The sequence below is a fragment of the Notothenia rossii genome (genome assembly GCF_949606895.1).
Source record: "Notothenia rossii genome assembly, chromosome: 8".
In the NCBI taxonomy this organism is placed as follows: domain Eukaryota; kingdom Metazoa; phylum Chordata; class Actinopteri; order Perciformes; family Nototheniidae; genus Notothenia; species Notothenia rossii.
Window position 1 is genome coordinate 64,047,620 of NC_136906.1, and position 72,089 is coordinate 64,119,708.

Consider the following 72,089-nt stretch of genomic DNA (forward strand, 5'->3'; position numbering starts at 1 on the left):
TTACATTCGCTCCTAATTACACACTTAAAGACGTAATTAGGCCTGCCTGTTCCATTGCTACACAAAGAGATATCACACAGTGCACCAGCAGGGAGAAGGTTCACACACAGGCAAGCAAACACGTGTTTAATTAACATATTAATTGTGCACACTTAACGTATACGGAAATCAACTTGAAAACAAATATAATGGCTCTTTATTGGCCCTACGAGTTGGGTTTGAAAATGGCCGGGAGAGCCAAATATTAGGAGAATTAAATGAATAAAACGCAAATTAAGCCGTCTTCACTAGCTGTGAAAGGTTCTCGACAATTTCTTCCTGCAGCATTTCCTCTAAATAATATGCATTTTCATTTTTCAAAGTAGAAAACATTTATTCATGTTCTTTGTGATGTTAGATCTGGGGATATTTCGATTTTTGGCCATTTGGGGGTAGCAAAAAAAACGTATGTAACCAGTGTGTAAAGTTGTTAGCAAACAGTACTTATTTAAAAATACAACTTTCCTGGCTAACTGAAAAGTAAAAATCCAATATTGTTGCTTTTTAGCAATTTTTTAGTTCTATTTTAGCTTCCACCAACTCTTAAGCTATAATGCTGCATTATGTTCACCAACTTTGTCAGTCTGCTAAACTTTTATAAAAATAGAGGATTGTTGCATCTGTAAACTGATGGGACTGGCAAGAGTAAACTTAGTGGGCCCAGTAACCAAAACAAATATTAAAATGTAAAGATGCTAAAAATGTGCCTATGCATGCTAATCCTGTGGGTTCATTACCACCAGCACACCTTTGCACATACATATTGTCATGTATTTACTTTTTTATATAAAAATGTGGTTGAAATACATTGTTTAACTCTTCTGCTGCCGTCATCTTGAAAAATGTGAGAAAGCCCTTGCATGTCCTTACTAAGCGCTTACTTTATGAATTTACTGTAACAGCCCTCTTTTTCATCCTCTGTTCCCTCTACTACACTAGCTAATAAAAACGTCGCCTGCTTAACAATGATCTAAAAAGTCAATAAATGTGATCAAAATAAAGATACAACACCATGGGAAATCACAGACAGAAGTGAGCAAACACACCTGATCGTTAGCTCAACAACGCCGGGGCATTCGAGGCACCGAGCTACAAGAGGAATGAGGCACGAGCCTTCGTCTGAACCTTGAGATATGAGCGGTTTGTGAGTGTGTGTGTGTGTGTGGGGGGGGGGGGGGAGGTGTGTGTGTGTGTTTAGCAGCCCTCACTCTCTAGCTGGCTGCTTAAGAATCCAGTCACATCTCTTGCTAGCAGGCAGGCAGTAAGGCGCTTTCACGCTCACAGGTTTGCTTTGCTTGGGTCTAATACTCCTTTCTCTCCCTGTATATGTATGTAGAATATGTGTGTGTGTGTGTGTGTGTGTGTGCGTGTGTGCGTGCGTGTGTGCGTGTGCGTGTGTGTGTGTGTGTGTGTGTGTGTGTGTGTGTGTGTGTGTGTGTGTTTGCACATGAGCATATGCCTAAATCTGACTGTTTGTGTGCAACAGTTTTGACTTCATGTTTTTTATGCCATGTGTGTGCGTGTATTCGTGTGTGTGTGTGTTGGCTCTCGGCAGCACTGATAAACCCACTTAGACTCTCCCCTGATCTGTTCGCTCTGGGCTGGCAGCCCCCTGCCTTGGCTGAAAGATACACACACACACACACACACACACACACACACACACACACACACACACACACACACACACACACACACACACACACACACACACACACACACACACACACACACACACACACACACACACCAGCCCTCTGCTTTAGCTGCTAGCTGATCTGTGACGGCCTGCCACTCAAACATAGCTCCGTTGAGACACTGCACAAAGGAGAAGAGGAGGCTGGGAGAGGTGGGAGGAAGTGAGGAGGTGGTGGTGTAGAAAGAGGGAGAGGGAGAGAGAGAGAGAGAGAGAGAGAGAGAGAGAGAGAGAGAGAGAGAGAGAGAGAGAGAGAGAGAGAGAGGGGAAGAGGGGGTATCAGTGTCTTTCTTCCGGGTGCCCGCTAGTTCCCGCTCTCTGGCTGTCTCCTTATCTCACTACTCCTCACGCTCCTCCACCTGACTAGCTTTGGCAGCGACTCTTCACTCCCCTTTTTTCTCTTCCTCTATTCCCCTCTCTTTCTCTCTCCCCCATACCTCTATATTCCTCCTTTTGTATTTCCCTACCTGACTCTCATTTGGATGGGGAGACAAGAGTGAAATAGCGAAAGGGAGGCAGATCCTGTCATGGAGACATTTTGCACAAAGAATGTAGTGTATGGAACAGAGAAAAACACGATTTAGCAAAAGGAAATATTGACATAGAGTCAGAGCAGCACAGGAGCAGGGGGAGAGCAGCAGAGGGAACCTGTACAGTTTTTGTGTCAAGGCTGTATCACTGGAATGCAGCTAAGCCTTCGACAGCAGCTCAAGACTATGTGCTGTTCAGCTCCTGGTGTTTGAACGTCTACAGCAACCCCTACTCCCTACACACAAATAAATAAAGGTTCAGTGCACAAAAATTACAAAGAATATATTTTCTCAGCCATCATGGTATGCAGCCATGCAGATGGTGTCGGTTTTATTTGTAGAGCTTTTAAGCAACAAGTGCTCTGAATTGAATGGCTCCTTGTTTGTCCACGTCTACTAGAATGACTAATAGTCTTTGATTTGACGCCAGGGAAAATGTTTGACTGACAGGGATATCTTTGGCTGCAGGAGTTGGTGGAGACCAAAACAGAGCTTAAAGACAATATTTGAGGCCAGAAACACAACTCCAAATGAATGCTAGTGTTGCTAGTTTTCTTATTAATTATAATAAATCTATGTTGTGCTTGAACCTTGTTGTGCCGTCTCCTCTGGGAAAAAGTAAATTAGTGCAAGGTTTATGGGAATACAACAATGCAATTCGGAAAAAACTACAGTAGGGTTTTTTCCCTCACTAGCACTTGGCTTGAAAACCAACACTACTCGTGCTTCTGCCATTGTGTTTCATCAAGGTGAAGATTGTGTGAAAGTGAGAAAACAGTGCGTGACAAAACAATCTTGATAGGGGAAGCTCCTATATGTGGCGCACCAGAAAGAGAAAGATAAAGGAAAGGCACAGAGCAGGAAAGCTAAGGACAAATAAGACATGGAGAAACAGGAAAACGGGGCGGTGATCCCCAACAAGCCGAGAGTAATGACAGCAGCAAAGTTGGCGATAACATTGAGGTGGAGTAAAGAGACAAAGGAAAGAGTTTGTGGTGGAAGAGAAAGAGCGCGCTCAGCAATATGGATCCATAGCCCTGGGTTGGTGAAGACAGAGAGAACTCTTCATCAGCACCTCCACTGCAGCCGATATCGCTGAGTCATCATCGCCCCAATACACAGCTGCGGGATACATTTCAAAAAAAGAAGAAGAGAAGAAGCCCCCTAACATCATCACCTATTATCGCTCAATGGCGTTATGACAAGATGAAATCTGCCATGTGTGTATCATTCAATATGAGAGAAGCCAACACGTTCAATTCTAATTCACTTTCTGAATGAATCAAACTCTTGGTGCAGTTCATCACTTTAACTATTCTTCACAAAGCCCAGTGGGAAACGCCTGGAGCTATTGGGCATCTTTCCCAGCGCCAGCCTCACACCTGCCCCTGGCAAAAACTAAATAACTATGCAGAACTCTCTTTCGCTCTTGCGGGCTCCCACTCCTTCCTTGTTTCCTCTTTCAGTTTTTAATTAAACAGAAGTAGAGGGCTGAGAAAACCTGCTGCTAATTACACAGCCACTGCCTCTCTCTCTCTCTCTCTCTCTCTTTTTTTTCTGTTTCTCCCCTTCTTTCACGTCTCTCTCTCTATCTTTCCTCCTCTCTGAGCTGAGCTGGAGCTATGCCAACAGCCTGTGGAATCACTTACCAGCTACCACGAGGGGGGAGAGGACGTACACATCTCGACACCTGCACACACACACACACACACACACACACACACACACACACACACACACACACACACACACACACACACACACACACACACACACACACACACACACACACACACACACACACACACACACACACACACACACACACACACACACACGCACACACACACACACACACACACACGTGAGAAACACAGATCCACATATAGCATGCAGACAAACCCAAGTTAAATGTAGACTTGCAAACACACGAAGGTCACACTCGCTACATCCTGACAGCCTCGTGGTTACCCATTTAGCACCTTTGCTTTCCCACTGTTGCTCTGTGTGTGTGTGTGTGTGTGTGTGTGTGTGTGTGTGTGTGTGTGTGTGTGTGTGTGTGTGTGTGTGTGTGTGTGTGGCAGGCGCACGGGTGATGAGCTCCCTAATGAGAGAGAACAGTAATCATATTTCACACTGACACAAACACAAACTCAACATCTGTATCTATTGTGGCCCGCCCTCCCATTCCTCTCTCCCTCTTGTCTTCCCACAGTAGCTTTTCCTCCCTTCTCCTCTCCCCCCTTTACATTGTTCACCTCAATCCCCTTCCATCCTCCCGAAGCATCTCTCACCCCTCTCCCTACATCTTCTTTTTCGCCGGAGCCGACATTGAACACACAGACATAAAGCTTGAGACTGACACCCCTCTCACCCGGCTCCCCTTTGCTTCATCTCTCCCCCTGTCTCCCCTCATCAAACTCTCTTTCCTCCTTTTTTTCTTTTTTCCTCCCTTCCATCTTAATACAAGGCACCCTTATTTAAGCTGCTGGGGGGGGGGTGGTGGCAACACTGCATTTTAACAACGGCTCGACCAATCAATCACACGGACAATGTACACACCGCTGCTGTGCATCAGCTGCAGGCGTGTCTGTGCATTTGTGGCTGTGGTGTGAGTAAGAAAACCCCCAAAGTGTGAATCTGTAGGAAGCACAAGGGGTAAAGAAGGGGAACAGAAAGAGGGGGCAGGGAGAATAAAAAGGGTTGGAAACGATGAGACAAATAACACATATGAAGGCAAAGAGTCACTTCCACAAAGGAAACACAGTAATGGCTCTGAGCAGTGTTGGGCAGGTGAGGGATTGTTAACAACAGAAGTGGTAGCTTGATGATAGGAGGGATAGATACATGCAGCTTTAGCGTAAGTAGCCGGACAGCAGGAGTGGGCGGGATGGAGAAGCCCCCTCTGCCGCAATCAAGCCTCTGTCACCATCTGGACGCCATTTTAAAACCATCAGCTCTGGCTCCCCATGTAAACAAGGGCGCGACCCCAAACATGCTCCCTTCACTAAATGGGCTCTTTCTGGCAGCTGCAGACCCCAAAATGGCTGACCTTGTAGGGTGAGAATTGGAGCCAGAATGGCTGACGGACTGTATTACAGGGAAAGGCATTCTGTTCTTCATTACTTCAGCAATTCTGACTGTGTACAAAAAAGATGTTTGGTTGTCATTTATCCAAAATCTTGTCGGTAAAGAGTTTGCTGCACCAACAAACGCTGTGGATGACTTTGAGGAAGAGGTTGGATGGAGTGCGGTTCAAATTAAGTTTATACTCCAATCTGCTCCAATTTGGTGACAAGATAAGGAAAGATGTGATGGGGCAACCCAAAAAATTTAAGATTTTTCAAAACGCTAACCATGTAGCTACATTTTCATGGACTTAAGAATTATTGAAATGTACTAGTGGAATTTAACCTTGGTTAAAATCGCTCAATTCTTTCCATTTACCAACTTAGAAATAACCATGGTTGGGAATAACAACCATCCGTTAATCAGATTTTCTTGATAATCAACTGGTCTATTACATTTTAAAGTAATGGTTAAAATTCTCATCAATCAAAACTTGCCAAATTGAGGTCTCTTATTTCCTTGTTTTTTTTCCTACAGTTTAAAATCCAAATTATTCAAACTGCAGTGACAGAGGGTTGGCAGAACTGGCAACAATTCATATTTTAGAAAGCAAGAACCAAATAATTTGATGACAGAAAAAAAAATGATTTCTTTAAAAACTACTTAAAATAAATATGTAGATTAATTTTCTCAAGTGAGTTGAGTTACATACAGTTATAACAATAAGAAAGCTAAAATGCAGAAATGTAAAAAAAAACAAAATATATATATTAGAAAAATTGCTATTACAGCTCCTAAATACAGCAATTGTTGCCATACCTTGAACAGGTTAACATTAATTGGCATTAGATTAGCACAGACAAATAAGCAAACAGGGATCATGAATGACAGATTATTGAGAATTATGATGTGCTTACATGGGTGTGGAACAGAGATAGAGAGATAGAGTCTGTGACAGGGAGAAACAGAGGGAGCGTGTCAGAGGGATGTGTGTATTCCTGTGGGGGATTGGGTGTGTGTACGCGTGTATCTAACCATGTGTGTATGTGGGTGTGGGAACATGTGTGTTTGAGCACATCACAAAGAGAAACAGTTGAAGATCTGATGCAAAGTTCAGACACGCGCACACACCCACACGCACACCCAAACACACGCACAGGCACACACACACACACACACACACACACACACACACACACACACACACACACACACACACAGCACAGGCAGAAGTGTGATAATGAAATGGAAATGATATGGTAATGCTATGGTAATCTGGCAACATTATTCTGCCCACCAGAGACTAAGAGCGAGAAGAACCTGCCACAAACTGCACACACACACACACACACACACACACACACACACACACACACACACACACACACACACACACACACACACACACACACACACACACACACACACACACACACACACACACACACACACACACACACACACACACACACACACACACACACAGGGATAAAGTGAAATATATGGACTGACATGGCTGGGGAGAATAAGACCAGAGTGGGGGAAGGGGCGTGTGGTTGTCACAATATTGATGTTCAGAGGAAGTGTCTTTGGCCGATTACACACACAATTTAGCAGAAAACTCTTATATATATTTTGAGGCGCATTAGTTTTCAAAACTTAAAATGATATGCATTGGGAAGAACATCCTAATTTTTTAAAAGAAAAGTATGATTAAACTCAAGGCCCATTTAATAGATTAGTTTTAGTTCTCAAACCCAATCACTTCTAATAAAAACTATGAAAAGTCCATTCACTAATGAGCTACCTTAAGATAGAAAATAGTCAGTGGACATTGAGTTAAAAATAATTGTATTAAGCTACTTTTTCAAGGTCAATAATTACACTGTAAGTTCTAATACATATTCATGAATATTAATAAATATATAGAGTGAGTATTTTGTAGGAAAAGTCTTAAATACACTCAGATTCCCAGCATCAAAATAAAGAAGTTGACCATAAAGCAGGGGACTATTAATAGACCTTCTATCACACAGGATGCAACTTTTGACATTGAATACAACACTGCCACCCTCTGGATGAACCTCTACACTGCAGTATCTATAGTGCACATTGTACAATTTAGATTTATAAATTAGATCTGGTAACTGTATATACTTGAATGGCCATGAGTTTTCAATTAAAAGCATTATATTATACAAAAGTATTACTATGTAAAAACTCCTTGCATAAAAATGTCATTCATTTATAATAGACTTGTTATTTAAGGGTCTTCACTCAGGGTAATTGTTGTTACCAGTCATTGTAATATTGTCTATGTGATCATATTATTTTCAAATCTACTGGGTTACATAGATTCATTTTAATGTCACCACTTTTAAATATCGACAAAAAATAAAGATGATTTAATGTATCCGTGGAGCTGTGAGTAATGTTAAAAATTAAATGGTACACAGATTGCAACAAAACCATCATGATGCTTATTCTACAGTATACAGTGAGAACTACCTTTGTCAAGAGTTTCCGTATTTGTTTTCTTGTGGTCTTTCATAGAGGATGGTTTCTCGGTTGTTATCGTTTATGTTTACTTCCACAATTCTACTTCTGTTAATGAGCAAACCATAAAGGGCTATATAATGAGGAAGTCTGATGCTCCAAAAATGAAAGTAAGTAAATCTTGAGTGAGGGTGTTTTAACGTTACAACATAAATCTGCTTCCAAAGATAAACTTACTCTAAATTGTTTTTAGACTAAAACTGCCATTCCTTATTTCCTTCCCTTTCTACGAACTCTTTCTGGTTGTCAGTGTTTCCCTAGCTGCTCCCCTTTAAGTGGCTGTGATTGACAGGTGGGCTATATCCATGCAATATCACCCAGCGCACGTTCCTATTCCCTCCTGGAGCCTTCATCCACCGGTCAAATTAACCTTCCGTGCCAACGGGAGGGGGCCCTGCGTGGGCCAATCAGCAGGTGATTAGGCCGGGGGTGGGAGGGGTGAGGGGTCACCGCGATGGGGCCATCGCAAGCCTGATTGGTTTCAATCAGCAGACAGCCGCAAGGACAGCTGGGAGCTGAGCCGCAGTGAGCGCTAATCAACGCGTCCCACAGTGAGGCATGAACAGTCACTACACACACACTGTCACACATACACACAATAGGTTGATGTTGGTGTACACAACACAGACACAACTGTTTGCACACAGACGAGAAACACACACAAATAAACACAGCAAGACATGGGAAGCAGAAATGAACAGTCAAAACCACAACAGATAAACAGAAAATCCTATAATGGCAAATCCAGAGAAAAGAGGGAGGGAGGGATCGAGGCAGAGAGACACGCTCAACCACAGAATCTCACAGTAAATTGAATGACTAATTGCATTGGATTCGTTAATTTGACCAGTGGCACATCTGATAGCAGGCCCCGTGACATTGGTTAGCGATGCTCTGTCCTACAAACCACCACAACACCTCTTCTATGATGTCTCAAATGTGGAACAATTGGGATTCACTCCACTGTGTCTGATGGTATGCTAAATACTTCAAATATCAGTAAAGGAAAAGCACTGACCAATCAAAGAAGATGGGAAATGTCACAAAGAGCATAGCTGCTGGAGAACACACACCAATCTGCTTTGGTTTTCATTTATGACAGTGAGTGTCACTGTCTTTGGGAGGGATCACTGAGAGGAATGTAAAGTTACAGAAGGAGTGGCCGTGTGTTGTGTACACTGTGTTAACATTAGCCATTTCTCCAACACTGTGAGAATGTAAAATCATCTGCGTTTTCTGGATGACCTTCTATGTCATTGACCTTTACAAAATGGCCTTTTTCCTCTTTCATTTTTATAGCCAAAGAGGAACAAGAAAATTGAGCGCCAAAAAAACGTCCACTCATTTTGTGATTCAGAATTGCAAAATAATGAAGAGAAACATTTTCAAATTATTTCACATCGCTATGACTCAACATCAGCTTCATTTTAACAAAGAATACCAAAGAAGGGAGTCTTCTATTGAGTGCTAAATATAGGTAACAGATAATAAGTCACCACGTTCCATTGACTTTTTCCGCATTCACAAGGTAATTACAGTGTGATTTTAAGAGTACAGAAGAAGATATTCATTTTAAAGGACTTCTATTGTATTCGGAATTTTCAATACTTATAATTATCTTTCCGTGCCTAAGATTTATGTAAAAAGATCTGAACCCCTACAGAGACACTCTTTATTCTCAATCAAAACATATATTTAAACAAAAAAAACTGATAATCTATAATAATTCAAAATGGTAATGCAATTATTGCAGAGTACTGAATCTTGTTGGAATGGCATGACAGGAGGTCTTTATCTTTATGCATCAGGAAAATGCAACAATTATCCAAAATACACCACCAGTTATGTTAAAAAGACAGATAGATGTGAAGATTGATGCAACTATTATGTTGTAAGGTAAATATAAAGCTATCAGACACAGTATTTAGCTCAGCTTTTCATCTAAAATATACTGGGGGAATTGGTACCCTCTTACATAAAGTGATACTGTTCTGTGTGGAAAGTAAAATGTTGACATGTATTGATACAGCCACAGCCTGTACTGTTATTGATTCGACCTTACTTTTACAGAGCTTGTTATCTCGTGTCCAGTTAACTTAAAGGTGGGGTAATTCACTTCAGAAACACTTTTTGTTATATGAATGCTCTTAACATCCCGATAGCAATGAATATATTAAATGCTTTGACAATAAATACATTTTAAAAATGTGATCTGTGGAAGCCGTGGCGCTAAAATAACTGGATGGCCTACCTGCCTGTCAGCCTTCCATCTGTGTGTGTGTGTTGAAGGAGGAGCTCTGTAGGGAAGTCTGAGGAAGGGGCAGATATTTAGTAGTTTCAAATTCTAGCGCACTCGAGCTGGTTTCTCCATTCTTACCTACCCTACCTTTAACTTGGTAACTTTTAGTAAAAATTAAAGTGTTGCTTACACAGTAATGCATCAGTAATAAGATTAATACAATAATTTAACACAGGGCCCATTCTGCACAATAAGGGCTACTGTAAAGTACCTGTTATACTTTCAATCAGTTAAGTAGCCTACATTTTGCTTTCGTGCAAAATTAAAATTATGAAAACAAAACAAACATTGGTTTTATTATGGGGCACTTTCATTGAGTGGTTCAGCTATTTTTTTACTTAAGTGAAACAGCTCACTTCTTCCAGCTCTTTTTGTAGGCTAACACTTAAATACATTATGCTGCTGTTAGGCTATTTTACTTCAGGAATTGTACTTATGTAAGTCATTTTAAATTATTTTTACAAGAGTAAGAAGGGAGGGTCCCTTCAGTAAAGGCTTGAGGACTGGTTGGAACTGAGCACGAGACAGCATACTGCTCTGCTGCAGCGTCTGCGCATGCGTGGGACATAAAGGGGAAGGAGCGGAGACGTTTACATATTTCAAGTTAACTGTGGAGAAAACTTTCCTTCAGTGAGGAATAAAAGACGAACATACAGGTAGGACAGAGTTACTTACAAATACCTTTTTTTGTTGTCAACATGGGAGCGAGTGCTACTATCAGGCATGTAAATATAGTTAGTTCACGGATGTTGACATAGACAAAACTTTTGCTTACATCATAGTAGCATTAGCAACTCTTCGTCTACCCTGTAGCTTCTGTACCTGTTGATTTAAAAACGTGTTCCTTGAACACAACATGATATTTGTTTAACTTCAAGGGTGGCCAGTCCATCAAGTGTCATTAAAGGAACCGCTCTTATTCTGAAGCTGAACGTTCACTCAAAGTGTCATAAAAAGAAAACATCTGTTGGGAAAAAATGCCTCCAGTCAAATTTAGAAGATTACTGCTACAGGAGTTCTCTTTTGAGTTATGCTTTTTTGTCACATTTAGAGTCAGGGTTTACAGACAAAGATCAGCGGTTACATACATTATAACTTTAACTACCCCCGCGTGACTGAGCGTGGCCGAGCTCAGTGAGGAAGGCGGGCTGTGTTGTGACGATGTGACACTTCTGAAACCTCAAAGACTATTTTACTTTTAGTTTCGGCAAAGGCACGGTTCAGCATGACAAACCCCTGATTCCAAGTTTAGACATAGTCAAATGTAACCACAGTCGTAATTATGTTGATATCCACTTGCCCTCCAGGATTTACAAAGCTCCTTAAAGTAACCAAGCAAGCAGTGTAATGCAATTATTTACTTAAAAGTGGTAGTATTAGTGGTTGAAGTATTAGTAGGCGCACTTAAGTACACTTTTCAGTATTTCCAATATGTTACTGTGTTTACTGTAATACATTCAGATGACAAATATTGTATGCTACTATTTAATCCACTACATTTGCTCGTTTCTTTGAATACATAGAATTTACAACACAGGTGGTCAGCTGCAACAATAATATGGCGATTGCCAAACAATTGTATTAGTATTGGTTTTATTGGTTTGTAGTTAATAAATAAATAAATATATATATACCACATAGCTACACCAAAGAAAATTCCTCGTATGTGTAAACCTACTTGGTAATAAAACCGATTCTGAAAGTTATTTTTCATTCAAATATGGCAGATAATAGTGTTGTCAGTTTAAAAAAAGAAGAAGTATTTTCTCTGTTTCAATCATTAAACTTAATTTATTTGGGTTTTGAACTGAACTGGCCCTAATGGTACATGTGTCAAATATAAGGTTATAGAATAAGATATCCAACAGTATATGCAGTGGTTATAACTAGCTTCGGCTCTCCAAGCTACAAACAAAGCTCTTTCTTTTTTCTTTTATGAAGGGGTCATTTAGCTGTACAATGAAAATAAATGAATATCATTTTGCTACTTTTACTGAAAGATCTGACATTTCCGACAGCACAGGAAACCATCTTATCTCTTATCTTTGCAACCAAATAAAACACTACATGATTTTTATGCGTCCTCCTCCTTTAGCTGGCCTGCAGTATGCCAATCATGGGTGTCATCTGATTTCATCTTTAATTGCAGGAACACAACTTAATTTAAAGAAGTTAAAAGCAGCTTAGTTGTTTGGATGAACAGCTGCATCCTCTTGTTAGGCCAACCCTGATAGGACAAGGTCTCTTCTGTGTAGAGCTGTAATTATTAGATAATTCATCCATCAGTGAATGGACCGAAAAGGTTGATAATCGAATAATCCTTTAAGTAAAAATGTAAAATATTCTCTGGTTACAGCACCTTAAATGTCAATTTTATTCTTTCTTTTTTTGGGGGAGAATTGCATAATTTCTCTTTTGTTATTATCAATGACGATGTATTATCTTTAGCAACTGGATACAACAACCTGGACTATGGGAAACTGTGACAAGACTTTTTCTACATTTTTTGATGTTCTTAATATCTTTAAAGCAAAAATAATTGATAATCGCAATAACCGGAAGCTACACTCTTGTTTTGCTGTGCTATTGAGTCTGAAGTGTTGAAGGAAATGCAAATGTATGGCTTTTTTCATTTTTCGAGCAAAAATGTCAAATATTTGCTTGTTTTAACATGTGAGGATTTGATATTTTCTTAATATTAAATAATTATTTGTAGGGTTTTGTACTGTAGGTGGGTATAAAGACTGTGTCCTGCATCTTTCAGTAGGTTATCTTCAGACGTATCAACAATGACTCAATAAAACAAAGAAAAGTGTTGTTACTTGCAGTTCTTATTTTTTTTCTTATCACTGTGACTAGCAGCTTTTGTCTCTTGGTGGCTGTTTCTCAATGTATGATCAATGTGTGCAGAGAAGCTGGTCCGCTGCAGTGATGTCTGCCCTGTGGTGGCCCCTGTCGGACTCCAATGGCACGACTCCCGCCGGCTTCCCGGACAACAGGAGCTGCTTCAGCGCCACACAGAGCACCGTGCTGAAGGGAGTCGGCTTTGGAGGAGTGCCAATCGTGCTGCTGCTCGATTTCTGTGTCTTTCTGGTACGTCCACTAATTAACCGGTGTCTGCCTGTTATTTAATCAAGAGAGGAAAGACTGGAAATCATTCTGAGGCAATCCCAAACAAAGTGCCTTGTATTTTCTCCAAATATTTCTTTATTTTAACGTAAAAAATACAGAACAACATTCCTTTCCCATTAAGATGTACATCAACTGATTAAATCCATACTTTTCTTAACCAACCCCTGCTTTATTTGTGTTATCTATATAAGTTATTACCCATTGTCATGAGTTTAAAGCTGATTGGTTCTATTTCTCATGTGACCCACAGGTGTTGCTGATGGTCTTCTCTATTATCAGGAGGAAGTTCTGGGACTACGGGCGTCTGGCATTAGTTACAGACGAAGGGTCGGTTCATGGTTTTCAATGTGCAATACTGTCCAGAATAGTGAAAGATGAAAATGATTTGTTCCTTAACGATCTACTTTGTGTATCAGGTTCACAGAGTCAACATACCGACGCTATGGACACAAGTCGTCCATGGCGTCCAATACGGATGACCCTGAGTATGAATTGGTGTGTAAAAGAAGACATTGTTTTTTAAAGGGGCCCTATTATTCTTTAGGGGTTTTCCCTTCCCTATAGTGTGGTATATTGGTTTTTGTGACAGACAGGCCAGCTAACTCTGGTTTCACACAGAGGGTGAAAAGAGCTGCTGCAGCACAGGCTTGATAAGAAACATAAAGCACTTTTTGAACATTAAAGCACGTAAACATGTCATAGTAGAGACACAAAATACAAATATGAACCTGAAAACTAGCATAATATCGCCTTTTTAATCATTTTAAACCTTAACAATAAATAACTCTGACTATCCTTCATTAATGCATATTTCACCGTATGTACTATTTTCTGTTTTAGGGATTTTGCTCTTGGCTGCCTTTCATCCTCAGAATGGAGTGAGTGACATTTGCTCAATATTACTGATATTGGGGCTAAACCAAAGCTATATTGATTGTTTGTATATAATCCATGTGTTGGTGCTTTCTAATCAGTGTGTGTTGGTGTGTTTCAGCGAGGGAAAAATAAAAGCCAGGTGTGGCATGGATGCTGTTCACTACCTGTCCTTCCAGCGTCATCTGATCGTCCTGCTGATCGTCTTAACCATCACCTCGCTCTCAATCATACTGCCTGTCAACATGACGGGAGACCTGCTGGGTGTGTTTTGCACTTTTCTCCTGTCTCTTAATGACTAAAACTATAGAAAACACATATAAGTGTATGGGTCAGGTGTGCATTTATGATGGCTTCAAATGTAATTCAATTGGGTCTCATTTAGAATCTGCAATGACCATTTTCAAAACAATAAGGCTTTACTTTCCTCATAAAAACGTTTAACCTGCACTTTTAGTTTTTGTATCATAACGTACCTACACTGGAATCATATTTCTAAATGGACATGTTTATATACTTAACATAATTATAATTATCCATATCTGCATACATTTAAACACCTTTTATTTAAATATATTACTATTACTTATTAATTATTATTATTCTCCTTTTGTGAACCCTTTCCCATCCTGTTCTTCAATGTTATTACTTTTGAAGCTATGACTCATTACTAAGACTTATCTCATATTATAATCAGTGACTCAAAGTCCCAAAACTGTGTGGTTTATTTATTTTTGTGTGAAATGCAGGCTGCTTGTGTATCTTTTTCAGTTGTGTTCATATTTACATGTGTACTAGTAGGACTCTTGTTTATTAAAATGCTCTTTCTTTCTGTCAGGTAATGATCCAGAGAGTTTTGGAAGGACAACGGTGGGAAATATCCAAATGGGGTAACTACTGTATTAAAACATTTTTTAATATATAAACAAAAGTTTGTATTAGAATACAGTTTTTTGGGTTGGTCATGACTAAATACTTACTGATGACTGTCATTTTACCTTTTGCTTTTAGAAGCAACATGTTATGGCTGCATACAGTGTTTGCAGTTCTGTACCTGATCCTGACTGTTGTTATGCTGCGGCATCACACGTCACAGATGAAGGGCATGCGCAGAGAGACGGTGAGTCTCTCACTAGATTTAAGGTCCTTAGGAAATCGCTCTGACAGTGTCCACATTACTGACTTGAGGATATTGTAACAACAATACTATGTGCGCTATATAATGTATACTATTTACCAATGTGTTTACTGGATGATGCTTCAGTACTCAGTGTAACATCTCTGTGGGCAATATTCACTTTGTATACTCTATTAATATTAATGTTCCATATGTTCACTTACTTCTACTTGTTTTTTTTACCATGGATGTTTACTTATATGATTAATTATTTTATGTGTTTTTGCCTCTTTATTGAATATATTACTCTACTTCTTCACTCATGTTAACTTTAGTCTGCATTGTCCCTTCACTGTAACATGCACGTTCACGTGCTGAGGGATGACTAAAGGATTTCTATTTCTATAATAAAAGTCAGATGACAGAGTTTAAATGCTGTGGCTCACCCGTGCTGCTACCTGACTAGTCTTTATTTCTGTTTCGTTTCTAGGCGAGAGACACTTTGTTTGTGTGTTCAGTCCCTAAAACGGTGACAGAGGAAGCTGTAAAGACCCATTTCATGTAAGTTCACTGCATTGATGCGATTTACAGTTTCCTAAGTTGGTAAAGTCACATTTTCAAGCTCGATTTCTCAATATCCACGCTGTTTTTGCACAGAGAGGCGTACCCTTCCTGTCGAGTGTGTGCTGTGACCCTGGGCTATAACGTGGCCAAGCTCATGCACCTGGATAAAGAAAAGTAAGAAAACACAAGAAACAATCAATAAAATTACAAATATTTTCCCTTTTATCAGTGTATCCTATTTTTTATATTAGTCTGTGCATTGATAATATCCACAAAGATCATTTCAATCTAACGGAGCAGCTTTAGTGACCTCATTAGTGTTATAGCTCATTATTTCAAATCAACAATACCTTACCTTACAATATTAAATTGGTTTCAGATGTTGTACGCTTGTCTGCAGAAGGAATCGTTGCAAACATGTTCATGTGTGGAATACTGAGGGGATATTAACTTCAGCTTTATTTTTACCCAGTTTAATCAACTTGTATTGCAACTTGTATTTTTATTCGCCCTCAGGGAGCGAGCTGGAAAAAACCTGCGCTACTACGAGCGTGTCCTGGAGAAAACAGGGAAACTTGAGTTGATTAACCCCCGTTTGTGCGGTCACCTCTGTTGCTGCGCCAGCTCTGAGAAGGTGAGATGGAGCAGGGACTACACGGGTTAGAACAGGGTGTGAAGATGCTTTTGTTTTCTATGTTCAAAAATAGGTTGATCAAATTAAAGCAATACTGCATATATACATGGTTTTCTCTGACTTCAAAGCTTAAAAACTATACAGCAAAAATGATTTTTATTTATTTACAATGAAAGTGAATAAAGCAAACATGTTAAGTTGTTCATAAGATAAAAATAAAGGTTGTTTCAAGTAAAGCCTTTAATCTGTGTGTGTGTGTGTGTGTGTGTGTGTGTGTGTGTGTGTGTGTGTGTGTGTGTGTGTGTGTGTGTGTGTGTGTGTGTGTGTGTGTGTGTGTGTGTGTGTGTGTGTGTGTGTGTGTGTGTGTGTGTGTGTGTGTGTGTGTGTGTGTGTGTGTGTGTGTGTGTGTGTGTGTGTGATCAGGTTGATGCCGTAGAGTTCTACAGAACTCAAGAAAAAGACCTGCTGGAGGAGGTGAGGAAGCAGACGGAGCTGGTGCCACAGCGCCCCCTGGGGATGGCCTTCGTCACCTTGCAGACCGAGGCTATGGCCAAATAGTGAGTACCAGATTAAAGGTTTCTTCATCTGTCAATACTGCCTCTGTATTTACTGTGAGGGAGGAGGAAACAACTGTACTGCCAGAGGTACTACTTCTACCTTTGGTAAAATACTTTTAGTTAATCCAACTCTATAAAATGTATAATATGTGTCTGTTGATTGTGTGTATATACAGTATATGTATTCCTCTGGATTGTGGGAAACGGTATTTTGATCTCTGTCTGTACACACAAACTGAAAGATTGACAATAAAGTTCCCTTTGACTTTGATAAGGCATTTCCCTTTTTATTTCTACAGTTTACGGCTGGCATGGCAGTATTATGTCAGCTAACTGTAATTGTTTCTCTGATGTTTTTTGATATCTCGATTTTATTGTCACGTGACTCTTTATTGGAAGCAGATGTATTGTTGTGTATCAAAGTGCATCACTAACAGTTGTCTTTCACTCACTCCAGCATCCTGAAGGACTTCAACGCTCTGGAGTGTGGGGGCACAGGCTTCCTCTGCGGGAGGACGCCCCAGCCGTCATCCGACAGCTCAACTCTGAAAGTGAACAAGTGGAGCGTCAGCTTTGCACCCCATCCAAAAAATGTGTTCTGGTGAGACCTGAAACACAGTGTGTGCTCCATGAAAATCACATGACTTGGCTTCTATACAACTGGTGCCGATAGGGCTGGGCAATAATTAAATATTGTCGTAATTTGACTTTTAGTGCCATCACATGGTGTAATTACATTTTGGTGATTCCAATTATAATATAATCAAATATGTATTCAAAGTTTTATTTGTTGGTCTGATGCAACTCATTAAAATGCAACAAAATGCATTCACTGTTAGATGTTTAACGTTATTAAAGTGATCTACTTTTGCTTGAGTTTCAACTTGGCATGGGATGAAGAAGAACCTATTAACATTTGTGTGGATCTGTATCCTAGCATGATATTCAAATTATGTTTAACATTAAATAATGAGTCTTTATTAAACAAAGAGTGTGCATACATAACATTAATACAAGAAAAATAAATAATGTCTCCCAGATTTAGTTATTAGCTAATTTTTCATCTGCAGTCCCTACATTTGTTATCATTGCATTCGTGTGTTGTCAGAACATTCTAAAAATATTTCCATACTGGGTCAGAACAAGTTAGAACAAAAACTCAGAAACAGCTATTGACGGGTTTTCTTAGAAGCTCATGAACACACCAAAGTCAAATGAACGACTTCCCAACTCAACTGTGGAAAATAGCAACCTAAGTTATGTGGTAATGTTGACAAAAATAACTACATTTGACCTTTTGAAGTAGAGCAAGATAATTGGTATCACTGTATCGGATGTTAACCGTTCAACCCACACTGTAATGTTTTTGCAACTTTGTGTTTAACAGTCACGTTGTTTCTGTTGACTCTTTCCCCATCATTCAGGCAGAATCTGTCACTGCGTGGTTTCCACTGGTACATGCGCTACTTGATGCTCAACTTCCTCCTTTTCTTCCTGCTCACCTTCCTCACGACTCCCACCATCATCATCAGCACCATGGACAAGTTCAACGTGACGATGCCCATCTACTATCTCAATGTGAGTCCTACACATGCAGACACGCCTCCGTGACATACTTCTGCTTTAAAACTATGAACATAGTTTGTTTTGTTTTTTCTCCCCAGAGTCCCATCATCAGTCAGTTCTTCCCCACTCTGCTGCTGTGGTCCTTCTCTGCCCTGCTGCCTACCCTAGTTTACTATTCTACAATAGGAGAGGCACACTGGAGCAGGTATTAAACACACACACACAGTGATTTGTTTCTCTTAGCTGAGGACATTGTGTTTCTGTAACAACGGTTTTGATCGTGTGCCATCTGTGTCTCAGGTCCAGTGAGCAGCTGAGTATGATGCGTAAGCTTTACTTCTTCCTGCTCTTCATGGTGCTGATCCTCCCCTCGCTGGGGCTCACAAGGTAATCAACATCACTTCCTTCAACTAGGGCAGGGGTGTCCAAACTACGGCCATTTTGAATCGGCCCTCAGCAAATTCAAAAAGTATAATGGATTATGGCCCACAAATGAAACTTGTGCTTGTCTTGTATTATACTTCTTAAATATAGATGAAAACAGATATTACACAGTATTCATGTTCTAAGAAGCTCACTTTTTCAAACAAATTCAGTCAATTAAAGTTGAAACATTTTCTATCAAATCTAACCCTTCCTATCGCCTCTTATGATAAGCAATCTGAGGCTCCTGTTTTTAAGTAAATCAATGAAACCTTTTGGAGAGCTGTGATATAGGCTGTTATATTCAAGTATTAAGCATAAATTACCTACATTTGATTAATTTTGCTAACTTATGAGGCATTACACCTCACCTCTAGTGAGCGGCCCAGCCGTTTGTATATTTTTCTGTATGTGGCCCTCAGTGAACAAAGGTTGGACACCCCTTATCTAGGGGAAGAAGTGATTTAGTTGTCGTCTAATATAGCAATCAGTTTTTGGTATAAACAATGATAAATGGGGAACTTGGATTACATGAGGGAGGCTCCAAACTGTAATTATTTTGATTATAGAATACACATTTTGTCTACAAAATTTCATAATACATTGAAAAATGTCCATGCAAGTCTAATCAAAAAGTCTAAAGTGATATCTTTAAACATCCAGTTTTGTCAATCCATAACCTAAAAGGTATTCTGTTTTTAGTATGAAAGGAAACATATTTCAGTGACTGGAAAACAGCAATTTCTGCCATTTGAATGAAAGATTACTTTTAAAATGTTTGACACTAACTTTTTAATTGATCAACTAATAATAAGTTAAACCATGTTTGCAGTAGGGAGAACATTGCCTAACATTTAGCAATATCTTTCTCTTTCTCCTTTAGCCTTGCGGTGTTCTTCCGCTGGCTGTTTGATAAGGAGTTTCTCGCTGATGGGAAACTGAGGTTTGAGTAAGTAATCCTTTTTTTTTTGTTTCTTGTACATTTAAAATCAAATAGTGACAAACTGTGTGCGTGTACATGCACTCGATCATTTGTACGTGTCTCATACTGTACCACAAGCTGTAAAAACACCACTTGTTCATTGCATGCACTACAAACACACACTCAAGTCTATCGCGTAACCATCAATGAAACATCCTCTGGCGGCTTTGTGTGTCATGCTGAAAATCCTGTGGTTGTAGTTGTGCTGTGCTTTAGTTTTGTTGTTGCTGTTTGTTGTGGTTGTTATTTTGTTTTGATGTTGTTATTTTAAAAAGGGAATATGTGCCGTCATGTGTTTTTATATCAGGAGTTATCTTAACAGAGATGTTTTTTACCCATAACCAGATGCGTGTTCCTACCTGACCAGGGGGCATTTTTTGTCAACTACGTCATCACAGCGGCCCTAGTGGGCTCTGGGATGGATTTGCTGCGGTTGCCAGGGTTACTGCTTTACATCATTCGCATGGTGTTTGCGCGTTCTGCTGCTGAAAGGAAATATGTCAAACAGGTTTGTAAAGGCATTTCAATGAAAGGAATGCTACACCTAAAACAAAGTTGTGTTTAAGTCAAGTAAAGGAAAAGCTAACAGAAGACAATATTACGTTTGTAGTTTTGTTTTAATTGATTCCCAGCTTCATTTCAAAATTAACAAGCCACCTTCTTTACCTTCTATTTACAGAACCAGGCCTATGAGTTTGAATATGGAGCCATGTATGGCTGGTGCCTGTGTGTCTTCACTGTCATCATGGCTTACAGCATCATATGTCCTATTATTGTCCCTTTTGGTAAGTATTCATTATGTTGTTGTACACAAGCAGCATGACAACCAGTCATATAAATGTACACTTTATTTCAGCTACAGGGTACGGTTTATAATGGCTTTGCTGTGTCCCACCCCCCTCAGGCCTCCTGTACATGATGCTGAAACACCTGGTGGACAAACACAACATGTACTTTGCCTACCTGCCTGCTCGCCTCGACAGCCAGGTGCACCTGGGAGCTGTCAATCAAGCCTTGGCTGCACCCCTCATCTGCCTGATATGGCTCTACTTCTTTTCTGTCCTCAGACAAGGTTAGAAACAAACGTGGGCGTAACCTGGAGAAAGTAACCGTCCGTAAAGGGACCTGAGATTCCCTCATGGCAATGAAGAGACTGATATTAAAAACATGTAAATGGAAACACAAATATCCTGTAAGAAAGCTTGGTTGGTGTGTTAAAATGTTTGGCCTTAAAGGGGTATTTTGGATATTTAAAGTGAGGTTGCTCTTATTATAATCAGTGTATTTCCTACAGTTGATGGTGGTCGGCACAGCCCCAGTTTGGAGAAAAAGCCTTTCTTAAAATAATATACATAAATATCAGTTTAAAGGTGGGGTAGGTAAGTTTCAGAAACCGGCTCAAGATACACTTTTAGTTATATTCCATGGAATGCTCTTAACATCCCGATAGCAATGAATTGTGATGAAAAAAGTGCTTTGACAAAAAATCCATAAAAAATGTCATCTGTGGAAGCCGTAGTACTGTAAAAAGCACGACCAATCATTTTAGCCGGCCCGGCTAAAATGATTGGATGGCCTACCTGCCTGTCAGCCTTCCATCTGTGCACAAACTTATCTCGTGCCCTCATTGGTCATGTGCACGTTCATGTGTGTTGGAGGAGGGGCTCTGTAAGGAAGTGGCAGATTTTTTCCGCACTCGAGCTGGTTTCTCCAAAAATGACCTACCCCACCTTTAAGTCTTTGCTATATTAAGAACATATTCACATCTTTACCTTGGCGTAAGACAGTCCTTTCTCAAGGGGAACTCAAGTCATTATCTATGCTCTTTGTAAAGCCACCTGACCCTGTGACTATAACAGTCATTTTAATTAGCAGAACTAAGGATTTCCTGGTCTTCCTGTGTGTTGGCTTGCATATGTTGTGACATGTTTCCATGTTTTTTTTGTTGTTGTATATTATAGCTAATTCCATCTGTGGTCCTCATGTTCAATGTTCAAAAAGCTCTTTATTTTCTCATATTGCCTGTGCTGCAGCTCCTCTTTTCACCCTCTGTCTGAAACCAAAGCCCAGTCTGCTCTGATTGGTTAGCTGGCCGACTCTCTTGTGATTGGTCAATTGATTGGCATTTCAAACAGGGGCTAGAGGAGGGGGGGGGGGGGGGAGAGAAACTTCCTCTGGAGGGTACTTCGGGATATGAGCCTTTGCAGACCATTTACATGCACAAAAACCTATATAACAAACTACAGGAAAGGAAAAGCCCCAAAAGCACAATATGGACTGTTTCTTACTACATAATCACATGCATGTATGTGTTTGCATGCAGCCACACAAAGCGAAATGGCTGTGTGTTTTTGAACTATATGTGTGTTGTTTCAGGTTTCTGGGCTCCCCCCGCTCTGTTCACTCTGGTGGTCCTGTGTATCACCGTCTTCATCTGCATCGGCTACACCTGCTTTGGTAATTTCAAGTACCTCAGTCCACACAACTATGAGGTGAGCGTTTGATTTGGTATGCTGTTACTCTCTTTGTCCTCCTCCACTCTGAGCCTTCATGTTGTTTATGTTCTCCTGCAGGTGAAAGAGGAGGACGAGGACAAAGAGAAAGGAGTGGAAGAAAACACCATGGTACTGTACTTGTTCCCAAACAAAGCACACAGCCTGAATACAAAGACCACATGTTAGGGCAGGACAGATCTTTAGTTAACCCACCTGAGCTTTTGCTGGTAAATTCTATAAACCCATTTGTCACCACCCCCACGGTTTGTTACTCATTAACAAAGTGAACATACCGGAGCTGTTGAGGTCATTTCTGAACCTTATGTTAAAGACCCAATCAGCTATTGTTGCAGTGAACTTTAGCAGTTATTCAAACATGTCCTAGTTTGCCTACTTACTTAATCTTCAACATTCTTTTCTATAAAAAATTATACTTTGGCCTTTGAGTGCATTATTTTCCTCATACACACCAGGGAGCATGTTGCAAATGAATATTGAGAAACACCCCGTTGTTGATTTCAGCTCTTTTCTCTTTTGTATTCTTTGATTGCAGGTCTATCTTCCCAGAGTGCTTGATCCCAAATCGCCTGCCAGCGCACAAGAGGGATCTAAAATACCCTCTTACGGTTCTATGGTGGGGAGCCCCGCCCACAGCACCAGCCCCTTGGCGGAGAGCGTGTCGGATGGCTGAATCAGCGTATCCCAGAACTGAGTCAAAGCTTGGGAGGATGCCCATGACTTATTGGATGTAAAATCTGATTTCTGATCAGTTCTGCATTTAAGTTGGCATTTGAATTCCCTTCCACTGCTGAGTAGGATGAGACATTTATTTTTGAGAGAAAGAGAACAACGTGCAACTCTTATAGCACTGTGTCGCCCAAATGCTAAATGGTATATGGACTGCATATATCATCCTATGTCTTTGTGACCCTTCAAAATTATTTTTCATGTACAAGTCGCATACGCACAATAATACAGAGGCAGGGGCTTCGTGAGACATTCACACACACCATTGGCAATGTCATGAAGAGCAATTTGGGGTTCAAAAACTCAGCCCATTGGACAGTTTTACATGTTGACAGCAGGGGCTGGGGATCAACACCAATCAGACCTCCTGATTGGTGGACGACCACTTAGCTTCATAAGCCACAGCCGCCCATTGGCCGACCAAAAGTTAGTAAATGTATGAGTTAAAAGTAAAAGTAGGGGACAGTGTTTTAGAGTAAAAATAGCTTTTTAGGATTTATTATAATATAATAATTTATGTTCTATCTGATAAATATTTGCACTTGATCAGCATAGCAGACACAACCTGCTGAGTCTTCTATTTGAAGCTTATCAATCATAAAGCACAGTTCATTTTTGTATTTTCTGTAAAAGACCTCTCTGCAACAAATGAATTTCCAAAAACCTGACATTTCAAACAAACCAGATCCATATCCTGCATTAATCATGCAAGGATTACCAGAACAAGAGAATCCAGCCAGCAACACTGATGCCAAAGAGGTGAACAGGCAGAGCTTTCCGTTTGTTAAGATTTCTTCACTGCGCCTTTTGTGATGCGATATGTCAACACCTGCCAAGGGAATAACTTATTTCCTCATGTTCATAATGCACTTTTTGTATCAAGAGAGGCCTGTTTTGTGTCGACTAACGTAACCTTTAAGTGGGCTTTAATATTGAAACATTGTTTTTATCAGTATTGCAGGGGTTTTTCAACCAAAACTGTTATTTTTCCACATATGATTTTAAGGGTTAGGGTGGGATTATTTAACGATTAGAGCCATAAAGCCATTATTTGTTCAATCATGCTGTCCCATAAAAGAAGGATTTTTGATTAAGAACCAGGTCCATTTTTATTTGTATGTTATATTTTTTACTACTATACCTGTATGTTTTTGCAGCTGTATATTAACAAGTACTAAAGGCATAATTGTACCTGTGCAATGGTTTGTAATAATGGTGCTGAGAAATAATACAAATGTTCCGGTTATGCCTGTGTTTTGTCATTCGGGGGCACTGTTGAGCTGCAGTGGGTTAGCTTGACTTTTGATACATTCATGCAGCAGTGCAAAGGGACTAATGCACAATGTTGCATTGAGGATTTCTAAGTTATACTGACATTGGTATGGGCCAGTTTACTGGGCGACATTTCCAGTGGCTCCACCTCCTCACCTGATCCTTCCCTATTGTCTCCCTTTCCTTTTGCTTCCTTTTTCCCCTGCCCTTTTCCCCTTTCTCGCCACGGTAGCTGCCTCAGCTGAGAAAGACCTCTTTTGTTGTTTGAGGATTTTTAGCGTGCTGTATGGATTAGCACAGTTGTTAAATATGGGTAATGAAGTGCTAAGCTAACATATATAGTGGTGAAAAGAGGGGATTGAACAAGGATACGTTTCCCATCCTGTGCCTCGCAATAATTATTGGAATTAACTACAAAACAGGAAAAGTAGCTACTAAAGGGCTCCTTAATAACTTAACAACTGAACACTTTTAAATATGTGAAACATTTTTCTATTAGGTTTCATTATTTGCCTTATAGATGTCTAATATTACATTACAGGCCTAACACATAAAGACATTCATTGCACTTTAGCTGCTGATAAATACATATTTTGTGACTGGCCACTCAAAGTTTGAAGATTGTTTACCAAAGAGACTGAAAACACTTATTTAAATCATTTTTATAAAGTGTGGTAATATCTAAGTGCACAAAGGTTATTGACTGAATGTTACCCCTCATGTCGGACAAAGATTAGGCATTACAAAACAATCTCTCTTGTTTACTCTTTCTCAAGTATTGTGTGTGTGTGTGTGTGTGTGTGTGTGTGTGTGTGTGTGTGTGTGTGTGTGTGTGTGTGTGTGTGTGTGTGTGTGTGTGTGTGTGTGTGTGTGTGTGTGTGTGTGTGTGTGTGTGTGTGTGTGTGTGTGTGTGTGTGTGTGTGTGTGTGTGTGTGTGTGTGTGTGTGTGTGTGTGTGTGTGTGTGTGTGTGTGTGTGTGAGAGAGAGAGAGAGATTAAGCAATACAAACACTCTACTCAGTATGCCAAAAGCGATAATAAAATCGAAAATATAGATTCTTTTTTTTTTGACGAAAAATGTAATAATCACAAAAACACACACTGCATGACTCCCATGCAAAGAAACTCAGAGATAGATTCGAAAAGACATACCTCAACAAAGTCCCATGAGAAAGCTGTGCAGGGTCAGGATGAGGGGGCACTAATAACTTGCAGATATCCTCGTGTGGCTCCAAGGATGAGCTGGGAAAGAGAAGAGTGTTTGGTATCAGATACCTTGATATATTGTCTGTACAGTATGTTGTGAATGTGTTTCTAAATGCACTTGCTGTTAAAGACCACCATCTCGTGAATTCAACTGCGCAGGAGTAATGTGGACGTTAAGGCTGAAGGAGCCTGGGAAGCAGCAGCAGCCATAACTGCAGTGTGCAGCTTTGCAAAACCCATTCTTTGACCCGATGTTTAACACACACCACAAATCCACTGGCTCAGTTTCGGCCCACATGGTTCTCGGCTCTAGTAATGGGTGTGTGAAAGTTTGATCCTGCAGACTGGGAGCAGTTTGTGGCTTCTCGTTTTCGAGCAGCTCTCAGAGGTTCTCACAGATGTAAATATCATGCTCTTCATCTGGACACCTCAATAATTCCTCTAACTTAAAGGGTTCTATTAAAGAAAATGGTCAAATTCAAAGCATCAGAGCTGAGATATCTCGACCTTGCATCGGACAAGATAGCATGTCTTTGCCTAGTTAATGCCGGAAACACAATGCCCTATGAGCTCGTTTCTTTAAAAAGAAAATGGACTCTCAAGTGTAATTTGAAATAGCCTGGATGAGCAGTAGACTAATGAGTTTGGTTTGCTTAACTTGACATATCACTGCCTTTCTAATCATTTCCAATACGTTTTTGGGATAGAAATGATGTCACTTTGTTCCAAGACAATCAAGGACATTATCTGAAGACTTACAGACCAGATCATTTTTATATTACAGTTTTAAAAATAAGTGTTTTAAAAAGGAATACTATTATTTGCTTTCCCGCCGAGAGTAAGGTTAGATGACCGATAACACTCGTGCTAAATGTGGAGCTACAGCTAGGATATATTTGTGCACAGATTAAACCAACAAGAAGTTCATTTAAACTTTAGATACCTTCTGTTAGAGCTTGCTGCCCATGTTTGTGCTAAGCTATCTGGGAGATGGTGGTAGGTTCGTATTTAGCGCACAGACATGAGGGTGCCTATTTAAGTTTTAAAGCGAACAAATGACAAAATATGAATGAGTAACGGTCAAAATGAGCTCAAACTAATTGTTTTCATATCTGTACTGTCAATTCTTGTTACGTGTTGGCCGAAACATTCACAGAGCAACAGCAACAAACTTGACCGCATTGATAGCATAACAGTTTATCTATACATTTGTCTATTTGTAGCTAATCTAAATGGAAAGCATGGATTCTAGATGGATGCAAGAAACACACATTTAGGAGAATAATCAGGCTTTGAAATGTGAGGAAAACAGATTAAACCTATTGATGATAATTATAGTTCTTTTAAGCAGTTCTCGGCTCCCAGGTCAAAGGAAACACACAATTGAGTCTTTAAGCATTACTAGTTTACACAACACGCCCTTCTCCGGATCAAAATATTTATCCTGTGTTAATCCAAAACCTCTGTGTTTGTGTGTAGGTGTGCAACCCACTGAACCCAGTGCCCTCCATGCATTCTTGGTATTATTGTCGTCTGTGCTTTTGTGTACCACAGACACTATTATTTAGTCACTTCACTCCCTCCCAGTATTCACTTAATTCTGCACTCCCAGGCCACTGAACTTAATAAAGAGCCTGTGTGTGTGTGTGTGTGTGTGTGTGTGTGTGTGTGTGTGTGTGTGTGTGTGTGTGTGTGTGTGTGTGTGTGTGTGTGTGTGTGTGTGTGTGTGTGTGTGTGTGTGTGTGTGTGTGTGTGTGTGTGTGTGTGTTAAAAAGGAATTAAACCCCATTTTAGAGTTCTGAGGTTTTTGAGGTCAGGTTTCCTTCATGTCACCACCAAGATCGATGGATGTGACCTCTGACTGCTCCAATTTGTATATAAACATAGCACCGGCCAATCACAGCATCGCGTGGGATGGTGCCAGCCAATCAGATTGTCTGGCAGCATCATGCTCCGTGGCACTCCCATCTTTTGTCCGTCAGGATTAGTGCCATGGCAACGCTGGTCGCCTGGGAGGTGAGTTTCCCAAGGCAGTGGGACCGGGACAGAAACAGGCCGTTCAGTCCCAGTATTGCTTCCTTCCCCGACCAATTGGGGAACAGAACTGGAGTGGTGTGTCGGTTCGGGTCACTCTGTGGCTTCCAAATCCAAAACGTCCACCTTAGATGCCAACTCTAATGAGGTGACATCCTGAGCCACAAGCTTAAAGTGTGTTTGTCTGTGTGTGTGAGTAAGTGGGTGGGTTGGTGAAGGGGCTGTCCTTGTGTGTACTCTTCTGTGTGGGACACTCTGTAGAAAAGTCACCCCACTCTCCTCTCGCTTTTCTGTTGGTGGACTACATTAGCCAGAAGGGCGGAGGGCCAGACAGCTGAAATCACCGCTGCTGATGAAGCATGTGACTCCAGACCGAGGTCCTTTTGTTTGGACAATCACAGCCAACACACAGAGCCCGGGAATAGCAGTGTAGCATGGGAAATGGCAAGCATGGGACTGGGAATTATTAAAACCAGCTTCTGTTCTCCAGAGAAACCACCTGTATTGGGTTTTTAAAGTCACAACTCTTAAGATCTTCATCAAATACAATTATATGATATATAATTTATTCGATTTTTGTCTCAACACTTCCCATTCAATGTATTTGCATTCTGTAATGACCTTTTTGGACAGTAGTTCTCATTGTTGGTGGGCGAGACCGCCATTCCCAAGCTGGATTAAAATTGCCTTCAAACGCCTAAGTTATTCATAGGAAACAATGCACGCTTCACATTGAATTGGCTGGTCGGATGCAACGGCAGTAGGAAATGGAAATGATGGATTTGCAGCCACTTTATGCAGCTCTGATAGAATGTGAGGTGAATGAGCAGTAAACAGAGATGGCCAATATCAGTGATGCTGGATATGCATGCCTATTATCCTGTGAGTCACATGTGCGTGTGAAAACAATTTCACTGGTGAACCCAGAAAGTAAAAAACCAAAGCTTTAAAAGACATGTTATTTCGCATAATTGTAGAAAAGCTAAATAGTATCAAAAATAGGGTTTGAGATCATTTAATCTTGACTTTAAGTGGTTAGGAAATGAGTATTAAGATATGATTTATAAAACTGACAACTAGCATGAATTACAAGACAGCCATGTTTTTCAATGTGTTCTGTCAAACTCAGAAACTCAGAGACAATTGAAGTCGAAGCCAAGATTGTCAATCAAGGTGGGAGACCAAAATAGAATCACTAACCACAAGATTAGTCCAACACTAGCACTATCCACAATCATTTGCTGGACAGTAGCCAATCATGTTTTTCTAAGTGTAACTGAAGCCAGCTTCACACAGCGTACACTGGCTGGGGCTGCTGGATCCCAGCCAGGATAAACCGCACAACCCTTGTCGGTTCAGTGTCTTCTAAACAGAGGAACCAGTGATTTTAGTACTACTCAGTCTGTCCTTGCATATATACCACGGAGTTCAGGAAGTTACATCACCACTATGAGTAAAGCAAGTTTTAATAAGAAGAGATCGGCTTAAGAGCATGAAGCATGAGGAAGAGGAAAACTCTTTGGTGGAATACTACAAGGGTAACGGATGATCATGATGGTGGTCCAATTCTTACAATAAAGTCACATATGTATTGAAATATATGATTTGTAGACAGCTGATGTATCAGATATGACATACATTTGTAAATAAAGAAAGCTTTTGACTGCATGGGAAATTAATAAAATACTGCAAATGTATGAATTAAGATTAAACAAAATGAAAATCTCTCCTTCTCCTTTCTCTCCTATGCTGGATTTGTTTCAGCTGTTTACATTGCAGCGAAATCACATCTATAGCCTCAACGCTAGAACGAAACACACACTGTGCCATTCTCCTCTCACTTCCTGGGGCTACATTCTAGTAAGCCCAAAGGATGACAGCCGGCCGTGTGCTTCGGGGTCATTTCTCGAGGCAGTTGGTTACCTTGGGAGAACTTTACAGATTTAGCTCCACTATATTCATCTCTAATTACACATGTATTTTTTCCCTGTTTGGGTTAACGGCAACATGCTGTTTTGCAATCCCAATGCAGACCACCAAACTGCGATTTTCGGTTCAAAGATCATTACTGAGACTCGCTCTTGTTCCCACATGCCACACAGTCATGTTAGAGGGATCTAAGCATGCATCCTGCCAGCTGTGCAAAGAGCTTAACTGATTCTGTCTTCAAGACACAAAACTGCCAGCCCTCCCTTTTTTCCTCTGCATGCCTCCCCTTCTTTGGGCTTCATGGGTGAAAGACAGTGTATGAAGCCTGCACACAGAGCCCACAAGTACTATTACCACCCTGTGAACAAAAAGTAAAAGTTCTGCAATCAAAACCTTACTTAAGTAGTAGTTTTATCAGAAAAATAGTAAAGTAAAAGCACTCGTGCAGTAACATTTTCAATTTCACTGTTTTTACTATATGATATTTTTGGATAATGTATTACTGACTCATTAATGTGTGGGCCTTGTTGCATTTTAGTGATGTTTTAATGAATGCACAATATTAAATGCTTTATTAACTGTAAGATAGTCTTAAAAGTTTCCTTTTCAACTTTGGGACGATGCATTTTCCAGTTTATTTAAAAAGGATGCTTTCAACATATTAAGGATGGCTTCCTATAGTTCATCATAAACATAACATTGGTAAAAGACAGTAATTTTAAAAGTTAGTAAAGCTCTCAGAAAGCTGTAGTTGAGTATATTGGCCTATAAGTAGGCTTGAGTGAATTTACAAACTACTACATGAAACGAATAATGGGTGTTAGTAAGTATACCTATGCATCAAGAGTTGTTAGTATGTTTTTTAGTAGCCTACTGTGTGGGATGTAACAGGACGCTTCCATTACTTTATCACTTAGCTACAAATGAAACATATACAGCCATATATTGTTTGGTAGCTAGCCCCGAGTGCCTTCCTGGGACTCATTAAACACACTCACTTCAAAAGTCGGGGCATGACGTCAGCCTAAACGTGCGCACGGTCTGGTTTGTATAAACACTAAGCAAAAACACGCGAAACGTTAACAAAAACGTTTTGATTCTCTTTACACTGTTATTTTAACACTCTAAAAAGGTTATTTGCAAAAAGAAAACGGAGAGACCACGCACAAGAAAACTGAGGCGTTGCTGTGACAACCAGAGCAACAAGCTTTGTTGACATTAGCAACCAAACCCTAGCGCTCGGACCTTCATGCTAAGGTTAGCTGTTATGTTAGCTAGCAAGGAGTTTACAACACCATAACACGTCAAGGTAACTAATATATGCGATATAACGTGGTTTATTTTATAAACAATGGACTCAAATTCGTTGTTCTATTCTTTGGAACTGGTCGCCGGTAGCGGAAATACTTTAAACGTTGAGCAAAGAACCGCTTTGCAGACTTCCCTGGTCATCCTGAAGAAAAACTACAAGTTCCATCGAGTCTTGTTTTGGGGCAAAATATTGGGATTAAAGGAGGATTACTTCATCGCTCAGGGGAGAGGAGAAGATGAGATGAAGGATAAAAAGACTCTTTATAGGTAAGATAACCGTGGGTATGTGTTCCATTGTGGCAGGAGTACTTTCTACCGTTGACAATGTAATGATTCTGTTGGTGCTTTGTCCTCCAGCTTCAACTGCATGGACTGGATGCTGCTCGCCCCCGCCACAGACTCTGTGATCGAGGAGGTGTCCAAAACGGCTAAGGGTCGCTTCGTAGGAGACCCCTCATATGTGTATGAGCATGTTGAGATCCACAGGCCAGGAGGGAGGGATGATGCTACACAGGAGGAGGAGGTGGTGGTGAGTGTGTCAATTTAGACAATTGTGATCAATACTGTGAAGTTGTACATTGAACATAGTACAAATATTAAGCCGTAAACTGAACTTCAAGATCAAGTGTTAATTGTAATATTAGTCATTTCATAAACATAATTCCATTAATTGGCTGTTATTAGTGCTGGGCAATATTGTATACTATCAATAACAATGATACGATATTGTTTTTATCGTTAGGGTAATGGATACCCTAATAATGTAAGTGTCTTTTTTCTGGTTTTAAAGGCTACAATAAAGTAAAGTTGTGTTATTTTCTGAACCGACCAGACATTAAAGAGGTTTATTATCTGCCCTCTCACTTAGTCAATAATTCACAGTACTAATGATTATTTATCACATTGCTCATAATGTGAACATTTTTTTAAGGCATTAATGGTCAACCCTATAATATTGTCACATATATATATATTGAGGTATTTGGTCAAAAATATTGCAATTTCCTTCATATTGCCCAGCCAAAACTGTAAAAAAAAAACAAAAAAAAAACTATTCAACACAACATATTGCAGTAACACTATACCTAAAGCCATGTGGCACCAACATGAATTATACAACAAAAGATGACAATGCAGAAGAGACAATGTCCTACCTCTACCAACATACTGTATATATTCAGGCGCACAATATCTCCAGCCAGCCATCTCTGCAACAAAGTACTATTGTAATCAATGAAGAATTAGTGGGAAAGAGAATTTAATCTCACAGAGCTTCCTATTTTCAGTCCTTTTTTTTCTGGCTGATATCAACGATATCGGTACAGTCTCAAAATCCAGCTTTATGATGTACTGTTTTGGGTTTCAGACCAAAGTGAATGAGGAGAGCAGGCTGGCTGTCACAGTTCACCGGATCGATGAGGAAGCGTCTGTGGCTCCGCGTGGCGCCTACCTCAAGAGTCCTCATGGCCTCGTCCAGATCAACCGCAGCTTTGGTGGTAAATATGTATTAGTCTTAGACATGGCATGTGTCGCTCTCATCGTGGAACATTAATGTTTGATGGATGCTGCATGTCGCAGATTCTGAGGTGTTTCATTTATTTTAACTGGATGCATAAGATAAACATTTTAGAACATATTTCACAATACTCTGAGTTCTGATAGGCCTGCTTTTTGTGTGTATATGTATATTCAGACAACATTTCACTGTAAAATTCCATCATAATTTCTCACTTTTCAATTACTTGCGTCCTCAGGTCTTTCTCACTCAGAAGCTGGGAAGCTGGACAACTTCCTCCACTTCAGCAAAGCGAAGAATCTGAAGAAGAAATCCATCCTGGAAATGGGCGAATTAAACCCAGCCATCGACTTCCTGGATGTACTGAGTGACGACATTCCTAAAGGTGAAGGTATTTTTTCATCACATGATCACTGAGCATTAAGAGGTTTGTAAAGGAAATGACAGTGATGGGAATAAAGGTAATCTCATGATCTGGACCCATTAACACGCAGCTGTTTTAAGCATGAGTAAGTTTTACTGAGGCCTTTAGAAAGCCAGTGGTAAAACAATGAGTTCCAACTCTTATGCTACATTACAACTAAATGACAAGTGGTTTGAGCAAAAATCCCTTCGATGATTCAACTGACTGAAAGTCCAGAGACGTTTCTTACCAGTTTCTTACCAGTTTCTTACCAGAGAAAATTGAGTCATTTTCACAGGAAAACAGTCAGTCACTGTTAAACTGATCAAATACATTCTGAGGATAACCAACGGCCACATGGATTAAGCTTTCTGGGAATATGTTGGAAGATTTTTTCATACAGACATCTGATAACCAGATGGCTAGTATAGTGGTTGGTAATAAAATATGTTGGCCCACCTACTTTGAGCCTGGCATCGGGTTTTTCATAGGAAAATGAAATAATTACTAGCTGAACACAAACCAGTTCATGGGAAGAGCTCCACCTGAAACCAAACTGAAACATGATTGATGGGAAAGCTTACATCTGTAACCTCAACAATTCAAGTAATAACACCCCTCTTTTAGCCAATTCAGGAGAAATAATCACTTCCAATTGGTATCCAAAGCACGTCATTTTCATTGTTTTAGACTCAAAAAAGTATGACAACGAACATGCAGAGCCTTGCTTCATTGACATGGGTACATTTTTGTGTAGTTGAAAGCATAACAAAATGTATGAGTCTTTCAGGTTTCTGTTGTATATCGTCATGGGAAGCTCAGACATTTGAGCTGTTGAACTGTAATACATATGTGGAAACAAATCAAACTCAGGAAGCAAACAAAAAGCAAACATGGATATTGTGAAAAGCATGTGAATGGATGCCGTAAAAGGGAAGATTTAGAATGAATTTAGCCGTGTCGAAGTTTGGAGATTAGACGCTGAGCTGGATGTGCTCCAGGCCATAGTGAATGTTGATAGAGTGGATGTAGAGTAAAGTGGATGTGTGTGAAAGAAAAAATGTTTAGTGCCCCGTGACCAAACATGCAACAGATGTCTGATTTAGGAGAGCTTCCACATGTGTTTATGTTTGTGTGTGTTCTTTGAGTTGATGCAGATGTCAGCGGTGTCATCGCTACAGCAGACATTACACAGCTGTCTCAATGCCACACTCACTGCAGCGTCCTGTACGGCAGATCTCATGCAGAAAGATTTTTTTTTTTTTTTTTTTTTAAACGGGGCTCTGGGGAAAATGAGGTATGATGCATCTCCACTGAAAGACAGGTGCTTTCCTCTGAGACCTTAGGTTGGGATTCCCCTCTTTTTTCCACAACAATGAAGAAAACCGTTCCCAGCTCTTGATGTGTGGCTTTTGGTTTCACCACCTGCAGCCGTACAGTTATTTAAGACGGTGTATCAGTGCCATCATAGGTACAACATATCAATTCAGAGAGATGGGAAAGGGGTCATATTTAGAGAAAATAACATCTGAATTTGGAAGATTAAACTTTTTATTTTACTAGGAACAAACGTTGTATATGTTCTTAGATTATAAAGTCATACATTTGCAAGAAAAAGTAGGATTAAAGTCACACATTTATAAGAAAATAAATCCATATATTACACCTCTCCCATGGATTCTTTTTCCTACAATTCATCTTCGAAGTTACATCCTGAAGGCTCAACATGTTTTTATTTCTAGTCGATTCATGATTTGCCAGATACATTTAAAAAAAGAAAAAAAAAGTGTTAAAACAATTATTTCTGGAAATCCTATCCCTTGGTGTGAAAGCATTAATCAAAGAGCTTTCACATCAAAGCAGATGCTGCACTTGTTCTCCATTTCCTGAGCTGTTGGGTTCATAATCACACCTAGACATACACTACAAAAACTCGAAATCTTGCCAAGTATATTTGTCTAATATCTAGTCAGAATATGTCTTTGCACCATGAGACATCATAACTTCAGAAGTAACACTGCAGTGGGATATCTGGTCTTGTTTTTAGACAATGCATCATCTTGTTAAGTAAAACAATCTTATTTTGAGTTGTATCTCAGGAGAAACACATATTCTTTTTACATATTTATTAGAAAATCAGACTAACATCAGAAAACTTTGAGCATTTGCGGCAACACCGCATTTCCTGATTCGGGTCAAATATAGTTCAAAATGAGTTCTCCCAGCTAATTGCAAGATCTGATTTCTCGAAATATCCCATCTTATTTAAATACATCTTACCAAGCTAATTTTCACTTGTTCTATTGGCAGATTTTTGAACTTATTTCAGCTTGTTTTCATTATTGTTTAACTTGTTTTTGGAGCAGCATTTTTTCCAGTGTGCTGAGAAACAGGTGAGAGACGGCAGATATCAAAAAGCACCGATTTATTGAGTATCCCTCGCCTCAAGAACGTGGATAGTGTAATCTTCTTGTTCTGATTTCCAAAGATCAAAGTAGCCTCTATTTCAATCGTGCTCAAAATGACGTGGAAGTTATTGTCAGTCTTTACCTGGAGTGTTCTTTGTGTGCAGGGTCGTGGAGTCTCCAGCTAGAATGTACCAGCAGAGTGCTCGTGCTGCGCAGCCTGCTATGGCCCGGCTTGACCTTCTTCCATCTGCCAACGACCCCGCAGCACGGACACATCTATATCGGTGATGGCAGGAAGAATCTGGACCTTCCCTTCATGCTATAAAAAGATCTTACACATATTTACAAATTCTCCACTTCTGTCGTTCACATTTCACAAATTGTATTTTAAGTTAATTATTCCAGGACATTTTGTTGCTTCTACCTTTAAACAAATAAACTCAAGAAAGCCCAGTCATGCAGTTTGTGTCTGCAAGCTTTTGGTTCTGTTTAGTTGCTAGCTGTTTCTATACAGTAAACACAGGTTGTGAGGCCGAGTAATCACACATTTTATTTGCACATTTGAGTATACACAGTGAGAATACCACCTACTTTGAAGCTGTGACACTGACCCAGTTGTTGCTCACATAAAGTTGTCAGAGAGTTCACTTCGAGGGCTTTTTCGAAAATAAGCAGAAACAGAAAAGATGGTTCTGGGTGAGGCTGAGGACACTTCCTTTAAAAGAGTGACGCAGCTTAATAAACAAAATGTAGAATAAATACAGATGGATGAAGCTTTTAGGCCTAATTCCCGAGGCAAGATCTACTCGGAACTCCCGCCCACTTTCGTCCAGTTGCTGCACGGATTGGTCAGGCTTCCTGTCCTTCAGTGTTTGATATTTATGTGCTTGACACCGTAACCCACGTTGTACTTGAGTAATGGGCTGCCGACAGCCATGCGCCTTTTACACCACTTTAGTCCGGTTTTATAAATGGGTTTCACTGAGTCAGTGGACCAGCAAGTCAGGTATCTGTACAACAAAGAAACATTGGTAGTTTTAGTTTCACTGGTGCTGCTGCTGGATAGATATTGATGAGGAACACATATATAAGCAGACAGAGGTGTACGTTACCTGTTCAGTTGTTGCTTGGGCTTCTTATTGATCTGGTTCGCTGGAGGTCCTGGTTTGTGGTCAGGAAGCAGACCTGGAGTGGAAAGTTAGGGGGAAAAAAGCCACGTTTTTATAATTATTTGTATTTTGAGAACATTTAAATAAATAATAACCAGTATTGTGGATATAAATTGGGTACAGGCAAATAACAGAAAAAGTCTGGTTGCTTCAGAAAATTAAATCACTGTCCGGTAGTAAAGCCTTTAAACGAGGAAAAAAAAACACACTTTCAATATCTATTCCTATAATCCCAATATCGATGCAATATTAAATTATTATTATGAAAGCAATAGAAATAGTAATAATATCTGGCATCAAGATGGACAAAACGGTTCAGCTTGAATACTTAATAGTTTAATAAACAACCAACAAATAATATTTAGTTTAGAGATTTTTGGCTTCTTCCCATCTTGTCAGTGTCAGTGTCACTGCAATCATTACAATTGTGTCACCTAAGGCAGGGGTTCCCAAACTTTGCCATGCCAAGGACCCCCATACAGCATTATCCTCTGGCGGGGACCCCCCTGTTGCAATTTTTTTTAATAATAATAATAATAATATTTCCTCAACAAAGTTGTCTTCTGAAATAAATCTGATGTATGCAAGCAATTCTGCGAAATTTGCTACATCCGTGCTCTCATCCAGCTGCAGAGCGAAATATTCACTAGCCCTCACTTGCTCCAAAAGCTGAGCAGATACTCAATTTCACTCTCAGTAGCGGCAGCTCGATTCTGATTGGCTTGAAGGGCAGTCGTGTGATTTAAAAACAAAAAATATGAAAAGATTGGCATCAAAGGACAAATATTGATAGATATGCAGTTATTAATAACATCTAAAAAAAAGTTTAAAAAAATGTAACTTTAAAAATAAGAATACATCCTGTTTCCCTCAAACTTTGCGTGACCCCCCCCTTTGGGGGCCCCCACTTTGAAAAACACTGACCAAAGGTACCAAGTATCACAGAATTAAGACATTTGAATTTGTATGGAACAAAGATTCAAAACCACAAACACTGACCTGCTCTGTGAGCCATCTGAACACAGATGGCGATCTTGCGATGTTCCTCCAGACAGAGGCGGGTGATTCTCCTGGGCAACAAGCCTCCGTCCGGCCTGATGAACTGACTGAGCAGCAGGACATCCTGGAGAGGGGGAAAGACAACCACAAACAATAAACCACTGAAAGACTTTTCATAATGTCTGAGATCATGTGGTTACTACCGTGTACGCACTTACCGTGTAGTTGTATTTGTGCTGCAAGTTCCATCTGTAGATCGGACATCTGGCTTCAGGGTTAGGAGGCTCTGGAGCCTCTGGAGTGTTCAGTATGTGTCCCTCAATCTGTCCAAGTGCAATCATTTGTTAGGGTACGTTTCTTGTTAGGTTGACCAAAATATAGATGTGCTGTAGCAACGCATCCTGGTACTTGCCCTCTAGGCAAGACCACGCCCCCTTTTGGGAGAAAATACTTGCTGTCATTTGAATGGAGGTAAATACAGATACTGAAGTTTTCGGAAATCACAATTAATAAAACCGCGCCTTTTTTTATTTACGAGGAGCCCAGTTATGATGATCAGACTACAATGTTATTGGAGATCGGCGACGAGGTATGGTTACATTTAAATCAGTAGGGAATGGATGACCGGTCAGTCTGCTAGTGAATGAGTAGCAGGGGTGATTACTGAATTGGATAGTTTCTGTTTTTGTAGAGGAAGTAAAGAAACAGTAACTCAAGATGTATTTGTTGTTTGAGGTGCAATATACGACACGGCAGCTTTTAGGCATGAAGAAACTATTGTTTTCTGCTTCACTCTAATGCCTCATTTCCCCCGGAAAGTGGGCAGGGCCGTACTTTTGGCTGGAAGTAGCAATAGCGTTGCTCTCATCTATATCGCTACTATAGCAAAGCACCAGCATTATCTTTATGGCTTTTAATTTTTTGTTTTAGTAAATAACCTGGAATAATACAAGTCCAAACTATCAGGATTTAGGGCTCCTAACGTCCAAACATTGTGAGCCTCTCAGTGAAAACTGTTGAAGTAAACAGCAAATAACATCTTATTAAGTTTATCATCAGTTTGGTTGTACTTACTATTGTGGTTTTACCCTCCTGCCTCTCCACCACTGAAAAACAAACATGAAATGATGTTAGGCTTCTGATCTGAAACGTAAATGGAACAATGTTTTACTGCCTTCCAAATCTTTAGAATACATTGTCAGCTTTTCAGTGATAAATGCATCAGTTAAAAGAAGATTTCAACAGCCAGTAAATGTAAATATATACTGTTATACACACATACATATGTATATAGACATTTTGTATTTCTTATATCATCAACATGTATGTGTATTCTATTGTGACTCGTTCCCCTCTGTCATAGACATGTTTTTAAATCAATACATTTAAAGATTTCAAGAGGAAGACTGCCTCTATGGATTCATAGGTTGAATTCATTCATATTTTAGCGTTTGCAATAAGAGACTATTTCCTGTGTTGTACACCAGTGGTGGAAAGTAACCAAGTACATTTACTCAAGTATTTTACTTAAGTAAGATTTTAAAGTACTGCAATTAATGTTACTTACACTCATAGGTAAATATTGTACTTTTACTGCACTCCATTCATTTAACATTTAGCTACTTCTCAGAACTTTTAACATAATGCATCTCCAAAAAATAAACTACTTAAGGTGTAAAAAAGTTGAATTATTCAACCTATAACATATATAATAAAGTTAATACTTTTATATATTAGAATTGTGTCTATCTACAATAGTAAAATGCTACTTGATGGAAGCTATTATAACAACATTATTTAATAATGTCCTTTAAATACAAATAATAATAAAGCACACATTTGTTATTAGAGAATATTTCGACAGAATAACTACATTTATTTTTATATTTTAAGTAAATGTTGTTGATAACAATGTCATTTTATAAAAAATATATTGCATGCAGGTCTTTTACTTGTACTCGTAATGGAGGATTTTATCATTCATTTATTTGTACTTCTACTCAAGCAAATCATCTGAATACTTCTTCCACCACAGTTATAAATATCTATAAAAGATAAATAAAACAAATGTAAAAAGATAAAGCAGCTGCTGAAATGCCTGTCAGTGTCTTCACGTTACCATGCCAGCTAACATTAGCTCCTTTAGCATTGGTGGGCTAACATCCACACATTTGCAGGTTAGTCTCACCTTTACGGAGGCCTCGGCTCTGGATGTTTATAGCCGATAGCTGGGGAACATGTGTCCCCTGTTGGAAAATCACATTGCTGCCTGTGGCACCTAATTTCAAGCCCGCAAAAGAGGTCCAGACAGACCTCAACATACTGCGGGCTGCCATGTTTAATTCCTGACCTTCGCCTTCTTCGTGTCTTCCTGTAGGGTAATATCGCGAGAATAAGCACAGCGCCACTCACGGTGAAGCCCTCTTATTACATCGAAGGTGTTGAAGAAAATACACATTCCAGCAGAACGTGGGTTACACAACAAGGAAACAAATCCACTTAAATCCCCCCAATGTACGTGTCGTGGCTTCCTTCGTTGTCTTTCCATCAAGCCACTAGACGCCTTAAACAGACAGTTCTAACTCGTTTTCTTTCCTTAAAATTACTTACAGTTTGAAGAGTTGCTTGGCCTCCGATGGTCCAGATGATGTTACGATGTGCTTGCTCAAAATAAAACAACACACTTTTGCACATGCAACAAAGAAAATAGGCCTTTACGATATTCAAAAGAAATAAGCAAAACTCAAATAAAATAATAAACAACTTAGGTATTCTTTCTTTTTTAATAATGCTTATATAACTTCATAACTTAAAGGGTATTTGTATGTGTACGTGTACGTGTAGTACGGTTAAAAACTGTTCCTCGATGGCGTCTCTCAAACAGGTTGCCCATCACTGTGGCTTTAGCGCAGGAATTGTAGTCCTTTATAGTGGGTTGACTACAGACGTCACAATTAGGTGGCCTTTCTTATAAAATACTGGCTCAGTACGTGTATGACATATGTTTGTGTTTAAAGAACTGAAATGGTTTCATGTCCAATAGGAAATTCCAGCTCAAATACAGATAATATAATTATTGCTGTGATCTTTTATCAAAACATTTGCTTCAAATGACAACACATCATGAGCCAACATCTATTTGTAATCAAATTAATCTTCAAAAAGTCAAAACAAAACCAATTACAGCACATTATCAAATAAAGTTAAACACAAGGGGGAAAAGCAATGAAGATATTGCATGTTAAAAAGCATTTATCCTGTCAGAGAGGAAGAACTCCAAGGGAAAGTGTTAGTGACATCCAGGTGAGAGCTTAAAAGGTCAGAGGGATCAATGTAATGCTAGAATGTATTTGTCTGCAAGGAAGATTTAAACACAACATGCCTGTGCAAGGGGACAACTGCAGTCTATACCATAAACTGTGGCGTGTTTCTGTATACTTTCATCCCTGTGTTGCTTTCGTTCAGATGCTCAGGGTTCATAACGAGATAGGGTCACTGCTCATACCTCTATTCATACCACGCTCATCAGACTGAGGTATGAGAGTTACCTAGAGCAGCAGTGTAGGAACATGCCACACTTTTGTTGCAGAAAGTAGAAGATACAGGCAGATTCTTCATGCCCGGATGAAGAGAGAGAAGATAAGGAGCTTGATGTTTGATAGTGTTATCATGAGAACACTATGTCATTGTCCAGTTATGTTTTTGTTTGCTCGCTTTCGGAATTTATCTCATGGCTTCATCTTGTTTGTATAAAGACGCATTAAGAAATCCAAGTCGGGGCTGCAACAATGGATGTGCTTAAGTCCCTTCTGAGATACAGTCAAAATATTTATGGAACTTATTCTTGGGCAAATCACAGCTGTGTAATAAGGTTAAGCAAAGCCGTTATAAGACAGTCTCTTTTTTCCTCAACAATTGGACACATTCCAAAAACTTTATAACCCCCTGTTTGCTCTTCTAACTTACAATATTATTTTTGCGGAACAGGTTTCCTTTATGTCCTCAGTCAGTGTATGTCTCAAGTTTCGAAACAAAATATTAATAAATAGGGCCTTTTCTGGTTTTTCGACCACAAGTAGCCATATTGGGGCCATGTTTGTTTGTATAAGACACTATCTAGAAAGAAACATATGCAAACAATTTGACACACAATCCTACCACTGGTTTCTCGCTATTTAACTCATTGACAGCTGTCGGTGTAAACAAGCAAAGGCAAAAATGACCAACAAGTGCCGGACGACTGCAAGCATTGATTTATAGTATTCAAAATGTGGATATCTAATAACAACCATGCACACCTTTTGTTAGACCTAAAGGTTTCTCACAGTGTGTTGTGGTTAAACACTTATTCAAACTTAATTTTGTGTGCGTTTACAAGTAAAATAAAATACTCACCTTGAAGCATGAAATGTATTTTTCGATTGAGTATGTTGTATATGAAGAAAGTTAATATCTTAGTTGAGGTTTTTCTCACCTAATGGACATGTGATTGGGATAAGGGATGGTATAATTTATCACAGAGTGAAGATTCCAGCAACAATTACGATAATGTAAAGAACAATTTTAAAGTAAAATAACCTGGGTTACATGCTACATCAGTGAGGCATTCAGGGAACCTCTGTACAACAGTCCAATAACCTGGGTTACAGACACAAAAAAACCAATTACCTTTTATTTAAACAACAATTGTCCACCATGGTTGTTTGGTTTCGTGACCAAAACAATGAGAACAATTTCTCAAATGTCATTAAAACTGTGTTGCCTAAAAGAGCTGCACACTGAGATGAAAATGGACTTCTGTGTTTGCCCACGGAGCAGAGAGTAGATAGATAGAGATTACCGTCACCCTGCAGCCACAAAGGAAGCATTGTCTCAGTGATCAGGTCCCTTCGTCAAGGACACTTAAGCAGTCACATTCCTTGAGAGACACCCCAAAAAATGGCATCTAAAGTGTCTGGCCACCTCCTCACAGGCTTTGATATTCAAATGAAACATGGCCCTATACAAACAGGCGCCTCAGCTGAAGAAGAGGGGGGAAAGTAAATCAGATAGGATTTCCCCGAGATGAAAAGAGCTCGTCTGACATTTTCACAGCGAGTGCTGAGGGACGCTGAAGCAATGTTGGTTCGATGTCATGGTGGGAAGTTATTGCTGTGTGGAAAGGTTAGAGTTTTCACCCCGCTTCCTCAGACAAACTGCTCAAACGCAGCATGCAACGAGCAGAGGAGCTGAGACTGCAGCGAAGATGAGTGGCCACGGTCACATCATACAAAAACAAATCCAACCCGCCCCGCCGGCATTCCCCTTTTATTGTCACACTGGTCAGTTTGTTTTGCCTTTAATGTTTTGGTGGAGACTGAAGAGCCCCTGCAGTGAACCGCTGCTGAAGAGTCCAAACACAAAAAGACCTCCGAGAGGGTTATAGCTGCCGCACCGTGGGATCTGAGAAGTTCGGTGTTTAATCAGAATCACTGAATTACACATTCTGACTGTTGTTGAAAAGCTTTCTAATGCCTCTCTCTGATAAGTGTTTCCTGAGCTGAAGGTTTCTCTCAGTGAGAGCCCATTCTTTTGGACAGAACGTCTCATTCCCATGCAGATGGAATGTGTGGATTTGCTGCCATCCAAATTGATGGGCACAGTCTGGTATGCAATTAAGGCATAGCTGTCACTAAGAGGCTTTCCTGGGTGATTAACTTGTAAGGGCTGTTGCATCCAAGGAAGTCAACTGAACACAATTAGCCTATTTCAAGGGGATGGGTTTGGTTAAAGGCCCCCCCTGAGTGTAAGATGAGGTGAGAGGAAAGAAGCTGGCCAAAGCAGACAACTGGAAACAAGAGACGTGGGTTCCATCCACCAGGGAGTGGAGCTCAGGGTTCAGAGTGACATGCAACGCGCGTTTATGGCTCTGATGTGGTAGTAAAGCTGTCTCGAAAGTGACATGAATCTTCATCGATCCAAGTATCAACGAGCCCCCCCCCCCCGCCTCTTATGCTTCTCAGCCCCTCTCGCTCACTACCCTTTCCGGTGCTTATTTGGGTGTACGTGCTAAATGGCACTGGCTTCTTTAACAAACTGGTAACTCTTTGAAGAGACTCTTATCCCCCCCCCCCCCCCCCCCCCCCCCCCCCCCCCTCTTGGCCCTCTCAGAGTGCCAGCTCCTCTCCTCTCTCTCTCTCACACAAGCTCAGCCGGCACGTAAATCCACGTACACACACAAACAAGTACTCCCTTGCATCTGTCCATTTCAGAAACACACTTTATGACAAGAAGCCCTTTTAGAGAATTTTCATGCAGGTTGCATTGCCAGCGATACAATGCAAACAAAAGCTCCTTGGCTCCTAAGTGGTCCTCTTCCAATGTTTGAACACATTTTGTACCCTCTGCGTTTCTCTTTTTGTTGAGTTGTGTTTGCAGTGGCTAGCAACAAGGAAGTCGATTAAATCAGGAGGTTTAACACCTTGTTCCAGAAACCAAAACTTCAAGTTATTTTCCTTTCATCTGTTTTTGACGAATTCACGATTCACCTGTTGGCAAAGTAAAAAACAAAAAGTAGCCTGTCAATGTTTCATTTAAGTTTTGAATGTTTTAATGTGTCACAGGGCTCATCTCATGCTGTGCTGATTTGTGCAGCACTGCCCGGATTAGTTTCCCACCATGGCTGCCTCTTAACTTCCTCCTTGTGCATGTTGCCATGACACCTGCAGCGGCATTCTCACAGAGACCAGCTGGTTTCCAGTCAACTGCAGTCCCTCTTACTCAAAGTGGTCATGTGAGGTGACTATTTCAATTTAAAGGAGCTTCCACTTTTTTACTTTTAGATATCCTGCCTACAATTCATGTACACATCTTACTTTTTTTACTTAATCGTTTGAATTTAGACTTATATTAATTCATTGGTTTGTCATTGCGGGGAATGCAAAACATTGACATGTGATGACCCCCCCCCCCCCCCCCCCCCCCGGTCACCCCCCACTCACCCCCTAATGGCGGAGAGAGTGCAGGGGGAGAGGGGTTGTTTAGCTGAATATGTTAGTGTAGTCGGCCTGATACATTGATCCTTTATCCAAACGTGCTTTCTGCAAGTGAGAATCTATGGCTTCGGCCATGATTGTAATATATGAGTAGCCTGATCTCCTGTGCTGTGTCCCGATTAATCCACGCTGCTGTCCATGGTGCTGAAGTAGTAGACAGATTTGTAATTGCAACTTGTTGTTGAGTCCCGCCCTTCTGTCAGTTGTGTCTTGTATGTTTAATACTCTTTAAACTATTAAGCTGGGGTATTGGGTTCATTCGTTTTGGGCAAATGACCAACACTGAAATGACAGCTTGGTCCATCACCCCTGTTAGCAAAATGTACATAGTGAATACTACTTTGAGCTCTGGTTTGGTCTCCAACGACTCGTTAAGGAAATATTTGGTTCTTTTGATGCAAAATACTCCACTCTGGTCTGGTCGGGAGATAATAAATGAAGGATTTAGTACGTTTATTAGTGCCGTTCTGTTGAAAACAAGCTTCATGTTGTGACTGAAGAAATAAAATCAAAACAAGCTGAAAAAAATAGAATATTAGAGGTGAGTGGAACTGCAGAAACACGTTGAAAATGATCCGAGTGTCACTATGTACAAACCCTTGCCATTACACATAGTCACTTGATCCATTGTCTATATAAAACTATTGATTGCAGCTGATTTGAGACGGTTATATTTTCCAGAGTTTCTTTGAGGCCTGATTTGAAATGACAGTTTGGCTGCCTTTAAACCATCACATTTGGGTGATGTAATATGGAGTAAGAACAAGTTTATTTGATTAAAAAATAATAATAATCTTACATGAATCTGGTCTGCAAAGTCTTCTACTATTGAGTGGCCTCAATATGTGTTATTCTTTCCTATTTGTATGGGCATGAAATTGACTCCAAACTCCATTAAGAGATCTGACTGATCTTATTTCAGGAAAATAATTACTTTTTAAACATTACATTACAAATGGTGTTTGCAGCATATTTTAAAGTTGATATTTTATTGAAATATTAGTGCATCAACAAAATGCTCATACTGAGTTCACAAGTAGGAACACTTGTTGTCAAAGGTCACATGTTGTGAGAGTCAATCTTCAAGTTCAACGTATCGTTATGTTTTCACTCTGAGAAAAGAAAAAAGTGAGAAAAGCAGTTACTGTATCTGTACTCTGCTCTAATCTGAACCACACCCGGCTTGTAAAAAACATGGTGTTAAACAAGGTCACTTTCTTCAGCCCTCATTAGCCCGTCTCCTTTTCTCTGCCTGAAGCTGGCTGAATGTATTGAATGGTATATAGAATGCACGTATTGTAGGGAGGTGAAGCCCAGCAGGGGGCAGCGGTGATTGTCAGGTGCTGCTCCGCTCCACTGACACTCTTTGACTGCCTCCAACCTTCTGTAGACGCTGGCATGGCAGCAGGCAATCTGTCAGTGAGACCTTGAGGATTACAAAATAAAAATAATTTTTGGCTGTTATCAAGAACAATAGACACAGTTTTAGTAACTTATCTAGCCAAGTAGCTTTAGCTGCTACATCTACACGGGTAGAAGTCACACCCTTAAACCATGGTCTACAGATATCAATGGAACATTACGAATCTGACAGTGGAATAAAAGCAGTTAATGACTTTCCTGTCAGGGCAATGTGTTTTCAGAGCTACGAAACCCCCTCTTCCGCCCCTGAGACATGTTATGGGCTCCCTGATGGGGTACATGATCTTTGTCCCTTTTTTCTCTTCCTTCCCAGTTGGGGGTCATTCATGGAATCAACTTGAGACCGTCTTTTTTTCTTATTTTTACTACCGTCTTTTCTGTTGTATTTTTAGCACCATGTCCAATAACCTTTTTTTATCTGAATGTGAACGTAAAGAACGTACTAAGTGTGTTTGTGTCCAGTTTGCCTTTGCCACTGTGAGAAGAAGTAGTACAGTGAACGTCAATCAGTCAAGAGTTTCTCCAGTCTTTATGCATCAGGCTTAATTAGGAGACTTTTGCTCAACACAAAGAGCTATGATGCAACAAAAGAGTGGACGCTGAAAAGAAGCAAACCTGAAGTCCTTCCATCTCCCATTCACTCGTATGTATAAGGACTGCACAGTCAAACACAAGGTAAACTCTCCAGTAAAATTCCATGGCTGGCAAACACAGGACTGAGAACAGGCGGAGAGGAAGAACTACTTTTTCCAAGAGCTGCTTTGTCATCGAGAGGAAGCGCACTACATGTTTAACCTGTTCTGTTCATAACAAATCATCTTTAAAGTAAAACTTCATGTTTAATGCTTTTATCAGATTTTGTCTCCAAAAATGTAACAATTGTATATTTCAATCATTCAAAATGATATTTGTTATTACAATACCGCCTTTAGTATCCTCAGGATTATCTGATATATTCCCACAATAAAGTAAAGATGAAGAGGAAGTCAATATTAATCTGTAATATATTTATAGTGAATATACAGTAGCCTATGTCACATTTTGGAAAACGTTTGCTACAAACCTTGAATATTGTTTTTCGAAATTGTAATGACATTTCCCCAAAACTAATTAGCTTTGAAGGTACAGAATAAGATTTATTTTACAGATTTTACTGATTATTTAAATTTCGTTTTTGACTGCTTATCTCTAGAGCAGGCTACAAGTAGACTAAGCTAGCACGGCTACCTAAGATTAGCCTCCTGACGCATTAAGCTTTTACATGGATGAGGCACAGAACTTGTTTTTGGAATAAAGAAACATAAAAATGTGCACCTGCGAAATGACAAAACCTAGTGTTACAGTAACACAAGCAAAAAAGAGTCAGTATGTCAGTCAGTAATTTGAATTTGCTAATATTAGCTTCCTTTAGCATTTAGCATGTTTTCTTTTGGGGAGCCGCGCCAACGGTAACACTTTCTACCTTGTTGGGTGGAAATAAAAAAGAATATTTTCAACTTTGCTTTAACATTGCTGCTGACTTTCTTATTGGTTGCCTTCCAAATGGCAACCAATAAGAAATGTGCATTTTTTGATGACATACACCTGCTCTGTACTTTGCCTCAGTGGTGGCAACTTGAGGCACTAGGTCTACTGAATTAAGCAGGTGGGCTTTATTACTTTAGATTAAGATAAATCTTGTTTTAATGGCTAAAGAATAATACAAATACATTCTATTCTCAGAATATTAAGTACATAGACCGTGTGTCTAAGTGTCAACAGCTTTTGTTCTGTAGACTACTGCATGGAGTAAACTGATTATACTCTAAAGATAGCACCAGGTGCCTTAAAGTGCTGATGATTAGAGGAGTTTTTTCGGTCTTTGTGTAGATTATGTCATCTTTTACTTTTAGAAGCAAAACCCATATTTTCTCATGAAGGCAGTGTTCAAAAGTTTGAAAACTGTCCTCCAGATGTTTCACATTTCTGAAATAAATCTGGATATTTCATTACGCTGATTGACCAAATCGTCCTCGACACCTCAGCGCATTGCCACCTTGGTTATTTTGCTGTAATGTAATCCTAATCCATCTGAGACGTAGCAAAGGTGTTAAAGATGTTTTTTCTATAACATTGAGTGCTTTAACAGCATTTCTGTAGCGTCTATTAAGATTGATCACCTGCTATATTCTCTCCGTTGGCAATAAAGTAAGCCAAAACAATGTGATGAACACATTTTTTTTTTTCCCACCTTCTAATCTTTTGTGGTAGTTATATATTTTTTGTCTCTGAGTAGGGCTCAGTGTTAAACATCTGGCTGACTCAGAAATAATACATCAATTCCCATGAAAGAAAGCATGAAATGAGGTCCAAGGGAAGAACTTGGACCAGAAACAAGTCAATGTTATGATTTATAAATCCCCTACAGCTCACAAGTGATGATAATAGTAATCTTCGGGGTCTATCTGAGCACTCAAAATCAGTAAATAGACGCAGAGGACTTGCATCAGAAAGCTACGAAGGAGGTGTCAACCTTGTAAAACATTGTGAAAATCTAATTAGATCAGATTGGGTGGTGCATTTCACCCTTAACCCACACAGTTGGCTGCTGAGTTTCAGAAGAGCGGACTTCCTTTCCCCCTGCTGAAATACATGTTTAAGGAAACCTGTCCAACTGGCAAGAGCCACTTTAAAATAGTGGGATGTCTTCTCTTTGTTGTAGTGAGCGAAATGATCCCAAGCATTGGCGGCGGCGGCTAACATGGGCTGTGGCGGTGGAGATAAAGAAGGTTGAACACAGAAGAACAAACTCCAAAGTTCTCTCAGCTGATTTAAGTCTCATGTGTTCAGAAGCTCCCCATATGCTTGTACAAGAAAACAAATCTGGACAAAAGCATCAAAGACGGTGGTCCCTCATGTCCCCCACATTTGATCAGTGTTTCATGTCCTCTTTCATGATTTTGACCCCACAGCTGTTCGAGAGGTGGGAGATTTCTGCTTGGGTTTTTTCTATCAAATGTAATATTGTTAAAAGAAATGTCTGGTGGCTGATGAGATATTAAACTGAGTGAGTGAAATAGTTTGACTTGCTTTGGCGACAACAGGTGGTCAGGAGAACATACTGTAAGTAGGATTCATCCTCTGGGGACCAAAAATGTTCGTACAAAATGACACGGAAATCAATGAAATAGCAGATATTTAAGTATGAACCAAAGCGATGAACCTGATGACATTTAGACAACTCAGAACTAAAATATATGACTTAAATCTCACCTATTGTGCTATATTTGAACAAAATAATATAGGGTCATATCTATACAAAACATTTCTCTGAAGTGTTTTTTTTATATACGTGGGTAAGGAGGAAAAGAGAAGGTTGTATTTTCTGACACTTTCTGAGTCTCCTTACAAGCCGGACACACATATTTACTGTATGTATAAAAGACATCAAAAAGTGTATTTTGCATAATAGGTGACCTTTAATAAAAGACATTGGAAAAATATTAATGTGTACTAGATTTTGTGTTAAATCATAGTTTCTGGGTTTGAACAATGGGCTGCTGCCGTAGTATAATCTCAAATTGACTTTATGTTCTGTGTTTGGGAAGACGTCTCCTAAGACATTCTCTCAAGCTGCATCTGGATCCTGTCAGGGGCTTCACTCCCTTACATGAACAATGAAAGGGGTTTTCCTTTTTAAACAGAGATAGCTCATCTCCAGGGAGAACTTTTTATTTTGACAGATTCATACAGTATATCTTAAACAAAAGCCTATTATATGTTTTTTCAAATAGATACTTTAGCTGTAAATAATGGTTTGCCGTTGCTACAACACATGCCATTGGTTTATCAGATCCACAGTGCACATTTATGTATAATACATTTTCCATGACACTGATTGAGGAACTCTTTTTGCATTAAGCACTCCACCTGCTAAAAGTTAAGGAGATCTACCGTTGTTTTTGTAAGTGTATGATTCAACCATTACTGGAGCTCATCTACTACTGATCCTCAGGATATCTGCAGATATTTGATCTGATGAAGATCTCTTTGAAAGTTCAAAAAGAACATGTGTCTGTGCTGCATCTGAGCCCAAAATTACATGTAAGCTGCACACAAGCCACGCCACTGATGGCTTAAGAGAAAGTAACTAGACACTTGAATGTACGTTTGCATGAACATAAATAATGTAAACAAGGAAACAGCTAACCTGGCTCCTTCCATAATAAGGAAGCTAGTGGAACCAGCCAGAGAACAGTCTGAAACATAGACAGTTGTACGGATGTAATCACTGACCTTAAGAGTTGCTGTTAAATTGATTTTGTGACCTTTTAATTTAGCTGTTTTGTCCTCTTTCATGTCCTTAGGCCAAGCTATGCTAACTAGCTGCTGTCTTCAGCTAATGCACCAACATCAGTAGCATTGAATACATTTCCCAACATAGTTTACAATGCTTTGAACCCTTTAGAACAGGGGTGTACAAACATTTTTCCCTGAGGGCCACAAACAGAAAAATACATGAAGGGACGGGTCGTATATTACCTCATATGTTAAGTTAGGTTATAAGCTATCAAAATCAATCAGGTAAATTATGCTTTATGCCTGAGTATGCTTTAAGAAAGAAAACAGCCTCGCAGCTTCCCATATGGTTTATTTATCTTATTACAAAAAGTATTGGCTGCTCACTCTTTCAAACAGAAGACTCAGATTGATTATGATAGGGGGAAATATGAACGGTATATTTCAATTTTGTTACACAAATACGCTTCTTTTTTCCCAATTAATATTTGTTTGAAAAGGTTTTCAACTTTATTTGATTGAATATATTTGGACAACGGGCTTATTAACACAATGTTAATAACGTTTTATGTATGTTTATGAATATATTTAAGAAGTACAATATAAGACAGGCACCAGTTTCATGTGTGGGCCGTATTCCACTATACTTTTTGAATTGCTGAGGGCCAAATCAAAATGGACGGCCGGCCGCAATTTGCCCCCAGGCCATAGTTTGGACACCCCTTCTATAGATCATTCTAAGATTAACCTTGCTTTGCACTTATGCTCCATCCACGAGACTTCATTACCAGCACAGAATAATCTTCCACTGCAATTTGACAGTCTAATGATCACTGACTGGACCTCATATATATCCCAGTCCAAAAAGCTCCCTCCCTGCAGCGGAAATGTGGCTCTGATTATTGGTGCTGTATGTCGAATAAGTTGCATAAAGCCAGGGAGGCACTATAATGTGAAACAGATATACCATATCTTCAACACAATACGCAACACTTACAAGGAAGACATACCTTTGTCATCATCCAGAAAATCATGTTAAAGTCTTTGTGCTTCAGGCTGTGAGCGCCGCTGTTTAAATCCAGAGCGTAGACAGACAAGCGTCTCTGAGGACACAGACAGTAATACCCGCCTGCTGAATGAGATTCTTTTCCCTGAAGTAATATCTGCCTAGCCCGAGGCAACGGTGCATTCACTGACGGGAGGTATAGAGTTTGCATGCCACTAGTAATAGGATAGTCCTTAAACTCATGCACTGTCAAAATATTTGCAACTCTATTACAAGTTAGTGAAGGCTCTACGGTATCTTTGGTGGGATTTATTGTTTTTAACCTCTTACATTTGAGATGTTTCATTTCCCAACTGCACCGGATCTTGAATAAAAATCCCAGTTTTTGATAATTTGAGTTATTATGTTGTGTTTTAGAATTTAAAAAACCCTGATCTCACGGGATTGCCAGTTCTCAATCTTGTATTTTACATTTTAATTTGCCTAAGTCTATATGTATCATTCAAACAGATGGGTTTGAGGTTTTTGTTTGTACTTGTTGACAAATAATCCCAAATCTTTTTTATTTTATGAAAACCTTTGGCAGACGATGTCACATTGATCTATTAGGTGAATATATTTTAACTGACCTCACTTTACCAGTGATTTGTTCTCCGACTCTTTATGTGCATCTGTTGAGTGTTAACCAGTATAAATCCAGATGCAAAACATCTGCCTTGGTTGCTCTGTTTCTGGTCAAATTCAGTCCCACTACAATACTTGACAAGCTGTTGATTGATTTCTTAAAGAGTAACTGCGGTTTATTTAAAACTGGCACATTTCACTTTAATGTGTTTATTGTCTCTGTATGGCTCATGCTAACTTGGCACCTCTGTTGAAGAGTTTTTGGGCCATGCTACAAACGATAGTGTTTGCCTAAACCAGCCATTTTCTCTAACTGCATGAGATCTCCATGCATGGTTACCTGTGTACATCTGTGAAGTTCTTTGTGCTATAGGAGAAATAGCAAAAAGATTACTGCAATTATCTGAATTACAATAATAAAATGACTGTTTGGTCAAGCCAGCCCCAGCCCTTAGTTACAGTTGATTTTGGGAAAGTGAAACAAAGTCTGCAGGATGATAATCTTGATAAGTGCTGCAAATTCATTTGTTGTAGTTACACAGCTGGGATCACTCTCATCCGTGAACACATCTATTTTCCATATCTGGCATCAACAGGTCCCTTTCTCAGCAGCAAAAGTTTGCATTTCTTCATGTATCCTCCTTCTTTGTTCAACGAAGTGTGGAATGACTTTATATCCATATGATCCACTATTGCATTTAGGTTTTTGAGCTTCCTTAGAGGAGAGTATGGGAAAGCCAGCTTCACCCATGTAAGAAAAACGCTGCGCCTGGATGTGTGAAAAGCTAGGCTTGACGTTCCTTAGATGTGGATCCCTATGCAGTAAACTATAATGGCCATTCCAAGAGGCTACTGCCTTTCTTTTCACATTTTCTTTTCTTCAAAAGAATCAGTCATACTTTCCACATTGTGTGTCCATTCATGTGCACAGGGTTTAATTTATACTACATGTGGGGCTCTGCCTCCATCTGATGCTGCACGGATGCACATTTACCAATACACACTGTACGTTATTACGTTGTTTGCCAGGAGATCAATGCCATTAGACTGTCTTTGTATTTCTTTAGAAGCTAACTGTAATGATGTTGGTAATGAGGATAAGAGCACATCTCCTCATAAAAAACTAATCAAAACAATCCTTCAGTTTAAAACCTTTTTTCCTTTTTTTCTCTCGATAAACGAGTGAATGGTGCATACGCCACCAACTCAACTGGAGTGTGGAACAGTGTGTGCATTAGGCGACGGATAAGATTACAATCCAGTCTGCACGGACTTCACGCGTACATGTGAATAATGGAAGTCGCAAGTGCAAACAGGGGCGGTTCGAGGGGGGGCCAACAGGGGCCAGTGCCCCCGTAACACTGACCAGGGACCCCCCTGTGGCCCACCTCCAAAAAAAAGGTTACGATATTACGATTTTGGAACTACATCAAATCAGAGACCCGATGTAAAGTGGAGATTAAACTGTCCATTACCTTATATAAAAGCAAATACTGTTTATGTTTTTTAATTAAATTGTCACTTAAAGTTACTAAAACAAAAAACTAAACTGAAACAAAGTACTGTAACTTAAATGTACTAAAACAAATACCTTTACAAAAACAAATACCAATTACTGTATTTTATGTTTATTTTACACAATTACATTATACTGTCTTTGTCTTTTTTTAACCCGCTTTTATTGTGCCCCTCTCATGAAATAACAGGCCCCAGCCTGGCCCCCCCAGTAAAATTGGTCTAGAACCGCCACTGAGTGCAAAGTTATCTCAAGCTGATGCAAACAGCCACATTTAAGAGAAAAACACCCGGTCAAAACAAGACAAAATGTTCCTTTAATACGCAGTTCTGCGGAGGATGCAACAGAAAGCTGTCAATCCAGGCGTTAATCCCATTCAACAAGACACAGACAACCTCTGACCTCCCCATGTACAGTAAATGAAGCTGGCCTCTAAACATTGCTCCAGGACTCCAGCCAGATTGCAATCATATCGACTGCCGATCAAACCAAAGACCCTAGAGGTCTGACATTTGAAAGGAGTGTTTGTTAGGAGTGTTTTTGTGTTATCTACAAATACATTTTCTTCAGACACACTGAGAGAGAACAGCCTACTTTATCAGATTCAAGTTTGACAATAGCCAAAATCCTTGTAATGTGTTTATATAGCTAATACAATCGCCCATTGGAAGCACTACAACCACAATTATCTCTCTCTCCCACACTGGGGTATAATTTTCTTACGTCATTCTTGAGATATTGCCGAATCCCAGCAGTGAAGTGAAAGATATTGAAAATAACATTAACCTACGGTATATCCCCATTGACTTATTAAGACATGCACGCACACATGTTTATGTTGTATCCATGGTAGACATTCTGGGACGTAGTAATAGTCTAGAGTGACCTCAGGGCACATGTCTAGGGACTCAGCCTTCACAACCAGCCTTTCAAAATGGAAATGAAATTATCTTTGTCGTCCACTACAGGTACAATAAATACAAAAAAGGGATTAGTAAAAGACATGTACCTAGAGCAAAAGCTGTGCCGTGTTTCCAACAGAGATCCTGTGTTAGTCTTTACATCCTGACAGGAGATCCTGGTGGATCCGCTCCAAGCAGGCCTCTGTGGACAGGGGCCCTGCTGGAAATTAAATTACCTTTTCTTTCATAGAAGCATGGTGGTCACATTTTAAAATAACATAAAGAATAATATTACTTTTTTGATGGCTAAAGATAACGTTGATGAGTAGACTCGCGCTCTCATTGGCTGCTGCACACACTAGTTTGCATTACATGCTCACTGAAGGGATATTTGGTCTGCATGGTACAGAACGGAACGTATACTTTTCACGGATGTTGCTCTAACTTCAGGCCTGTTGCACAGCGGTGACTGCTTGACCCCCTCTAATTGAAAAACTCTGTTCTTGTCCCAAAAGACATGTACAGTATAACAACTGTGCAGTCATGCGTAGAGTTTGTATTCTGGATCCTAATTTGAAATGTCAAGACTGATTTTTGGTATTTAAACTTAAATTGGTGGTTAGTGAGGAACCAAGGTATTAATTTTTCTCGGGTTATCATGTCGTCAGCTACTCTATTTAGCGTTGTTCTATGGAAGAAAGTGTTGTTCCACCACTTTGTCTGGGCTAAATTCTAAAATGTCTTTTTTTGAAAGACTGAAAACATTTTTTTACACATTGACATGACATTGTGTACATATATTCATGGTCCCCAGAGGATGACTCCTTAGTTACAGCTTTTTTAGAAATTGTGAATATTACCTTTTAAACATCTGTGAGCATGTTAGCATGTTGGCGTTAGCGTTTAGCTGAAAGCACCACTGTGCATACAGTATTTAGCCTTATAAAGCTGCTTTGGCTGTATGACACCATATTGTCATGTTAGCTAACTTATTCTGTTATTTTGATCTACCTGATGACATTTTCTTTACATAAAACTAAGCTGATTTAATAATTGTTACTTATCCAAGTCAGCTTGTAAAAACCTGAATAGCTGCATCCATCACTTTTATGCTCGACGCCAACTTTCTGTAAATGTTTCTGGTTCTGGCACAGAAAGAGGACGGGCTTATTTTAAATGTTGCTTACAGCTCAGATCAGCTGACACAGCAGTCAACTAGCACAACTAGTGTGCTGTTTAAAAAAAAGAAGAAATTGGAGATCTGAGCAGCAATTTAGAGGTCTGGAACCGGACTAGCGTAGGATAAACACTGAAAACTCTTTAATCAAAACAGCTGTCTTGGATTCAGCTTGCTAAAGACATCCAAACCTCCTCCAAAAAAGTTGGCTTTGTTCAAAAGATGTTGGATCAAACACAATTAATTTGTTTCAAACTGAATCATACTTTGTCTTAACTTAGAACACTCTTTATATCATATGTTTTACTTTTCACACGCTGCTTTTGGAAGTCCTCTGCTGTCTGTGTTTAGTAGTCAGGAAGTATTACAAATTGCATGAGCGATATCCTGATCTCCTGGCCAGGAAGCATTAGCACGGTCATTATCTTGCAGTCTTTCTGGGATGTTGAAACCACATCAAGACAACACATCTAGTTACCCTTAAGCTACAACGAGATTTCAATGTCCAGACATTTAGGCTAGTTAAATTCTGAACACGGCTGGATGATATTTCAGTTGTTTGAAGGTAATCTTTCTGGGATTTTTCCTTGCCTTTCCATTGAGGTTATTAATTGTTTCACTGGGAGTTGCTGAATCCAACCGCAAACCAGGAACTGGAAAAGATGCCACATAAGTCATGTCTAGAGCAGAATGAGAAAAATGTTCTTTCATGTTGTTCCTTGAATGTGTCAGAAGCATAGCGTTCAGTGTTTCAGCTGTTTGTTTGTGTTGCCGAGGGCTCCCGGAGTCCGTTTTGGTTGAAAACTCTTGACAGTGACATATACGAGATGGATTCTACAAAGTCACCGCTCTCTTCTGTCTTTGTTCTCTCCATGCCTTTCATTCCTTTCCTCTCAAATATCCTCGTACAAATGACAGAGAGGATGGATGGATGGAGTTACTGAGGCATCCAGTTGTCTTCCTGCTCCATCTGTTAATCAACACGTCACAAAAAGTCCAGACACAACACTAACATAACGTAAGCCACGCAGTGACGTCCAAACAACCTCAACAAAGTAATGTCCTGAAAGACTATAAATGTCCTGTTCATTTAGTTGTATAGGCTACATGAATCATCTAATTAACAGTTTTTATTCAACCGGATCAAGTCAAAAGCGTGTTTATAAACTGAAGAAGACATCTGAAATTAGAGTTTTTGTCTGATGCCCTCTGGAAGAAATACATTATTTACATTCCGTCTGAGCAGCAGAGGTTATAAATTCTCCAGTGGAGCACTCTAAGAAAAGTTTTCTTAACCCATATACTATAGAGTTTATTGTACTTTTCAACAATGTTTGGCTGGCTGCCTCTAGGCGATTTTTTGCCTAGGCTGTATTTATTTCCTGTCAGATGCTCATCCTAATAACTCTGTCATTCACTGTGGTCCCACCACCCAAACAGGAGAGAGACTCCCATCTCTCCCACCTCTGCCCCCCTACCTCACCCTTCAGGCAGTGACAGTCTCTCTCCCCTTCTCACTATATTCTTCTTCTTCTCCCACAGCTCCACTCTCACTGGTTTTTCCCATGTCTTTGCTGCACCTTGTTCTGTCCACACCCTCCTCTCTCTGTTGACTTGCACATCTGGGAAAGGTTAAGAACATAGAAATGCTGGCTTTGTGATCACTTTGGTTGAGATGCTTCATAAAATGAATGCAAGAACTCTATTCTAATCTATGTTCATTAGATATAGGAACATTTTACCTCTCACAAAATGAGAGGCTCCAGAGTGTAGCTACGACTTCATGTTGATCAGTTCGTTAAGTACAATTTTCAAAGATTTAAGACGACGTTAAAAGGCAGCAGGGAAACTTTAAGGTGACTCAGCTGAAAAATGATTTACATTGTAGGAATGTTGAGTAAACAGTAGTTAGTGCTTTGGTTAAAGCATTCAGATGTCTACTTAGTACAATGTTTTGTCAGATGACGTCTCATGGCAAAAGTGTTAATACCTACTCTGAATGGCCACTATTGAAGAGGCCAAAGCCTATCGTCATACCCTCCCCGACCCCCCAGGCCTCCCACTTCCTCCTCCCCAAGTGTTATGTTTTTGAGTGTGATGGAGGGAGAAGTACCCAAATGGTTTACTGCAATAAAAGTAACAATACAGCAGTGTAAATATACAAGTAAACTTCTACTCCTACTGTCAAACTAGCATCACAAGTAAAGTGTATTCAATGTATCCAAAGTAAAAGTACTCACTATACAAATACGTTATCGTGGAGCCAGACAATTGTATGTTATTATATACATTATACAAATTATACACAAGTTCTAATCGTGTGAAACAAGCTAGGAAATATTTTTCCGTGCATCAGAGGCTCCGCTGTTGGTTTTATTGTGAGACACTTATGACTAAGTACATAATGACCTGTCATAAACCCAAGCACAGTCTGTACGTATAATCAGCAAGAGAACAACAAACACCTGTGAGGGTATTTGGGGTCATAAACCTTTTACCCTTTTTTTTTTACAGAATTGACATTACATTTAGAAGGGCTGCATGGTTTGCATATTTCCCCCCAAAAAATAAACTATTCTTTTAGTTGCCTCAGCTATAATTCTCATAATTGAGCACAAAAGAGTGACTGTAAAAAGGAGACTTAAAGTGGTGAGGAAAGGAATCTGAAGGCATCTAAAAAGTGAGTCTCAACACATCGTCGGCTGTTGGGTTGAGTAATACGTTTTTTGGGGGGGGGTTGGATGAGCTGTGAATAAAATAGATTCAGATGATTAAAGTCATGAAAAATAAGGGGTAATTAATAGGTGTTGCGAGGACCTCCAAGTGAGCTTTACCTGGTTTAAAATGGAGGACCACCTTACACGCATAGAGACAAAGTGATACTTAGCAGTTTATCCCGAGGCTGCCGAGCACATCTGGTCAGAGAGCTCTTAAAGAAACCTGTTAAATCCATTATCATCGCAGAGTTTCTTAAATTACAGCCAGAGAACAAGAAAAAACAGCTGTGAGAGTGATAACCTGTGAGAAAACTCTCGCTAACGCACACTGACACAGGCCGGCAGGTTTACAGGGTGAGAGATTGACTACCTGCTGTAAAACACAATCGAGGCGTGTGTGTTGCTGTGTCAGTCAGAGGAGTGTAATGTAACCCTAAAGTCACGAGGAGGAGGGGGAGGCGGGAATTGTCCTCTTGAAGGCACCTTTCGATGAAGGAAAACTTGCTGTGTGAGGACGGGGTGATCAGCAGAGTTGGTAATACTTTGTTATTCTGGATGTGAGGCTGCTTGGAGAAGAAAACCTCTGAGCTTACATTGAATAAAAGTTTTCTCCTCGGGGAGTTGCTTTCAAGGAGAAATCATGGGGCCCGAGCAGAGGCCAACACTGAGACCGTACTCTTAAGGGGGCCCTTTGGTATTTGAAGGATGGAGTGATGACAGTGGGACGTTGTTTGTGTATAAAAAGGAAACAAAGTGAAACAGCTCTGAACATGTCAGCCCCGCTGCTTGTCACTTTAGAGAGAAATGTGTGTTGACCCGGCGCAACGACAAGCCTGCTAACTCCCAAACAACACTGCTATAGTGTGCTGAGGCTCGGACGCAAAGACAGAGTTCATTTGTTGCATTCAGTACCCGGGTTTGTTTGCTAAAGTTTATTTACTTTCATTTTGCACAGTTACAATCAACTGAGGAGGGATTTAAATGAACAATAAAGCTATATGAGCTTAGTTAAGCCAGCTAATACTTAAAGGAAGGAATTTCTTTCATCTTACTGCGTGTGCCTATGATTGTGTTACACATTATCACCTTGCCTATTTTCTGCATTTGCAATTGCTGTTACCGAGGTTTGGATTATGTTGTGATTGTTTTTGTGTAATTTTATACAATTTCATCAATAATTAGTCATTTTTTGGGGCGAGGGTTGAATAAGGAAATCAATTCCAATATGTGCCTGTCCGCATCTGAAGCTAAGGCAAGCAGCCATTTTGCTTAGCTTAGCATAAAGTATAAAAAACCCAACATTATACTGTTTGAGTGATAAATGATCTTCCCAGTTTAAGCAGGTTTGAACTTAACTCAGCTTATTGATAGTGTTAGAAATTAAAATCAATGTTTTGATGGTATAATTTGGCTTAAACATGCCGTCAGTTTAAATGCTGTTTTATACTGAAAAACCAGAAATGATTGTGCACAACCAGTTGTTAAGCTTTTATTCTGAAAATCCTTCATGACGACATCCAGGATTACCGTCCATTAGTATCATTAAAGTGGCTATTGACGCCGTTAACATGTATTACATATAAAGTTCTGAAAGTGATAAGGAGGAGAAAGGGCATCTGGAAGTAAGCAATGAATGTAAAATGTCGGAATCCTCCGTTTAACGCAATATCGGACTCAGAAGAACGAGGGGGAAGTCCCCTACGTCACTACAGCTCCCAGAGAGGAGGAGCGAACAGTCAGCAAGCGGGAAGTACGAAGGCTTTGGAAGTCTCTTCTTCACGGCCAGGAAGGCGAGAGGGAGCTGCAGCTCTTCTCTCCTCTGACTGAACAATATCCTGCTTGTAACATTACCGCGCCTTTTTAATTAAAGTACCCAAATTGAACCTACTCAGAGACTCAATAAGTCTCCTTTTTTAAAGCTTCTCTCCTGGACGCGAGGAAAACTAACACAGTTAACAATAGTAACACTAGAAGAAACCCTGCCAAACCCAATAACGATACCCTTATAGATTTCATTCTAACAAATGCAGCTCATAAGCATGTGTCTGTTGTTGGTGTTTTTCCTAATGATATCAGCGACCATTGTGATATTGCTTGCGTTAGGAGCACTAAGTTGCCCAAAGCCAAGGGCCTTATTGTGCTCAGGCACTGCTTCAAACACTTCTCTGAGCAGGCTTTCTTACACGATCTGGCGGAGGTTAAATGGCACTAAATAGCGTTAATTCCATCTATCGATGTTGCTGTCCAATTCTTCATTGATCACTTTTTATCGATTATTAATAGACATACCTCCCTTAGAAAATTCAGAGTTAAGAATAGGAACACTCCATGGTTTACTAGAGAACTATCTGATCTCATTCATGAGCGAAATAGGCAATGGTCCTTAGCTAGAAAGTCTAACACTACTGATGACTGGCTTCTTTTTTGTGTCCTCAGAAATAAATGTTCAGCCCTTATTGAAAAAGCTAAAGCTGATTACTATCTGAGCTTAACCACTGATAGTTTTAATGACCATTCTAGGTTCTGGAAAACAATTAAATCACTTCAGAACAAGAAGGTTTCTAGTTTCCCCCCAAAACTGAAGGTCAGTGATTATTTTATTTCAGATACAAATTATACGTCTAATGCCTTTAATGCTCACTTCAAAAAGGCTGGTCACATTTTTGATGAGCAAAGTCATGACTCTCTGCTTGGTCGTACTCACAGCCAAAGCCAAGAGATGATCTCCCCTGTTTTTGATTTAGCTTCTTTCTCGGTCTCTGAAGTCTTACACGGTTTGCCCTCAATTAATCCTAAAAAGTCTGCCGGGCCTGACAGCCTCGACCCCTTCTTTTTAAAAATTGCAGGTCCGATTATAGCACAACCAGTTACTGATATTTTTAATCTCTCCCTGTCCACTCACACACTGCCAGCTGTGTGGAAGCAAGCTCTTGGATCGCCTCTCTTGAAAGCTGGTGATCCCACTGAGTTGAATAACTATCGTCCTATCTCAAATCTTTCTTTGTTATCAAAGATTCTTGAGTCTTTAGTTTCTACTCAGCTAAAACTTTTTTTAAATTCACACAACATCCTTAACCCTATGCAATCTGGATTCAGATCAAAGCACAGTACTGTGACTGCCAGTCTGAAAGTCTTAGATGATATTAAGGCTGCTTTGGATCTGCAGCATTGGTTTTTATTATTGTATAAAGCCATTTTAGGTAAGCTTCCACTGTACATATGTGCCAGATTTGCTCCAGTTTGTAACTCTTAGAACCTCAGAACCAGTGCCAGGTCAGCATTGTAAATTAAATTTTATCTCAATGCTTTTATCTAATAAAAATGTTGATTTTTTTTTAAATCATCATGATGTTTTACATGTTCATTTGGTGCTTATGGACCAATTTTTTCACAGTTTGGATTTAGACAGTCTTGGCTACTTCCAGTCTTTATGCTAAGCTAATCTTCCAATGGCTGTCAGAGTGGTTTAGATCTTCTCATTCAGCTCTAGGCAAGAAAGCAACTAATTATAAGTACTTCCCAAACATTTTTCCATAAAGTTTGTTGCTATAATTTGCTAAACAGAGCAACAAACTCAGAGCCGATATGATACATGTATACTTGAAATCAGTGCGTATACATTTTTTTGTAATACATTTGGATCTGTGCCAGTTCAATAAACACTACCCATCCAGGAATCCATGCTGATAAAATGAAATGACCCAGTTCATGTCCCTCTGTGATCACTTGTGTTTATCTATCGTTTCTTCCACGTACTGTACCCGACATCCCAGCTCCCTCATGGTGCCATATAAGCATTAACATTAAGTCCATTTGATACCAGTGGGAATCACCCGGCTCTCTTGCCGTGTCAGTCCCATGACTCATCTTTGACCACACATGCATAGTGTTTATTATGATGATGGTAAATGTAACCGCGTGCTTGTCATGGTCCGACAAGGTTAAGACTGTGGCTATGCAGCTTCACTGTGTCACAGAGGCACGGTGCAGGGAAATGTCACACTGCTCCAACAGCACTATTAATGAAAGCTACTCGTGGCATCCATCAGTTCATTCCTGTCCCACGTGCTTCAGGGATGCTTCACACACGCTCATAGACATACTGCACAGAAGTTCACAGTGTGTGTTGATGGCAGAGTCACCTGTGTGGTGAGGTTTTTGGCTAGGTAGTAGAGACAGCTGCATGACTCTTTTAGTTTGATATCAAATAGGACAGCCTAATATAGTCATGAAGCGGGTTTATCACAGCTCAGGCTGTTCTCACACAGCCTCAAACTATCAAAACTATTGCACTATAATTCATTTATAGCCCACGTAAATCCAACAGCCAACGGTATTGTAAGCCAGGACACTTGACGTAGTATAAAGGGCGGGACTTTCACTTGTTAGTGTCCCCTGTGAAACCAAAAGACAACGTTTTTGTTAAGTTGCTTCTTTAATTAAGTAAGGGTCACGTAGTTATTCTAACCAAAACCACAATGCTTTTTGAAGTTGTGCTATTGCCTTAACAGGTTCTGCACTGAAGTGGCTTCAGCATTCGTACTGAGTGCTCGTGATGCAGAACATTTCTGAGAAAACTAAAAAAATAGAAATAAATACCGTCTGCCTGCATCAAGAATTACTCCGACATCATTGAACAAATTCTAGAAATGGAGATTACAGATCTGTATTTTCACCACTGGTTAATGAAAGAGGGGTTAGAGAGTTGGCCATTTCCAATTCTGGCTAAAGCCTCAGATACTGCACATGAACAAAGACACACACCAAGGAGGGTGGTCACAGTGTACTTGTTCAAATCCCCAGTATTTCATTTGCTTTGATGCTCGACTGAACAAAAGGCTTCTCCCAAAAAACGTCCCATCACAGCATCAAAAGAACGATTTGTGTGTGTGAGGATATCACACTCTTGGACGAAGCACTTTGCAAAATACCTTACAAGATATTTTCCGAATGAGTTGTCGTTTTTGCCTCTTTGCTCCCCACCTGAGCTGGCATTGGAACGTGCCCCTCCTCCTCCCTTCAGAGGGAAGTGGAGAGGGCCGAGCCGGAGCTGCATTTGTTTCGTACTAATCCTCCTTATGAGAGAGACAGCTCTTATATCAGGAGCCAGCTTTGATCCCCAACAGACGAAGACAAAAAAACACTTAAGCTACTTCCTTCTTCGTCTCTTGGCCCTCGCATCGCTGCTCAGAGGATCTGTAATGTCAGAGGATGAGGTCAGTGAGGTTGTGCAGGGCAGCAGGCTGCAGATTTGAAAGCTCTACTTAAGGGTGCAGTTATTGCTAGATTTGTCTTATTTATTCATTTTTTATAGTTTAAAGTACACATGAACGCACCTAAATACATATACAAAAAGGCATTAACATACACAGACCTTTTGCAGTAGTCAGACACTTGATGTGTTTGTGTCTTGTGTACAAAGCAGAGCTTAAACGTAAATAAAAAAACAGCTGTGTTGAAACTAATGTTGACACACACATCTGTCTCTGGGTTTTCGGTGCGTGAGGTCAGGCAACTTCTTTCATTCAAACATGTTTCCTGTTGTACATATCAAAAGTGTGTAATTGCTATGTATACCAATTGTGAGACAGAGGATATGTCTTAGTTTAAAAAGTGTGTATGTTGTATGGGCCAGAGCATTTATCATTTCCACAATTACGTGATCCAGAATGCCGTTGACAAGAAAATGATTGTGTGTGTCTGTTGATGTGTTTGTTTTCCAACTGCAGTGACATGGTGGACCTCTGCAGCGACCCTTGAACTGAAAAGTATACAGACATGTTAAACACTCTATTAAGCTCCAGGTGTCTCTCACACACACACACACACACACACACACACACACACACACACACACACACACACACACACACACACACACACACACACACACACACACACACACACACACACACACACACACACACACACACACACACACACACACACACACACACACACACACACACTGAAGGTTAAGGAGTTTGGTTATTGTGTTTTGGTTAGAGTTTACTATAACATGAATAGTAATTAACTGTTGTGTTTTATATAAAGTATTGGGGGTAGCCTTGTGTTTTGTCTTTGGATTACCCCTTTGATTTAAAAATAGTCTTATCAGACAGTATAAATGTTTCCCTTTGCATATACTGTAGTATTCCATTGTTAGTTCAGTCAAGTGAATTCAGTTATAGTCAGTTGAATTGTGTTAAGATTTTATAGCCTGACATTTGTTGAAGTCTTTTATGGGCCGAGAGATAGTTTCGTAAATTGTTTGTTTTATTTTTGGGTTAAACCTATTTTTGAAAATCCACCTGAGAGTCCTGGCTGCTGGTCTTTAACAGTACACAAGGTGGGTAACAGCTTCATTCACATATGACATCAATACTACTCCACCTCCCCTGTATACTGAATTATACTGTATTTAACATCTTCAATATAAGAGGTTACAGGGAGACAAGTAGCCAAAACATAATATGAATAATTATGGTTTGTGACACTCGCCTGGTGAGTGTTTTAAAAGCTGCAACAGGTGCCAGTCGTCTGTTTTATATACTGTTTGACAGAGCCAACACATTTACTGCAGGATAACATTTAGGGAAACCCAGGCCGAATAACTCAGCTGTCTCCTGGAATAAAACGTACAGATTTATTTGCCGTTCCGCGATGTTAATTTCCTTTTTTTAAAGGAAACTGGAAGGAAAGGAGGATAGAAATTACGCATACTTCCCCTATGGGCTTGTTGTAACTTCCAAAGCAAGAGCTAGAATTACTTTTCTAATTCCTTTTACCGTAAAAGACCCTTACAGTTAGGGAGCTATTTTTGGAAGAGTTTTACCCTTGCGTCTTGGCCTACAACTTCCACTTTCATTTTTGAACAGAGCACGAGGGCGTCCAAGAAAACCTCACGGTATGCTACCGTTCCTAAAAACACAGCAAATGGAGCGAGGAAACATATTGCAGTAACACTAGATCTCTGTTTGTGTTGCGGGCGTCCCCCTCCAGCTGTTTTTGTAGATGACTTTGCATTATTTATGTTTCATTTTGAAACCCTGCAAAGACAGGGGGGAGGAATGTTTGTGGTCAATGTAACAAAACATTGCTAAATATGAAGGGATGAAGTGGCTAAGCGGATGGGGGTCTGTGGGAGGAGAAACACGACTCAAAGTCCTGCCCACTAAACAACGTGATGACAGTCAGGAGTAATTGGCCTCAGCGCTAAAGAGGAAACAAGAGGAAATCAAACTCGATTCATTTTTTAAATCCCCAAAAACATTAGGTTGACAGGAGGCCTCGTCGCCAGTGAAACCAACCACATCTGTCAACTGTCACTGATAATAATTCTTAAATGATTCTCCACCGGTTCACTTGAGCTTCTGTAAAGACAAGTGAGAGCAGACAAAATGCAAAGAGAGAGAGAAAAAAAAGCCTGGCGGGTATAAACCAGGTGAATAAGAGAAACGGAGACAGAAAAAGACATGAAGAGAGCTTCATCCACTTTACCTAGCTTTGATCTCTTTAATGGGGTGCTGGCCCTGCTCCAGGTGGAATGTGTCACCAGGGGCAACGGGACAAGAGGAGGCTGATAAGGCCGGCTAGCTCCGGGCTTTAGAGGCCGCTCAGACAAAACACACTTCACATTGGCCTTTTTACTGTAAAGCGCTCACTGTACCTGACAAAATAAATCAGAGAGAGGGTAAAGCCAGAAAAGAAAGTAATCCCAGGTGTTTATGTGGCACATTAGCAAGATATATTGGTTGGAAACTGCTTTTTATGGCAGTATGCTTCATCTGGAAGACGGTGGAGTCTGACAATGAAATGACCTTTAAGACTCAAAAGCCCTGTGTAAATCTGAAAAGGCTTACGGGGCTTTAGCTGATGTAAGAGCAATGGCTAACCAGTGGTTGGTCCATGGGCAAGTAGCAGATTACAAAGGGTTTTATTCTCTTAATTTTACACTTGAACTCTCCTAACTCTCTCCCAGACACTCCTCCTCTCTTTCTCCATCCCCTCTTTGAACTCCCCTGCCCATTTCCTGACCTCTCTCCCTCATCTGTCTGTCGCTCTTCCGCGGTCACTCCCTCTATCTCTCTCAGGAGTTTCCACTTTCTTTGATATTCTGCAGGATTAGCTCAGGGCTGTCTGTCTGGGTGTTTGGCCTCTCCATTGAATCTAATCACTCCCCATTACCTGAACACACACATTCTCTCTCACACACACACACACACACACACACACACACACACACACACACACACACACACACACACACACACACACACACACACACACACAGCAAATCCTTAGTGGCAGGGTCACTTCTTGTTTAGGGAAGTTACTATTCTTCTTGCTTAAAAAAAGTTGTTGTAATCTTGGAGAATTGTCCAATGGTGTCATTAGGCAACAGGGTTGTATAGCTGTAGAAATACAATTCCTCCCCTGGGGCCGATGAAGATCTGTTGAGTCAAGATTTTTCACTTTGGACTTGAAGTAAGAATGACGTCTACGAAAATCCGCTGTCTCGTGGTCTGACCGCCATCCTCCTCCCCACAGCCAGCGTTCCCCCCTCTATCATTCAATCTTAATCGCCCTCTCCATGAAAATGTTGTTCTGCAAAATATTATTTTGTTTCCCATAAAAATTCCTCAGAACACGGAATAATAACAGCGCAGAGAAGGCTTAATGGGCCGCATGTTAAAGCTCATGGGAAACGTATCGCCGGCACGCCAGGAGGCTTTCCTCACATTGATGGAGAGGGGGGGTGAGAAGAGGAGGGGCAGGGGGGGGGGTATAGCTAAGGTTCACTGGTTCCCAAACTCCTGCAGAGCTTCAGTAGCCTTCACTGCCACCCTGAAACTCCTCTCACCCCTCTTGTCTCCCCTCTTTCTTCCCCTTCACTGCCCTCCAGTTTCTGTCTCAAGCTTTTCGCCTCTCTTTTGTCCGACCCCCGCTAAACGCTCTCACCTACTGGCCTTTAACACCTCCTCCAGGCCTCTCTGTGTTGTGTTATCATCTGCTCTGAACCCATCTCCTCCCTACCCTAACATCCTTTCCATTTCACAGCTTTTGTCATAACATAGCCTAGATTCAAAAATAATCTTTAGTTCGTATTCACACGTGTCTGTTTGTGCGTGGGGGCTCTCCCCTTTTCATCTTTGGCTTTTTACTGCACGCAATAAATTACATTACATCTGACGCACCGCTTTTTGGCAGATAATCAATATTGACTTTCTGCAAAACCAGTAAGGTGGGACCGAGGCAGACATACCCAGAGAGATATGTCATGTGTTTGCTGGGGTTTGGGTGCCCTTTGCCTTTACATTATTGAAAGTGGCATTTCGTCAAAGTCAACATAGTAAGACATGTAGTTACCATAAGCAAAAAGCTTCAGAAGAAGTAAAAAGCTTCAGAAGAAGCTTTTTGCCGCCATTTGTTTATGTACAGAACAAAAAAGACTTCCAAAGATGTTGAGAACCGCCCCTGATTTAGTTCAAGTCCATTAAAGAAAACATGAAGCCTAAACAAACTCAGAGACCCCCAGTTGGTTTTGGACGGATGAATCATGAGTCATCAATGATATGATATGGATAATCTCGGTTCCCAGGAACAATTTATTTTAAGAAAAACTTTGATTTTGTTAAGTCTGATTGCAACCTGATTAATGGGAAACTGGAAATGTGACAGTGACTAATGGACTTTACTTTTTGTATGTATTCTACTTTAAGCAACTGGAGGAGGGGAGCTAAAGCCTGAGAAAGAAAACTAATCAAACAGAGAAATCTGTCTCTTGAGGCCCACTGTGCCGTGTCCATGCACAAATCACACACACACACACACACACACACACACACACACACACACACACACACACACACACACACACACACACACACACACACACACACACACACACACACACACACACACACACACACACACACACACACACACACACACACACACACACACACACACACACACACACACACACACACACACACACACACACACACACACACACACACAATTGAACATGTGCACATACACACATACACTCGGGACGTACACTCTCGATGTTGTCAGTCCTGTCGTTTGTCTACATCACGTACGAGTTTTGGCATGCAGCCTTCCTCTGGGTGACAAAAAGTGCAGTCTTTTGTGTGTTGACAACTATTCCTCACACCTACATGGCCCCAGAAGGCCTGTTGAGGTGCAGGCAAGCAAAACCACACACACACAGGCACACATACACACATACACACACGTACACACTCATGACAGATATTCTCTTTTGTTCAAAGACATATCTTTGGAAAGTTGACAAAAACTTATTTTATTATGAACTCCCTAAAAGATGACCGTGCCATAATGATAATATTGTTAAAGTTATTACCACTGCAGCAGTATTGCGATAAAGCCGGAAAATGATTTAAAAAAAATTATTATGTGTAACTTTTTTTGACTGGCAATTTCTTGTAATGTAAGGCTTTTTTTTAACTTGCTATGGACGGCTGAATAAAAACAAAACTGAACACCCCTGTTTTTACATCGGATAGGAAAATATTCCAAAGGGAAATTTAAGAAACCTCAGGGAGAACAACAGAGGGATCCCTCTCCCAGGACGGACAGACGTGCAATAAATGTTGTGTGTAAATAAAAAAGATAATACATTTACAACATAGTTAGTCCTATGGTAGTAGGTAGTGCTAAGTGCAAACCCTGAGAACTTACAGGAGTATCACAGTTTTCGTATCCGAATTCTATCAACAATGTATTCTGTATTTGAACAGTTTTAAATATTATCTATATTAACTAGAAATATCAACTAAATTGAGGAAATGTATCCCTGAATTGCTGTCCACTACTATAATGGTGTGCCTTACAGGCGTACCAGGGGTGATCTGTCTGTGGTTGGCTGTGTATCACTTTGGTAACAGTGAGAGCTCCCTTTGGTAGTTAAAGGTTACGAAATATTTTATAGGAAACTGTGCCCTAAAGGCCCGGCCTGGCATTTCACACACACTCGCGTGCTTACACTTATAGAGGTCAAGAGAACAGGGACGCTTGTGGCTAACCTCAGACGTTTGATAGTACAAAACCATGTGTTTTTCAAAGTGTGTGTGTGTGTGTATTTGTGCTGTAGGTGGTAAAGTTAACATCCTCGTGCTGAATTACCTAAGGAGAGGAAAAACACGCATCCATCAAGCTGCTTGTTGGTTTGGTTTTCTTTGAGCACTTCCTAAACCGCCCATGGTTTTCCTTGAATATTTGAGGTCTGATGCTGAGGTGACAGCTGTTTTTTACTTTCTTTAAAGTTGTTTTCTATTTCCAAACATGTAGATCTAATCATGGCAATACATCTAGCATTTTTATTAAACTCTTTTAAATTTTTTGGAAATTGCAGAGCCAGAGGATATAAAAGGTAAAACAGAAGCTTTTCAACCAAAAGAGAGGCAGAGATATCACAAAATCAAGGTCAGATGAGGTTGTCTGACCCCGGCTCCTAATTAGAAAACATTTCCAAACTAAAACATGTGTGTTTGACACTGCCTTTGTGCATGGGCCACCTTTCTGATTAGTGAAAATTGACATGTTAACGGTCAGTGTTTTGGTTGATGGTGTTCAGTGAAGGGATCCCCTCCCGACTACACAGGAGGTCATCATCGGGTCAGCGTAGTGCAGGGTCAGAAAGTAGTCCCTTCTCCTGCTGTGTCCTCAGCCATGTGTAGAATGTGGGTCATCTTCAAAGAAGCTCAAGCATTAGCCTTCGACATGAAGCACCAGCAATGTCCACGGTAGGGTGAACGCCAGCTTCAATTGTAAAGTAACGTGGGAAGCTGCAGCTCAACAGGCTCAATGGTTTATAACTACAAATTCTGAACTACAGGTTTACGCTTTTAAAACATGGCATAAAAAAAGCAGGTGTGTCACCATGCTGATCTTGGTGTTTTCACCATGAAGCCTACACATGTTTTTATTCCAGTTTTCCAGCATTTAAAGCCTATTTTCAGTCTGGAATTCAACTAAAACACATTAATTGTCTCTTGTAGGTATTTCACTTTACATTTTCCCTTCACCAAAACATTAATTAATTTAATCGGCTAGTAAATAAAAAATGTTTTGCCTGATAGCACACGATCACCATGTGGAAAAGTTGCATGTTTAACACTACATTTACGTTCAAAACGTTACACAAACAAACTTCTGCAAATGCAAAGACCCTTTATTGCTCAAGGTCATTTCCTCCAAAGGTTACTTGAACTTCTGCTATAATGAGCTGCAGTGACTAATTTATCTTTATTTGGCCTGTGTGACTTTGTGTCGATTACCACTGCTCAATGGAAAGGCCATGGGTAATAAATTGTAGTTATTGCAATACTTACGTTTTGCCACTGGGGGTTGATGTCAGCGATTAATTTAACGTGTTTTCAACAGGGGGTCTGTGACCCCTAGGGCGTCCTCAGGGTAACTGCAGGGGGAACCGCCATATTATTGTTGGATAAAACCAAATATATGTCTAAAGATACACATAAAAGCTCCATGAATCCAACATATTATTGGCAAAGATAAATTGGCCTATTTGTTAACATTTTACAACCAATTATGGTTGTTGTATATGTTTTTAGGATGTCTACGACATTGATGATAGTTTAACTGTTAGCAATGAATCTTTGTGCAGTAAAAAAGAGCTAGTTAACCTACTCTAAATCACAGTTTGGCACATATCAATTAACTAGTTAACTATGCCTATGTATTATATACATTATGTGCATTGCACTTTGGCCGCTACACGTAAACGTAGGCCTACTGTGTCTAAAAAAAAGAAAGTTGAAGACCCCTGGATTAATTCAAACTTAATTCTCAATTATTCTAAGCAAAGGTTTTTACCATCAAACTTGAGTGCACCCTTACACAATTTGCATTCAACAATCCTTGTAAAGTCTTCGTAAAATAGCTTACTGACCCTAAATGGTCAAAGAAATAAGGAGTAATTGGGAGTAGTAACCGTTCTTGAATCACTATTCTAAGGTATCACTTTTATGTTGCTAAAAATGTTGTTCTTGCTCAACACTGCCCGGATGAAGTTGACTGTGCTGGATGTGAATAGATTCCCACCACTTCCTCTGAAAATACAGTGACCACAAGTGGACAAACAAGATTCCCTGTTTCCCAAGCTGGTGATATCATTCATAATTATACCCTTTAATAAAACCACAGTTCAAGTCATACATTTCCCCACGCTCCAAGAAGTGCCCCCATCTTGTTGCTGCTGGCCGTTAAACAGTTGTGTGGTGAGAAAAGTTGTTAAGGCTAGCCGACCTAAATCATTCAAATCCTCCTAGCACGTTGCAGCTCGTAACACTGGCTCAGGGACTTCATACATGTCAAGTGAGTGTTTGGTCAAGGATAATTGCTTTATCCCTCTTTCCAGTTTTGTAATGAGAGTGGTTTTACTTGTTGTTGGGGCTTTATCTGACACGTGCGTCAGCTTGTTAGCACAAGACAGTGCATCCACTCAAAACGTCTCCCGGGCACCGCAGCTAGCTTATCATATTGCCTCCTGAGGTTTATAGAGCGCAATGTTATATCGTTAAGTCTGCGAGCAGACCACACAGAGCAAGCAAGAGTGTCTGCGTCCTCATTAAAACTCCGCCTGGGCAAACCAGAGACGGCCAATATACACAGCAGATAAGACAGTTAGCAGCTCGCTCAGATTTATAGCCGCTAGCCTCGGGGAGCGAAAGGACGAGGGGTGAGGGAGAACACGAGTTCACATATCGTTTAATGTCTGGCAGCCAGATGGAAAAACTGAGGACAATCTGTGATTTAACAAGGACATAGAGCGAAAGAATGGGTGTGTTTGATTGATCGACAGCAGTGATATAGCTTG

At 40.1% G+C, this 72,089-nt stretch overlaps 3 protein-coding genes across 3 annotated transcripts; 2 read left to right on the forward strand and 1 right to left on the reverse strand.

The window, feature by feature from the left end:
* The first annotated feature begins 10,714 nt into the window (after positions 1–10,714).
* Positions 10,715–24,525, forward strand: tmem63a (transmembrane protein 63A). Its single transcript, XM_079647026.1, has 23 exons — positions 10,715–10,845; positions 13,100–13,282; positions 13,572–13,648; positions 13,738–13,816; positions 14,162–14,199; positions 14,316–14,458; positions 15,033–15,084; positions 15,206–15,314; positions 15,802–15,872; positions 15,969–16,049; positions 16,392–16,509; positions 16,933–17,066; positions 17,524–17,667; positions 18,491–18,644; positions 18,731–18,837; positions 18,933–19,019; positions 19,939–20,004; positions 20,383–20,545; positions 20,717–20,822; positions 20,942–21,109; positions 22,414–22,529; positions 22,611–22,661; positions 23,086–24,525. Exons 2-23 carry the CDS (start codon positions 13,121–13,123, stop codon positions 23,221–23,223), a joined length of 2,364 nt encoding a protein of 787 aa, XP_079503152.1. The 5' UTR covers positions 10,715–10,845; positions 13,100–13,120; the 3' UTR covers positions 23,224–24,525.
* Positions 24,526–30,689: 6,164 nt separating this feature from the next.
* rsph9 (radial spoke head component 9) lies at positions 30,690–35,745 on the forward strand. The gene is made up of 5 exons (XM_079643143.1): positions 30,690–31,297; positions 31,388–31,559; positions 32,397–32,526; positions 32,785–32,931; positions 35,522–35,745. The coding sequence occupies exons 1-5, from the start codon at positions 31,071–31,073 to the stop codon at positions 35,680–35,682; spliced, it is 837 nt and encodes a 278-aa protein (XP_079499269.1). The 5' UTR covers positions 30,690–31,070; the 3' UTR covers positions 35,683–35,745.
* Positions 35,746–35,889: 144 nt separating this feature from the next.
* mrps18a (mitochondrial ribosomal protein S18A) lies at positions 35,890–39,919 on the reverse strand. The gene is made up of 6 exons (XM_079643144.1): positions 39,714–39,919; positions 38,600–38,631; positions 37,744–37,848; positions 37,526–37,649; positions 36,470–36,542; positions 35,890–36,367 (listed from the first exon to the last, which is right to left on the reverse strand). The coding sequence occupies exons 1-6, from the start codon at positions 39,859–39,861 to the stop codon at positions 36,223–36,225; spliced, it is 627 nt and encodes a 208-aa protein (XP_079499270.1). The 5' UTR covers positions 39,862–39,919; the 3' UTR covers positions 35,890–36,222.
* Between the last annotated feature and the right edge of the window lie 32,170 nt (positions 39,920–72,089).

Bases quoted from the DNA above. Each gene is read 5' to 3' on its own strand.
- tmem63a (XM_079647026.1), top strand. From the start codon at position 13,121: ATGTCTGCCCTGTGGTGGCCCCTGTCGGACTCCAATGGCACGACTCCC. The intron at 17,067-17,523 runs GTGAGTACCAGA...CACTCACTCCAG, and splicing joins ACCGAGGCTATGGCCAAATA to CATCCTGAAGGACTTCAACG. The intron at 22,530-22,610 runs GTGAGCGTTTGA...GTTCTCCTGCAG, and splicing joins TCAGTCCACACAACTATGAG to GTGAAAGAGGAGGACGAGGA.
- rsph9 (XM_079643143.1), top strand. From the start codon at position 31,071: ATGGACTCAAATTCGTTGTTCTATTCTTTGGAACTGGTCGCCGGTAGC. The intron at 31,298-31,387 runs GTAAGATAACCG...TTTGTCCTCCAG, and splicing joins GATAAAAAGACTCTTTATAG to CTTCAACTGCATGGACTGGA. The intron at 31,560-32,396 runs GTGAGTGTGTCA...TTTGGGTTTCAG, and splicing joins CACAGGAGGAGGAGGTGGTG to ACCAAAGTGAATGAGGAGAG.
- mrps18a (XM_079643144.1), bottom strand. From the start codon at position 39,861: ATGGCAGCCCGCAGTATGTTGAGGTCTGTCTGGACCTCTTTTGCGGGC. The intron at 38,632-39,713 runs GTGAGACTAACC...TTTGTTTTTCAG, and splicing joins GAGCCGAGGCCTCCGTAAAG to TGGTGGAGAGGCAGGAGGGT. The intron at 36,543-37,525 runs GTCAGTGTTTGT...TTTCCACTCCAG, and splicing joins TCAGATGGCTCACAGAGCAG to GTCTGCTTCCTGACCACAAA.